Source organism: Pelodiscus sinensis, chromosome 9 (genome assembly GCF_052426305.1).
Source record: "Pelodiscus sinensis isolate ZL-2025 chromosome 9, ASM5242630v1, whole genome shotgun sequence".
In the NCBI taxonomy this organism is placed as follows: Eukaryota; Metazoa; Chordata; order Testudines; family Trionychidae; genus Pelodiscus; species Pelodiscus sinensis.
Genome location: NC_143060.1, coordinates 46574256 through 46638845, shown reverse-complemented (window position 1 = coordinate 46638845; position 64590 = coordinate 46574256). Strand labels below are relative to the sequence as shown.

Genomic DNA, 64590 nt, shown 5'->3' with positions numbered 1-64590 from the left:
AAAACTAGAAAAAGAAATTTGCTGGGCATACCTTATAAACTTTGGCTCAAATCCTACAGGTCCTAGTCAGGTAATACAGTCATTAATTGCAATGAAAATATAATCTGTGTAAGGGCTACATGGTTTGCCCTCCAGGTAAGACCTTTGATCTCAACAGAAGCCTGAAAGGATAATGCAGACAGTAGCAAAGGACCAAATGAAAACCACAAGACTATCATATGTACAATGTAAATGCCACATGGAGACACAGATATTACTATTATACATGTGTGCAAACACACATCAGCAATTAGAAAATGCCAGGATTAAAGTTTCTGTCCCATTGTGAATGTGCATTAGATACTGACTTTCAGTATATGATCATATCCTGGTTTTTTTCGACATCACATGCAGATGTTCCTCATAACAACTGGTTTCTCATGTAATCTCAGTGTTACCCTTTTCAGCTCTTTGGCCCAATCTTTTTGCCCAGCCAATCCCAGTTCTCCCCATGTAAACTGACACCTATCACCTTCACTCACCTCCTTCTCCCCACCCCATTAGTTGTCAATTTCAATTTCCTTGCTTAATCCCTTTTGTTGGGGTATGTAAAAATTAATGGGTCTGAAATGGCTCTGTGTTAGTGGTTCAAGGGTCAGCCACAGCATTACCCTTTAAATATGCTTTTTCCTTTTGTTTTTGTAGTTTGGGAAAATAGATTAAGGGTCCGGTCAAAACCAGTATTATCCTTTCTGATGTATAAACATGTTCTCTCTCCCCGTTCTTGTAGCCTAGGAAACCAGATAAGTATGGAGTTGCTCTATTTTGTTATGTCTCTTGCTTATCCTCATTGGCTCTGCATAACATCTTCAGGGTCAAATTCCTTGTAATCTCTGTAACCTGTTAGTTTGTAGTATAGGAAAGTGTTGATTCAATTAGAAATTATATAAATAGTAATTAGGGTTGGGTATAATTGTATTCATTCTTTGCTTATTAATATTCATTTTATGGGAGTTAACATTACTAAATAAGGTTTTAGGGAAAGTAGTGATAGACATACTAAAATAGATAAAAGGTTCTGACTACTGCCAATTTGTTGCCACTCGGACGTTGTGTTGAATGTCCAAAGTAAATGTGTGTAGGCAATAAAGCAGTTCTGTTTACCCCATCTGCTCCTGGGTCGCCTGTTTCTTCTCGAACACCATTCTCCCCCACCCAAACTCCTTACCTAGTCTCACTCTCTCCTATACCTACTGCCGGCCAGTCCTTTAAAGTCAAAGCCCTCTCGCCCAACCATCCTGTCTCATCCCAGCTCTCAATCCCAGTCTCCCTCCTTGCCAGCTTCTAGTCTCAGTTTCCATCATCCCTAAGTTCCCTGTCCCAAACTAGTCTTTCCAACCCTCCTTCATAGCTCTGCTTCTTACTCCCTATGCTTTCAAATCAGGTAGCTTCCTCTTATGATACCTGGACCTAGCAGTGGGGGTCACTGAGAGCACAGGAAAGACAGTATCTCTACTCTTAGCTCAAACGGTTGCCCAAACCTATACTCCTGGCATGCTTGCAAGAATCCAGTGCTTCAGTTGTAGGAAAAGCTCTGCTTGGTCCTAGACTGTAGCATGTCAGTGCAGAAGGAAGATTTGAGGAATTTAGCTGTTAGTATCTAATAAGTCTCTATTGAGTACTGTATGTACAAACTGATTTCTACAAAGGGTTCTAACTTGGATATATTTGGGCAGATTTTCACAGAGATTGTGAAAAATATACATCCCTGCCAAAAGTCACGGCTCTGCTTCAAAGGGTGGAGGAGCTAGAGCTTCTTAGACAAAAGATCCAGATTTTTTAATGTAGGCAAAACAGGGCATGTTCCCCTAAATGTATTCTATATTTCAATTTTATTTATAAACTTCTATTTGTTACAATTTTCTTGAGCTTCTCCAGAAATATTCAATCTGAAGCCAAAGCCCAGCCAGGAAAATTTCAACCTAAGTGATTTTAACTGCTTATACAGCTAAATGTTGGGCAACCTCAATAGCAGATGGTATTATCATCCCCTCCTCTAATAATAGAGCAGTTGTAATAACATCCATAGACTAAATTCCTGGGAGCAAATACAATCTTTTTAGTATTTTAATATCACCTACTACAAAGTGGATGCTGCTGTCAATAAATAATCATTTAAACCTACCGCTCTAGGGCAACCATTACAACTCAGTAAATAATCGCGTAATACAAGCATTTTCTATATATAATTAAGTTAAGTATGCTGCTTACAAGCAAAGAATAGGAAAAGGAGGAAGATGCACCAGAAAATTATTCATGTCACCTATATATGAATCATAGATGGTGTGGAAGCAGGAAAAGAGGATTTGCATGCAGTCATCTAGGTTTGTCAGTAGCAAAGCAAGAGTCAGGCTCACTCTGAGGCCTGACAACACGAGAGCAGACATTAAGAGACGCTTTCTCTGCTTCGCTCTCAAAGATAAGGATGGAATGCTGACTCCAGCAAGGACCTTGAGATGAGGTAGCATCTGGGAGGAACTAAGAGATAACTGTTAGCCATTGGTATATGTAATGGGAAACTATATACAGGCAGTCCCCGGGTTACGTACAAGATAGGGTCTGTAGGTTTGTTCTTAAGTTGAATTTGTATGTAAGTCGGAACTGGTACATACTGTAGGGGAAACTCTAGCCAAACATTTCTCCAGAGCTCAGTTTTATTCTCCCACACCTCACTTCCCTCAGTCCTTTATTCTCAAGCTGAGGTGTCTGCTGAGAAAAGCCACTCCGCGTCTCCCTGGTCTGCTGGGGGGGGCGCTAGCTTCGCGTCTCCCTGGTCTGCTGGGGGGAAGCAGCTAGCGCGGGGTTGCCTCACCCCATTTGTAAGTAGGGATCCGATGTAAGTCGGATCCATGTAACCCGGGGACTGCCTGTATACAGCTTCATAGCTGCTTGTATTCAAAGATCCCCCCCCCCCCCCACCATCCGAATCAGGCTTCCCGTGCAATTGAATGAAATAAAACTGCCTCTGGCTGCTTGTTGCTGGCAAACGCAGAGTGAAGGCTTGTTTTCTTCCACAATGGTTACAATGCTTTAGCCTCTAAAATGGCTAAATGATTCTAGATTATTTGTATTCAGGATTGTTGTCCCAGGATCTTGGAGACATGAGGTAATTGAGGTAATATCTTTTACCGAATCAACTTTCTATTGGTGACAGAGATACTTTTTCAAGTTTACATAGAGCTCTTCTTCTGGTCTTGTCCACAGAAGTTGATCGAATAAAAGCTGTTACACCTCACCGACCTCATCTTTCCAGGTATTTTAGATATGTATGAACTAAGAGCAGCATGACAAAGGGAAGCTAATATTAGACAAGATTCCTGAACACTGGCATCTACAAACATTTTATGAAGGTGAAAGCAATGCAGACCATTTTCTAACATTTATCGGATCCAAAAGATGCACGAGCTAGAACACAAATTGACTTAAGATCACACTCGTCTAAGACCTCTTTTTTTCCCTTCCAGGCCCTCAGGGTAGATTCAAGGATCCCCCAAACTTACATACTTTTTACTCCTCCTGTGTGACCTTGCATAGCATCCATCATCCTTTTGAACAAAGAGGATGGAAGAGGAGCCTTTTGCAATTTGTCATTTAGCCAGAGGGATGGCTGTTAAAAAGACACAAGGGAATTGCTACACATCACTTGCCTTCCAGAAAGCATGGCTGGAGCACTGGAAATGAAACCCAAAGGATGACAGTGTGAAGTACTCCAACTAAACCACTACAGCAGCACCAAGAAAAAAAAATTAGTTTATAAAAACACACACAATTGTCAACAAATTATAAATTAGTAGATACAAGTCATTCAATGTAAACTCTTGCTGATTTTATTCTACTTGCTAGAATAATGATTACTAGAGTAACGATTTTGCCACATAAACAAGATTTCCATCCTTATTCAAATTTGAGTTCCTTGGTGTTTGCCACAGCTAATCCTATGAAGTATAAATTGTTTGCGTTCAACATTTTAAGCATGTTTGGCCTGGAAATACTTCATAAGAAGTCTCTATTCTTGCTAATACACACAGAAATTCAAATTAAAACAGTAAGTGCTAAAAGAACATGAGGATTCAATTAACAGATTCTGTATGTCCAATTCATATAAAAAAACAGTAAAACTAATACATTTTAAATTGTTAATGAATGCTTTTGAAAGAATACATTTACCAGAGAGTAAAACACAATAAAATAATTTCCTCTTTAATACATAGCACATCACCACAATTGATACTGGGTCAAATCCTGCACTTCTTACTCAGGAAAAATATCCATTGTAACAATAGAAGTTTTGACTAAGGATTGTAGCATTTTGGTCCATTATTTACAACATATTCTTAGGATTTCAGTATGCATTATTTTGCAAGAAAGCAGTAAAATATGAAACAATGTATGACTTATATTGCTGGCTCCCAACCTTTGGGTCCAGCACAGGAGTAAAAAGAGATGAAAAAAGAAGGGAAAGGAAGTAGTAAAGTATCAAAGGGGTAGCCGTGTTAGTCTGAATCTGCAAAAGCGACGAGGAGTCCTGTGGCACCTTATAGACTAACTGAAGTGTAGGAGCATGAAGTAGTAAAGTGAGAACTAAATAACTGAATAAAACTGCCCATATTTCTTGGGAAAAGTTGGAAGAAAAATTTGGGCTGTTATTTGTTAATTAGATTGTTAGCCCTTTGGTAAAGGCTCAAATACCACATGGAGAGATGACATAAAAACTTCAATAGACATATCACCTCTAACGTCCAACTGCAAACCTGCTGCTGAGGGTCAAGTAGTCAACGGCTTCTTAAAACGCACCTTTCATCTCTGCCCCTGCAGTGATCCCTCATATATCGGGAAAAGGAACAGCTTAAGAATAGAGTTAAAAGCTCACAAACCATCTACTAGTCCATGTTTTGTATCACGAGCATGAGAATCACAGAGCTAACTACTAGCTAAAGATTCAACAGTACCAGAGGGTTGTTTCCTGCATTTTTAATCACATCTTATTCTCCTTTGTACATTAAGACCAAGAAGGTTCATTTCTTCTTCATTCTTCTAGCGCCTACGGTCCATTTCCTAAGAAGCTAGTTTAATTTAGATGTAGGATGATACTGTGGATTGGTTTCCTCTCATCTATCATTGAGCAGAGAAATGGAAGTCTCTGATACTTACTCAGCTGTTCCCCCAGTTCCTCCTACAAAATTTCCTATCATCCATATATTTTAGCAAGTAATTATGGATATAGTTTCCCACACATTTTCCATAAATTATAAAATTGAAACATATTGGTAAAAGGGGCTGAATTTGTAGAAAGCTATTTTTAAATAAAACTGGTCATTATTTCAGATTAATTACAAACCCTAGAATCCTCACAAACACTCCCCATGCTCCCGAAGGTGACTTTTTTTAAAATTCTGCTGCTGTAACACAGTAATATAAATGAGGAATGCTTAATGTGATGGTTGCATTGGAAAAGCAAATTACGTTATCTTGTTTGGCTCTAAAGAGTGGTTTGTAATACAGATGCCATTGTGCCATCGCTCATATGGAGGAAATCAATGAAGTAATCAGGAGACCCCCAAAAAAACCAAGAAATTGTGGAACAGATAAAATTATGATCTGCATTAGTCTGACAGAGTAAGAATTGCATCAGATCTGATAGGTGTAAATATAGGGAGGATCGTCTGAAGCAAATACAAGTTCACTAAATAATAAGCTTCAATGTAGAAATTTCCCTGGATTTTCCATCACTTATCGTATCTCCTAGGGCTCAATCTTTTCAGCTTTTACTATATAGCAGTGAGATTATATGATGCTAATGCATTCAGCATCCGCAATATGTAACACTATGACCAAGCCATGCGCCTCTAGCAAATGGGGCTGGCACAGTCTCCCTGATGACAGCATGTTCAAACGAAGTGAGGACTGGATGAAAAGTAGCTGGCACAAGCTTAAATAAGAAGTCAGGCTGGTTGGCAAGGAGATGCACTTTAAAGGAATGACTAGAGCTATTAAGACTCACTGTAGTAATAAGTTACTACTTGTGCCTGATCTACACTAGGAAATTAGGCGGATACAACTATGTTGCTTAGGGGTGTGAAATATACATACCTCTGAGTGATGCTGTTAAGTTGATCTAACCCCCCTGCACAGACAGCGCTAAATCAACAGGAGAATTTTCCATCAACCTAGATCAGATCTCTTGCTTCCCCGAGGTGCAAATGAAGGACTGTCTACACTAGCAATGCTGCTGCAGTGTGGACATTTACAGCAATGATGGGAGGGGATTCTTCCATTGCTATAGCAAATCAAGGATTCTTAGTGGTATCTACACTGGGGCTTAAGCCGACTTAATTACACTGCACAGCTCTGAGTAATGTAGTCAAGTCAATTTAACTCTGTAGTGTAGACAAGCCTCTAGCTACTGCCTTCTCAAGGAGACGGATTACCTATGCCAACAAAGGAACCTCTCCTGTCAGCACAGATAGTGTCTTCACTGAAGCACTGCACTGAGCCTCTGAAGAGTTATAAGTGTAAATAAGCCACTATTCCTCTTGTTGGGGGAGGACTGCAAGGAATTTCTCCCTTTTCCACCAGGCATTTCTGGGGGCACTCTCACTTAATATATATTTGATTTTGTATTCAATTGTTAAACACATTTGTATCTTACTATAGGGACAACTGTTATCTGTTGAACGTGCTAGAAAATTCCCTTGAGGCTCTGGTTTAAATTTTGCAAAATTCTACAGATGATTAACTTTAAAGAATGAACCAACTTTCAACCTCTCTTGCAGGTATGCTTCTGAAATGAAGATAAGTGAAAAATGACACATTGGTGGCTCTGACAATGTTGCTTCATTAGCAAGTAAACCTAATAATTCCTGAAGCAATTCAAATGATGCAAGAACAGGCAGCCAAGTGGAAGACATAAGCCCATTTTTTCTTCTGTGTTGTTGATCTCAATTGCAGAATTATCTGCTGAATCACCAGAGAAAACTTTTAATCTCTAATACACAAACTCCCAGGTGGTTGATGCAGCAGTTTGTAGAGATAAATGGGTTTGTGTCCTCTCTTGCAATCCTTACAGAATTGCAAAAGAATGAATGTGACAGTTTTTTCCAGTCTCTTAGAACGAACACACACACACACACACACAAATAGAGCCTATATGTGGAAAAAAAGTGGAGAGAATGTTGACCCACCCACCCTGCCTCCAAAAAACCATGGAACAAATTCTTCCCCCTTAATCAGAAAAAAATTCCTGTGACTTCAAGAAGTGTTCTCACTTCAGATTTTGGGTTTTTGTGTTGTGCGGTTTTTAGGGGGGTTGTTTGGTTGGTTTTGGTACTCTAATAGGAGTGCTTGTTCATTAAATCGCTGCACTAAACACTTCCAAAAGGCGTGCAAGGATTCAGATTCTGATCTCACATATCGCTGTATAAATCAGGAGAAATTACATTGAATCCAATAGAATTATTTCTGATTTACAGGGATGTAAATTAGATTAGAATCTATCCAAGGTAAGAGAATAGGTTACACTTTTGCTGTTACTACAGCTTAGCTTTGCACCAGAGCTAGATAAACAAAAAGTCTGTTGCCACAATGGAGAAAGCAAATTAACTCTCAGAAAAAGTTTCTTCAGAAAAAATACTGAAATTTAAAAATGGCTAATTTTCTTATACTTATAATTTCCCAACATCCTTTTATCTGCAGTTTTACCCAAAGGCAGGGCTATTCAACACGCGGCCTGTTTGTTTGAGGCCTATGGTGCAGTTTGGGTTTACGTGGGGCTCAACATGTAGCCCACCCATGGGATCCTTTGAACATGGCCTCCATTGGGAACATGCTCCATAGTGGCTAGTCAATATAATGGTCTTCTGTTGATACGTGTTTTAGTAGTTAAATTCCTGGACTGTCACTGCTCATTAAAAGTGCTGTCATATGGGTAGAAATGGGGTAAATATTGCATTTTATTAATACTAGCAGAACTGCCTTAAATGGGGCCTGATGTTGTATAATCTTGCCTTAATCTTTGTATTCATACCCATCAGTGTGAAAGAAGCTATTTGCATATATATTTGCCTGTACATGCAACCATATTAAAGTTGCAGCACTCGGCATGTGCTGTGAGTATCACTGTGGCCCGCAGGGCTTCCAAAGTTGTGTAGCCGTGCCCTAAGGCCTTGTCTATACACAAACCTGTGCTGATTTAATTCAACTGTGTCAGTTAAATTAGTGGAAACCCAAGTATGGCCACCTTCATTTCTGTTTTGAGTTTGTTCTCTTTGGTTTGGCTTAAGTCTACCTTTCTACCTGGCTTTCTACCTGACTAAGCCTCATTCAAGCTGAAATATGAACAGCAACACAGCCTATGGCACTGGTGTTATTAAATCAGTTTACAATCACACCAAAGTTAACCCTGTGTGTACACAAGCCCTCAGTCCTTACATGTATCTAAATCAAAATCTAAACTGTTTCCTGTACAGTGTTTGGCCTTCAGTGGTGAACTGCAGCTGTAAGCTCAAATTAGGTAAACTAGATGTTGACTTCCCCCAACAGTAAGGTGACAAGGAGAATAAAACACAAAACTAATTTCACTATAAGCTTTATTTTACACCATCATTCAACATATAGGAGAAACTCCAATGGAACTGGCCCACCAGTTCTGAGATATATGAGGCTATGTAAAATAATAAATTATTCAAAACTTCTCACTGAAATGAGAGGCCAGCTCCACTTGTCCTGTTTCTGCCATCAGTTATTCCCTTGAATGACAGGCTCTGTGGCATCCCAACAATCAAGAGCCAATCAGGTAGGGTTTTTTTTTTCCAAAGGAGAAGTTGAATTCCACTCTGGGCCTTTGGTCCATCCAAGAACAATCTTTTTCCCCTTAATTAAGGTGGGTGGGGAGGGCGGAGTGGCTCCATGCCCTATTTAATATGTACTTCATTCAACTATGTTTCCAGATCACTTCAGACAAGATATTCCCCTCACCAATTCCTGTCTCCTCCCCAGATCCTCTTCTATAGGTTCTGACCGCTAATAAAATATTAATAGGCACCAATGCCAGCAGCTGTAGTCCACCACAGTTTATTTTGCTTTAAACTCACCAGCTCTGAAAAGATGCTATGCTCATAGTGCTTCCCCCTTTGGCAAGAAACGTAAGCAAAAGCTTTATAGACTATAAGATTTCAATGGTGAAGGCAAAATGAGACAGCTGGGTCAGCAGCTGGCAATAAAGTTTAGAAATGGTAGTGGTTATTTATTATTTCATTAAGATGTCTAATTACTAAAGTCCCAGAGCTTATCTGCAACATTTAAGAACAATACATGACTCTTAACGAGTAAAGCCAGAAAAAAAAAACTTGCTGCTCTCCCAAAATAAATGGAATAAAAGCTTCTGCCTAGAACCACAGAGCAAAATAGGAGAGAGAGGAGACGGCCCTTACACTGTACACACTAAGAGCCATCATACCAGTAATCTGTTGAAATAGTAAAGGAATCAAAGCCGAGCTGAGGCTCTTAACAGAGACGGGTTCAAGGAAAGAAAGAAAAATAGAGTGAAGGAGATGGCAGAAGCATTGTAAGGAGACAAAAAGAAGATAAGGGGGTTCTTCAAGATGCAAAATATCTTCAATATTTGAATCAAAAAGTCTTTATTTTGTTCTCTGAAAGAAATACAAAAGGTTACTTCATATATGAATGAGGTTTGTCTTTTGTAAATTCCAAGCTTAATCCTTAAATCAGTGGTCTCCAACCTTTTTACACCCAAGATCACTTTTTAAATGACAGACCAAGCCAAGATCTACCGCCCCGCCCCTTCCTTGAAGCCCCACTCTCTCTATTCTCCTCTTTTCCATCACTTGCTATCCCCAATCCTTATACTGCTACTTTAAAAAAAAATTCCCACCATTCCTTGCAGCTACTCACCTGTGCTGTTGCTCAGTGAGTAGCTGCTCCTCAAATGAGGAAATCTAATGTAAATGTACTGCGCAGGCGCACAGTTCAGAGAGGGCTCAAGAGCTACTCTTAGAGCCTCCGAGATCTACCGGTAGATCGCGATCTACTGGTTGGTGACCACGGCCTTAAATAGATCAAAAAATTTGTATCATAGTAAGAAAGAAGTTTGAAAGAAAACATTTTTATTTTGCTACCTCCAATTATTAGAACTATCTTTGCTCCTAAGGGTTAAGTAAGGACTTACTGCTAAAGATGCTGACTTGTATGTCTGCACTGCAACAAAAAAGACCATGTGAGGTGGGAGGATCCCAGAGCTTGCCTAAACATCATCATCACAATTAAACAGGCTCAAGCCCCCCAAGTCTGAATCAGCTGATTAAACAATGGCATTCACTTTTTTAAATAGCATTATTTGTATCCAAAAATTCTGTACCTATTTGAGGTGTAAGTTACACCTAAAATTACTCTTAATTTAAAGTGTTTGGGGAAAGAATTCTCCATTATTTCAGTTTTTCTTTGTGCATTCAACCACTCTAATTTTGCTGTTCATCTATTAAGTCTCCCCTACACTGAGAACATTTACAAAAATATTCCTACTAATACTGAACCCCTGGCCATCTAAGACCCTAATCCAGCTATGTTGAAAACCTTAATGTAAACTCCTCCTGCAACAGAACCTGTTTTTACCATCATTTCACTTAAAAATACTTTCAGCATGTTTCACTAAAATACTGGCAGAACAGTACCAGACCTCCGTGCAAAGAAGCATCCAGATTCCTAAACAAGCAATAAGGAGACAGCATCATATTACATACCAGTAAATGCTACACAGCTCACAGATTAGAAGCTACTGCACTGTACTATCATCAGCTCTTCATACAAAAAAAACCCACACCCTTTGGCTTACACATTTACCTTCACTTTAATAACCTAACTTTCACTAAAACTGGCCATAGTTGTACGCGAGTCAAAAATATTGTACATCTATGTGAAAAAATATTGAATTGCTATGACTCAATTGTAGAAATCAAAGCTTAAATCACAATTTTAAGGACAAGAGCCACCCACATGCATTTTGTTTTCACTGATATAATTCCTATAATTAGAAAGGTATTGTAGTGCATTATATTTGATCACCTCCTTTTCAAACAAATCTAATAAATACGTACCTTAGTACACACAATTTAAGTATTAGACAGCCTTGCTTTGTCTATTAACTATAAAAGCATCTTTTCAGATTTGGGAATAAATAGGTAGTACAAGTAACATCAGATATTTACCTATTAAGAGTTTGCAAACCTTCATTTCTTTTCAAATGCAATCAGACTCATATTTTAAAACATTTTCCTGTTATGTACACATCAATCACTGGATTTAATGCTCAGTGTGCATCAAGGCCAGTATCTGATATTCTGATTCTTTTTCATGTAGTATGAATAGGGATTTTGTGAGGATTTTCCATTCAGGAAAAGAAAGAAAGAACAGAAATACAAAAATTAAATATGCAGTTATCACTAAGTAATAATTGGAAAAATAATTATTTTTTCTCAGCTTCCATTGAACTGCAATTCATGCAAAAAGAAAAAAAAGCCTTGGGTGATTTTGCTACAGATCCACTGCCTGAAGTAATACTCAAATAGTTATATATTGTACTTATGATATGTACAATACTTGCTATTACTCTAGGGCTGAGGATCTCATGGCTGTACAACATGACTAGTTCAACATCCATAGAAGGAATGTGGTTTATTTTGATGCTGGAAAGCTAATGTGGAGACTTTTGAAACCAATATGTGGGTTTTTATCTATATTACCACTAGTGGAAGCTTATGTGACTGTGTGCTTTGAAAAGAAACCTTACAAGTTGTAGGCATCAAAGATCAGGTTGTACAGGTAACTGATTGACAGACAGCTTGAAGGAAGTCAGAGATAAGGATTCATGAACAATACTTTATGGTTATTCCACAGTTTAGTTGTCCTTCAGTTCCCACAGCTGGAAAATGTTGCTGGGCTGTTGTTGCTAATCCTTGTAATTGCTGCACATATTATTACTATTACCATTACTAAAATGCCTATAACAATAGTAACTGGGCTCATTATAGTTAGAGGTACACCAGCTTCTTCCAACAGAAGCATGGGTTACTTGTGGGAGCATGAGGGGTCAGGTGCCCCCTAGATGGGTCACATTCACCCCTTTGATTTTAACTGCTAAAGTTAGGTACCCTCGCTCTGTCCCCCTGAAGGGAATGGGTTGCCTCTAAACAGAAGGAACCAATTTTCCAACCTCCTAGTTCATCTGTAACTCTTAGGAATACTGGAGTCTAAATACCATATATACACTCACCCCTATGTTATTCCTTACCTATCGTTAACAACAGCTTTTCCTGTAGGTGAGCTATGTACCGTATATGTATTTGTCCACTGCCTCATTTTAAACGTCTTTATGTCCAACATTTTACCAGTCCCTGAAGGAGATAGCAGCAAAATGGTGTTTCTTCAAACATTCCTTAAAGTTGCAGCTTGAGGTATGAAGGTGGAATTCACACAGGGCAGATTTCTGCCTACCTCCTAAAAATGGGTGCACAACACAGAAGGGGAGGGAATAAGATGCTTCTTGCAATACTCCCAGTATGACTCCAAAGGCTAAGCAGAACAGCAAGTCCTACATTTCACAATTTGAAGGGGCTGCTCATCCAGTACTTTTCCAGAGGTGAGATGAGGCAGAGAGTAGATCTCTCTTCATCCTCCCGACATTCCGGTCAGCAGAGCCAAGCAGCTTCATGGGGGAGGGAGGGGAAGAGACAGAAGCTGCTGCACATCATAAAGAGATGAAGCAGTGTGCGCACTCTGGCTGCACACTAGGAGGCATTCTACATCACCCAGGCAGGATTGCCTCTGATTCTTCTCTTTCAGTAGCACGGCTCCATATGCCCCACATTTCAGAGGTGTGCCTAAACGACAACTCTAGCATTCAGAATTCACTGATACAGTTCTTAAAATGAGTGACACGCACATTCCAAAAGCAAGCCAATAATCAGACAAGAATTTCTGTATCATGCATTTCCTTTTCAGTTTTCTCCCAGGAATTCAGAATCCCAGAGAACCAGCTTCTTGCTGCACAACGATATTTGCCTTGCATCAGTGAAGCTTACTCAACTGACATATGGCACAACACAGCTACAATAAGGTTAGTAAGAGTGTAGCTACTTCAGAGAGAAAAAAAATCAAACAATGTCAATAAGCCCCAAAGCAGCGATAACATACACTTCTAAACAACAAATGGCAAGTTAACATTAACAAGATAATATCCAACCTAGAATGAACAACACTTGATACTTTATCTCCCTGTATTTGTCATGCCAACTATACAGCCATGAAACAGCTGGATTTCACTAGATTTATCTTTCCTGAGGAACACATAATTGTATTATAAAACATATAGTTATTGACTGCAACCAGGGAATAAATAAAATAGGCTGAAATTTTTCAAGTTTGTATGAAAAAGAGAAGCAAATCAATATTTTGGTTGAATTTTCCCCACATTTTTCAACCAGTTTAACGAGACAGTTTCAAATCCCAAGTATGTTGTCTGAGCTGTCCTCGTGCAATTTTTCTTATAAATTCTCCATTGAAGTTAATGGCAAATCTATCACTGACGTCAGCAGTACAAGATTAGGCCCTCAGAGAACAAGGATCATGTAATAACAAACAAACAATTCAGGTGGACCAGCTGAAGAGAGTATGACAGTTTTCTAGCTACCTGTGTTTAAGACAACTAGTTGACCCTTGAGGGGCAGGGAGTAATTTAAAAGTGTGCATAGTACTGCATTAAAAACATGTACTCGTGCACAACAGTCAGTACCAGACAGTCCAGCACTAAGTGCATCTGAAATAGATAAAACAGATTAGAAACTTCAATAATAATATAACTATGTATAACCCTTCTGCTGGTAGCTGTCAGCAACCAGAAGGGCTAGGTTCAGTATCTAGGCAGGTTCTTTCAACAAGGTGACTAAAACTGGCTCAAGCCCCCACCCAGTAAAATGGGAAAATTCCAACCTACTCACTGGGTACCTTTAGAAGCAATTCTTCCCCTCTCGCAAGTACTGAGTCGGAGATAGAAACAGTCTGTCTACTAACAGTAATCAAGCACCAATCCACACAATCACATAAATAAAAAAAAACCATAGTATGAAAGAAATCTGAAAGCAAAGTACCACCCCCGGAGTCTGCAGGGCAAAGTCTTTTGCCTAAAGGTTGTTAGCTCAACCCCACTTCAAACACCCCACTTATAGCTCTGTCCAGTCAGTGCAGACCAGACACACCACCCTGATGTCTTCACTCACTGAGCATGAGGCAGTGCCATCTATGTGCTGTTCCTGTTGTCCACGTGCTCCTGCCAGCTGCTCCACTGGCCACCTTCTGCGGCTCCCGCCAGCCACCCTGCTGGCTGCCTGCTCCTGTCAGCTGCCCCACTGGCCGCCTGCTCCTGTCAGCCACTCCGCTGACTGCCTGCCGCTGCTCCTACCAGCCACGCACTGATAGCCCCCACCAGCAGCCCTGCTGGCTGCCTGCCACTGCTCCTATAGCTGCCACCAGTCAGTCCTGTCAGCCGCCTAAAAGCCGCCCACTCCTGCCAGCCACCCTGCTGGCTGTCTGCTGTTGCTCCTGCCAGCCGCCTGCACCCACCAGCCACCTGCTGGCCGCTTGCTCCTGCCAGTCACCCTGCTGGCCACCTGCTGCTGCTTCTGCAATGGTTCTGGCTCTGGGCCAAGCCTAGTGATTTCTCCTCTGTCAGTTTCTTAGTGATTTCAGTTCTTGGCCATCACCTAGGCTGGCCAAAAGATTCCAGCTTCCACTGGAATAATATTTCAAAATAATAAAAAGACTCCTTATGGAGTCTGTTTTAGATGTATCCTTAGAACAGGGGGGAAGAGAGATAGGTTGAGCCAGTCTTACAGCTCACAACTGGAAGGCATGTAGCCTGCTGGTTCAAGCTCCATCCCCCCAAAACCAATCCACTTGAGTCTGGAGAGGGAAGGCTTGTCCATCCGAGACTCTGTACAATGACAGTGTCTCTCCTGCAAGTACTGGTGTCATATTTTATAATTCCTACATTTAGGATTAACATGGTTTGTGATCTCACTACAGTGAAATTAGTCACAATACACCACATTCCATTCCAACAATTGACATCAGGCCTATAGCACTGGCTGAACTGGATTTACATAACCACACCCCAGATTCCTCTCCCATTCCAGCATGACCTGTATTTACATATAAACAGCTGATTATCTTGCATGGCTAACTGACTGAGTGAGCATCACAACACCTGGGACTCCCTTGCCCTGTCAGCTGGCTGCATTGGAAGAAGTGGTTCAGACCCTGCTTACATCTATTTAACTTTTCTCTTTTTAAATACACACTAATTCCCTGTGTTTTTAAGCTAAAAGAGTTTTTTCAGGTGTTCAAGGCCTCTTTTTTTTTTAAATAAAAATAGTAATAAGGAGAGTAGGGATGTGAATGACTAGTTGACTAGTCGACTATCAATAAGTAAATGCTTATCAAATAGTCAACACACTAGCTGACTAGTTGCTCCCCTCTTTGCTGCCTCTATCAGAAAGAGGCAGCAAGTGGGGGTGGAGAATAGGGGGTACTTCAAAGCGGCAGTGCCACAGGAAGCCCAGGCCCAGATTCTGGGCTCCATGTGGCGCTGCCGCTTTGAAACATCACACATAGCCTGGGGCCAGGTGAGGAGTCCCCAGCTGAGAGTCCTGGACTGCACACAGTGTTTCAAAGTGGCAGCGCCATGAGGGGTCCAGAGTCAGCTGGGAACTCAGACCTGAGCTCCAGGCAGCGCAACTGCTTTGAGTCCCTCACTGGCCCCGTGCTCCACACAGCGCTTCCACCTTTGAAGTGTAGCAACAGCCCCTACACTTCAAAGGCAGAGGAACCCTTATCGACTAATCAAATAGTCAATGCAAATTGCATCGACTATTCAATTAGCCAATTAATCTAAATTTAATATCCCTAAAGGAGAGACGCTGTCACTTCTCTGTGAACCCAGAATACTCCGGATACCATGGAACTGTCATAGCTCTGCTATGAGTAAGACAACCAAGGACAGGACTTTCAGTGGGATTCAGTAATCCTCATGTGCTATGGAGCAGAATAGTGACAATGTGGAGAAGTCTTTGGGAACATTATTGGGTCAAGCTAGAGAGATGCAAAAAATGTACTACCCATATCTTGAGACCTCAAATCCTAGCACACAAGGCCATAAAACTGTGGCTTCAACTAAGTAAACACACAGCTTTAACTCATGCTAAACTAATTCATTTTAGCTAATCCCATGTTATAATCCCAGAGGAGACAAAGTTTTAACCCACATTCACTGGTTCAGGTAAATATTTTGGTGGTCATAATAGGTGAATCCCTAGGGCTTACCTCAACCAGATAACACATACTATAACCAAAGTGGCCTCTTACTGCTAACTTTGTGTTGTTATTCTAGTGGGTATGTTCTTTTTCCCTGTGAATACAGGGCCCTAGTAGTTACAATACTAGTAAAGCAGTTATGTGCAATATAAGCTTGAGAAACAGGTTTCCTTTTGCCAAATCATCTCTGTGAAGCCTGAATATTAAGCCAATATTTTTATAAATAATAAAGGACAAGAACACAAGGTTGTTAATACCATGCATGAAATACTATTTCTAGTCAAAGATTTTGTCACTCAACAACCCTGCAAGGTAGAGAAATTTCAACAAGACAATTTTGTTTTGTTTACAAAACTCTTTCCTAGACTAATCACCATACCTACCTTGCTCAAAAATTGTTAAGACCTTGGGTCAAGGAGACAGTGGCATTAGCTCTCTATAGAAAATGTGCTTCCCTACACTACTCTACACTAAAATAGCCTCTTAAGCAAGAATGTGGAAATGATTTATCTTGCAATGTTTAAAGTTGGATCTTCACCTCAGCTATAACTGCACAATCAGTCAGAGAGAGGATGTTATACTTTCATACAAAGAAAAGAATACTAATGACCAAGAGAGTTCAGTTTCTCCCAAACATCATCTTTGGGGTGAAACTATTCCAAATTACAAAAAAAATCAGATAGGAAATCAATTAATTATAGCCATTTATATTTTTGGGATTAGAGAGATTTTTTTCAGAAGCTTTAGAACCCAAATTTAGTTTGTTTCAACAAAAAACAAGTTTTACAAAACCTAATGTTATGTTTCTTTTTTTAATCTCTATGTAAACAGCTTGTCTGAATTTAAATAGTCCTGAATTTGCAAACCCATACAGGAGAATCAGAAAAATGAAACTGAACATTAAAAGAAAATGAAACTTATTAATCAACTGTGGTGACTTAAAGTGTAATGTACTATGCAAAGATAGTAAATAGAATTAATAGTTTAAAGCACATGAAATAATCTTTCTGTTTAGAAATGTAAGATGTTATTTATAAGACAAGTACAGGTATTTGATTTTTATATCCACTTGAAATATAATTTTAAATTTGATCACATTTAAAACAATTAAAAACCTTTCTAATAAGAGCAATGAAACTTTTATACAACAAAACAGTCACTTAAAACATATACCAACTATAGTCATTTCAGTAACATGGCCTTACCTGAAAACACTTATGCATGTGTAAAAGTATCATTTACTTTAAATATGCATAAGTGTTTGCAAGTAGGGTGAAAAGAAACAGACAGAGTTTATATAGACAGAGTCTGTGGCATGTAATCCACAAAATGTTTCCGAAACCTCTGGTGGGGTCTTCATTCACACAGGTATGTAAACATTCAAAACAACCTCTTTTGTTCTTTATGAAATTCACTAAGCTGCTGTAGTACAAAGTAAACACTTATTTTGGACATGATGTGATTCCAATTAAATCAATGTAGTTACACAAATTTACATCAACCATCTGGCTTCCTAATGAGAAATCTAATTTTTCTCTAAATTTTGTGAACTCAAGGTATGAATTAAATAGTAAAACTGGACATTCAAAATAATAGAAAAGTTAAGTGTTCCCATATTTATGTAAACTGTTCCAGCAGAATGCAGTATAAAGGTATAATGTGGAAACTGGAGAATGTTAACCACAAAAATGTGTTGACTTGCATATACAAAATATGAGAAACTATTTTTCCCCAAGCTTGTCAAAATTGTGCAAGATTCTGATAATAGTAGACAACTCAGAAAGCAGAGAGTTTCAACAATTAGTCAGGTAAATCATGTGTGAATTAAAAAAATATTAAAACTATATCCCTAATCTGTACATAGAGTGTACAAGATGTGCTGCAATAGTATTACAAAATGTCATGTCACCCTGCATTTCAAAGGAAAGTAAGGTATGGAAAGAACTGTGTCTAATAATATTTTGATTGCTACGGTGCAGCATTACTCCAAGTTATAAGTGACAATAGTCTCCACTAGTCTGAACATGAAAATTTAATTTGTGTATAATTGTCATCAAGAAGTGACCTCCTCTATTCAATGGGCAACTGCAAATGAAATCCTGGCTCTCTCTGTTCCCTTCAAATTAGAGAAAAGACATTTGTAGTACACTGGTAAGATTGTGTTACAATTAAATGACTAAGCTAGAGTCAATGCATACCATCTGTTTGCATCATATTCAATCATCTGAAATATGTATAAAATCATTCTTAAGAGACTCTCTTAAACCAGGATTACTCAACTTTGGAAACCCCGCGGGCCACAATGATACTCACAGCACATGCCAGGGACACAACTTCAGTGTGGTTTCATGTACAGGCAAATATATATGCAAATATATATGCAAAGCTTCTTTCACACTGATGGGCATGAATATAAAGATTAAGGCAAGACTACACAACACACAGGCCCCATTTAAGTCAGTTCTGCTGGTATTAATAAAATACAATATTTACCCCATTTCCACCCATATGACAGCATTTTTAATGAGCAGTGACAGGCCAGGAATTTAACTACTAAAACACGTATCAACAGAAGACCATTATATTGACTCACCACTATGGAGCATGTTCCCAATGGAGACCATGTTCAAAGGATCCCACCGGCACGCTACGCGTTGAGCCCTGCATAAACCCAAATCATACCGTGGGCCACAAACAAACAGGCCACGGGCTGTGTGTTGAGTAGCTCTATCTTAAACCCTAAGTGCTGCATTTAAAGTTAGCATCTTGGAATTCTGTTCTTGTACAGACATGGGAAAAGACGGATGTGCAGATAAAAGGAGCAACTCAGAACTCAAGATACAGAAAATCTAAGTCAACAGAGCTGATCTATCTGCCTACAGTTCTAGACGTGAAGAGAAACCAGAAAAATCTAAAGGACCATGTCAAGAGGTGGGCCCCCTCGATGGTATGAAAGTCTCTGAAGCCTAGTGCAGGGCCCTCTTTCCCTAGGGCAGACAAGGTCTGTAGGTGCAGTTTACAAAGGATGCCCCTCTCACCATGTATATATGGCCCTAAGGTCTAGTCAAAAGTGCACTCCCCTCTGGCACGTTATTTACAGCCCTGAGGCCTAGTCAAAAGTACCTTTCCTTCTGGCAGGGAATACCAGGCCCTGAGGCCTAGTCACCAGCAAGCCTCTCCCCGCCTTTGGTTGTGGGGTGAGGAGGTAGGCCCTCCTCCTCTACCGGTCCCAGCCCAGGGCCCTGTAGGCAGAGCTCCCGGGGGACAATCCTCCACCCTAGGCTGCTTCCTACCACTCCCAGCGGGTTGCTCCACTCCCCGGGTGTTGCTTGGCAGGTCGTAGCCCAGTAGTCAGCCTTCTGGGTCAGGGCAGTTGCTGGGACTGTGGATGTTTTGCTCCTGGGGAGTCTAGGGTTGCAGATGCGGCAACTGCTGTTGGGGCTGCTGCTCCAGGGGCTGCTGCGGCGACTGGTGCTGCTGTCCCTTGGGTGGCAGCGGCTGCTCCAGGGGCTGAGCAGGATCTCTGGACTGTGCTCCTTCCCCTCCAGCAGTCAGCCCCAAATGAGTGGCCCTTGAGCTTTTATACCCTGGCCCCTCTGGGAGCATGCCCAGCAGGGCTATAGGGGTGGGACTTTTTCGGCCAGCTGGGCCAGGGCGACTCTCTGCCCCACAGTGTGGGGTAGATTCACCCCATCACAGACCACTTGACAAGAGGGTCAGAAACATCTTCAGTGAATTTCAGTTGGGCCAGAAGTTGCCCGAGGCCTTTTCTAGTCTCCTTGGCTTTGGCACCTTCTTTAATGGGGGGAAATGTAGTAAGCTGTGGTATCTCCCGACTATCCCACTTGTGGCACTACAACAAGATGTCACTCGGGCAAGGGCTACACTACAGGATAAGGTCAACCCTTTTATGGTTGATTTCTGGTCACCCAATTTTGCAAAGTTGAAGGTCCATGTCCTCTCTGTGGGGAAGAATCGAATATAGTCCGAAGTAGCGTGTCCTCATTAGGGAGCCTACAGTCAACTCAGAGAGCGATGCACAGTGGGTAGCTTTGCATTCTGGGTTATACTCCTGGTGCCAGTTGGGACAAAAACTGTGCAACAGGAGGTTATGGGTACCTGTTGTCTGCATCCCATAACACACTCACGTAGTCCCTACCGCCTTGCTTGAGATCAACAGGAAGCCATCTTTGTGCTCTCTTTTTTGCCCTGGTTGCCTACGCAGACACCGTAGAACACAAGCATGGCTCCCATGTTGTAGAATACCATTGTCATGCTGATGCCTACTTTGGTGCTCCTAATGGTGCAGTACTTCGAGAATGTAACGTGCTGCTCTGCCAGGAAGAGGACGAGGATGAATCTTGATTTGGCATGGAGTTGCTGCCAGGGTACCCTCTAAGCTGCATGGCAGCACAGCTTCACAGGTGATTAATAAGCCTCGCTCAGTCAGCTCTGTACACAGAGCCCTGAGCCTCTGACTGGGTGGGGCTTATTAATCACCTGTGAAGCTGTGCTGCCGCGCAACTTAGAGGGAATTCTGGTTGCTGCTCATGCAAGCCCTTGCGCTGATGCAAGCACAGCCTCCAGTCAACCCTGTGGGCACAGTGAAATGCCAGTACTGGCACCATGAGCCAAGCACAGATTGGTGGGACCACACCGTGATGCAGAGATGGGACAATCAGCAGTGACTGCGAAACCTCCGTATGCACAAAGCCACTTTCTTGGAACTGTGCGAATGGCTGTCCCCTTCCCTGAAGTGCAGGGACACCCAAGTGAGACTCACTATGACAATGAAGGAGCGCATGGCAATAGCCCTCTGGAAGCCTGCAACACCAGACAGCTACTATTCAGGTGGGCATCAATTTGGACTGGGGAAATCTACAGTGCGGGCTGCTGTTATAAAAGTAGCCAAGGCGATCAATACTATTCTGCTATGGAGAATTGACACTCTGGAAAATGTGGATACCATAGTGGATGGCTTTACCATGATGGGGTTCCCTAATTACAGTGGGGTGATAGACGGAACACACACACCCCTCTTGGCCCCCAACCACCTTGCTACGGAGTACTTCTCCATAGTGCTGCAGGTGCTGGTGGATCACAAGGGCCGTTTCACCAATATCAACGTGGGATGGTCAGAAAAGGTGCATGACACACGCATCTATAGGAACTCCTGCCTCTTCTGAAAGATGTACACTGGAACTTTTTTCCTAGACAGCAAAATCAGAATCGGAGATGTGGAAATGACAATAGTGATCCTTGGTGACCCAGCCTACGCCTTGCTTCTATGGCTCATGAAGCTGTACATGGACAACCTGGACCGCAGTAAAGGAGCAGTTCAACTACAGGCTGTGCAAGTGAAGAATGGTGGCTGAATGTGCCTTTGAATGTTTAAAAGATAGGTTTAGGAGTCTCCTGACTAGGTTGGACCTCAGCGAATGCAACATTGCCTTTGTGGTGTCAGCCCGTTGTGTGCTCAATAATCTTGGTGAGAGCAAGAGGGAAACTTATCTGGCAGGGTGGGATGCTGAGGCAGAGCGTCTAGCCAGAGATTGTGAGCAGCCAGACACCAGGGCGATAAGGAGAGCACAGCATGGGGCATATCAGGGAAGCTTTGAAGGACAGTTTTACGAATAACCAGTTTTGAGATTCATGATGTTGCTCTCAACAAGTTGCCCCTACATTCACTGTGTTTGCCTTTAATCCCACACCCCACCCCTGCAGTACAATCAATAAAAAAGACTTGTTCACAGAACATGCATTTTAATTTAGGGGAAACAGCAGGGAAAAGAAGAGGGTACCTGAAGGGGGGGGGGCGCTTCAGAAATGCACGAAAGATAGTCTTTTGCTTCCTAAGGTCCTAGAGAGTAAGGTTGCCCTTAGATCCCTCTGCCCCCATGCCTTGGGGCTCTGGCAGACCTTGGGGGTAAAAGCAAATGAGCTGGGGAAGAAGGGACAGGTGTTTAATCGGGGTAGAAAGGGTTCTAGAAGGAGGTCTTCTCAGACATGCAGCCAGGTGCTCCATCACAGTTGTCAGGGAAGCAAAGATGGTCTCCAGCTGCCTCTCTCCTACCGCTCCCTGCAGGCTCTTCTCTCCTGGCATTCTTTGATCCTGTCCTAGCATTCTGCCTGCATCTCCTCCACGAGGGTGTTCATGCACTCCATCTGCTCCTTGAACATGTCCTCCCCTGTCCGTTTTCACCTGTGGATCAGCGCCAAGCAGACAGATGCTAGAGCCGGGGGAGCGAGTGGCAAGCTGGCTGCTGTTCCCACTGTAATGAAAAGTTACAAGGGAACACATTACAGAAGATACATTGTGTTAAGCCTAACCCTAATCTGTTAGCATGCAGCAAACGTCTCTGTAGAGACAATGGAGATGTGTTCTGTGCAAGGCCAAATTTTTGCTTTAAAGCAGCCACAGTACAACAGGTACACAGAGTTCTCAAGGGAGCATCTGGACGCATGCAAGTCAGAGGAAAGCAGGCATGGTAAGGAGCCTGCCAGGGCAGAGGCGGGGAAAAGGGCAGGGTAGCTTCCCTCTGTATGCAGCACATGCCAGGTGCGGTACACGTGGCTTTGTGTGAAATGCTATTTTCCCAGCCCACAGGAGTCTGCAATCGGGAAGGAGGTAGGGGAATCTATGTCTAGCACACGCTGCTTTCTGGGGAGAGTGCTAATAACTTCCCTCCTCCTTCATCCAGGTTGCCATGCAAGATATCAGTTTTCACTGAATCACACAGAGTGATCAGGAGTGGATGCTGACAATGTGGCCACAAACCTGGGCCTTTTGCTGCAATGCTTTGTGGTTCAACGATGCCAGACCACTTACTGGTGGCTTGGCATGGGAAGAGGTCTACCATGGAGGATGGAATAAGGCTGGTTTCCCCAAAAACCTAGTGATAAGGATCAAAAGTTCCTGAGAGCTTCATGGAGCAGCACAGGGAAGAGACTCCCACTCCATCTGCAAACACATTAACAAGCTGTTCTTGGCCTCCTGCGCCTTGTTGACACAGACCAAGCTGCATATCACACCCAATTGCCTTAACGTGCTTGTAGTATGAAAAAAATTGTTAACTTACCAGAAGTGCCCTTCACAGGGTTGGCATTTGACTGGGAAACATCTTGGGAGGAGGGGACTGGCTCCAACGTAATGAACGGATCTTGGCTCTCCAGGATCGCCAGCTAGCCAGGCCATTCTCTTTTCCCTTTTCTTCTTCCTCCACCACCATGCTGTCCTCCACACTGATGGCAGGAGTGTCTTGGCTGGACTCCACAATCAGGCTTGGGAAACTGGTCAGGGTTTCCCCACCCACAGAATCGCATTCGTAGAACCTTCATGTGTGCAGTGCTGCACCAGGCCATCTGTTAGCCTCCTTCGCCTTGTGGTAGGACTGCCTCAGCTCCCCTATTTTCACTCTGCACTGCTGGGCATCCCTAGAATATCCTTTAGCCATCAGGCAATCTTTGCATGAATGTCCACATTTTGTTTGCTTGTTCAGTGCTCGGAGAAAATGGATTCCTCACCCCATGCTTCAATGAGCTCCTAGATATTTCAGACACCCCACGCTGGCATTCTTCTGTGCCCCTGGGAACTGGAGAAATATGGGGACTAGAAACATTTGAAATCATGGAAGAATTTGAGCCATTAGAAGTCATGGCCACGCGTGCCGCACTGAGCTGCCCGCTCCAAGATGTGCTCACAATGCTGGCCATACAGCAAATGCAACTCTAATTTCTCAGGGCTTTTCCTGTTCACCTGGAGAGCAGTAAAGGTGCAAGTTCTGGCCAGGGTGGGGCACTGTGGGATGCCTCCAGGAGGCCAACAGCCTCGAATTTTGCCAATCCTGTGGCTACACTGCAGTAAACTCAGCCACGCAAGGGCAGGAATAGCGTTTACTCCTCATGAAATCAACATGGACTTCAGGAGCCCCTAAGTTCAACCTGACAGCCTTGGTAGTGTGGAAGCACTGTTTAGAAAATCAACCATATGTGGCTAAATTTGACAGCAAGTCCTGGTGCAGACCGGACCGCAGAGCAAATTGTGCAGATTGGTGATTCCCCCTCCCCGCCCTTACTTACATGAGGAAAGAAAGAATTACTAATGTTAGCATTTAAATCAACATCAAGCAACTAAGTTCACAACTCTGGGAGCTGTTCTTCGGGCTCTCTGCAGAGTCAGTCCTTCGTGCATCAGTAACATTCAGTTCACATTTTTCTTCATAACTATAACAACTATTTCTTTTAAAAATGAAAGCTGAGAATCTGGTGAATACTAAAGTAGTTTGAGAGTAGTACCTATTGAAGAAATACATCAGTGAAGATAAAATAAAGAGTAAAACTAATTAGCTTTAAATTTTAGCTTCTCTTGTCCATCTAATGCTAGGAGAGAAGATCACCTCTCTCACCCATCACCAGTGGGCAGAAAACAGATTTTTGCCCTGTATTTTAAAGAAATTAAATGAACCGAAGAGAGTCAAATAGCTCCTAGATTGAAGTCTTCTATTAAAACTCTCCCATCTTTATATGTGGCAACCCACTTTTAGCACTGAAATACAGTCTCATCAGAAATTCCCAAGGCTAGTTCTTCTCATGACAACCATATGCGCTCACGCGCGCGCACGCACACACGTGTGCACACACACACTGGAACTATACAATTATTTCATGCTGAATCTCATTCTATTTAGTATCAAACTTCACTAAGAGCAGATGTCTCAGGATTACTATGTTGTAAATAGATAATTTGTAGTAATAGCTCATCTATAGACATACAGCACTAGCTACACCAGATAAAATGAATGATCCATTTAGGCACATAACTTACCTCTGGCAGTGGAATTCCAAATGCTTCAAAAAGAACTGAAAAAACCCCAATACACCTATTTAGTACTACACTAACTAATGTATTATATATTCTAGGTAGGGCTGGCAACCGTGCCTGTTGTAGGATTGCCTGTCATTTCCCATAATAAGGCCTTGTTTTCAGTTGCTTATCACTTTGCTAAACTTTAAAATTTGTGCTAAAAATGTACATGGCAGATGGCTGCCTCAGGCTGAATATTTTTAGGAAAAAAATCAGCCAAAAAAGTTCTATTATGTACGAGAACAAGACTAGAGAAAAAGACATTGTTCTGCTCATGTTAAAAATGCTTGAGATCTTTTCCTTCAAAACTCTCCCACTCTCGTGCTTTGGGGATGACTACACTGCTTTTTGTAGTCACTGTAAAAATCTGCCCAAATTCAAGCCTTTGAGAGATCTTATTTATACACAGAGCCACTGGGTGGTTTAGGGGGGCCACCTCAGGCCCTGTCCTTTGGGGGGTTGGAGCCTAAGGCACCTTGGGTATTATCAAAGGGGACCTGGCACCAAGAGCAGGAGCTGGGCCCACCTCCGCACTCACCAGTGGTGGCAGGAGCCATGGGAAGCAGAGTGACTCTCTGCTTTACCCTCGCCCAGCTAGGCTGCTCCACTTCATCGCAGTGGGATGTGGAGCACCCTGACCCCCAGCCAGCTCCACTGCCTTCTGTAGAACACAGCTGGAAGCTGGGCTCAAGGGAGCACAGCAAACTGGGGCCTATTGCTCTGCCTCCTGCCACTGTGGTGAACGTGGAGAGGGGTCCAACTTCTGCTGTTGGTGCCAGCATCTTCTACGCCAGTCCTTTCATGAGCCACCATCCTTCTGAACAACTATAGACACTGGTTACATGAGAGGAGTATTACAATGTCAAGCAAAGAAAATCAAAAATCAAAATAAACTGCTTTAATAAGATAGGTACAGCTGATGGGTTACACCATCTATTTGATCCACTTCCTATTTATTTTCTATCTCTGACTATATACCAGGGCTGGGCAAAATATGATCTGCAGGTCAGATCTGGTCCGCCAAGCCACTGCATCTGACCCACGAGAGTCTCAGACATCTCCAGCCTGCTCCGCTCACGCTGAGCACTCAGTGAAGATGGCTGCTGCACGACCATGTGGCTTCTGTGAATGCGGAGGGTCCAGGAGAGGGGGCAGAGGCTTCTAAAATTGCTCCCACCCTAGTAGCTTCCATTGGCTAGTTTCTGGCCAACAGCAGCTGTCTGTTTGCAGGACAGGCAGCATATGAAGTGCCCCTCCCCCTCATCTCATGGGCTCACATAACCCTTTTAGCTGCTGTGAGGAGTACATGGGTGTGCAAGGCAGGAACTCTGGTTAAGGAACCTGCTGGGCTACTGGCTGGGAGCCACCCAGGTAAGGTCTCCCAGCCAGAGCCTGCCTCTGGCACCCAGCCCTTTCCTCCCTCCCTCCACCTTCTGCCCCCCTCCTGCAACCTTATGCCATGTAACCCAAACCTCCTGCACCCCTGTTCCAGTCCCCGTACATCTTCCCAGATGCTACATCCCCTCATACACTCCTTTTCAGATCACAACCCCCTCCCAGACCCTGCACCTCAAACTGCTATCCCTGGTCACAGCCCAAATCCCTGCACCCCCCCTTTCACTCCTACCCAAGGTTACAATCCCCTCCCAGACCCTGTAGATCCAATTTAGATCATTACATTATGACATCAAAATGCTTTCTTCAGTTGCATAAACTAGTCCTTTTCTGTCTTCTTCTGCAGTATTGGTAAGCATCTTTTAAATCATTCACATTTCATTCTATAGATGGATGCACTTTTACCAGCAGATGAAGAAATCCCTAGGCATACTTTGTGTGCCATTTTAAAGCACTTTGGTGTGATATATATTTTATTAGAGACCAATATATGCTCCATTTTTTGCAAAGGTGAATTAAACTGATCTAGTCACTTTCACTTAGGAGGTTATATATGACTATTCTTTTCAACTCTTAGATATTTTAAGATTTTATAGAACTGCTCGCCACCTTAGTATCAGAGCCCTTTCTCTTTTCATGTTTGGAAAAACTGTGTTTGTCTTTTGGCAGACACTGGAAATAACTTGATGACTATCTGTATCACTGGTATGAATCATGCATCCATGCTAAAAGTTCCCCAAAAGGAAACCCGTCCCCAATCCACACAATCAAAATGTAACCTAGGTGGACAGAGAAGTGCAGGACAGGGAGGAATTCTGAGAATGCTAACCTAGCCAGACTGTCCTTTGGCCTTGGACAAGACATCAAAATGAGGATCCTTTAACCAAGTCCTGGTGATGGGCTACAAAAAAAAACGTAAAGATCTCAGGGAACCTAATTACTAAATATGCAGGCAGCCTAGGGATGTAAGCGACTAGTGGACCACACAATAAGTGTAGTCAAATCACTAATTGACTAACTGCTTCCCCCTCCCCCCTTTGCTCCTCCATCACCGTCTCCACAGGAGGGCAGGCAAGTCAGAGACTCAACGGGGAAACAGCGTAAGTGGGAACTGCTTGAGTCCCTATTCACCCTGGGTTCCCCACTGTGTATCTGCTTTTTAAAGAACCCCACGGGGCTCTTACTACATTTCAAAGGCAGAGGCACAGCAGTCAGAACCTGGCACAAGCAGGGACTGCTTGAGTCCCCGCTCGCCCCGGGTTCCCCACTGCACCTCTGGCTTTTAAATACAGTAAGAGCCACAGGCAGCTCATACTACATTTAAGAGGCAGAGGTGCAGCAGGAATAGTGAATGCCACCGCCCGTTATTGACTAATCAAGTAGCCAATGGAAATCCCATCAATTACTCAATTAGCTGATTAATCAAAAATTAACATCTCTAAGGCAGATCTCTAACATACCATTAGAAAAATATTAGAAAAAAGGGTGTTATAAGGAGGAGAAGAAAAATTGTTCTCCTTGGCCTCTGAGGATAGGACAAGCAGGAATGGGCTTAAACTGCAACAAGGGAGGTTTAGGTTGGACATTAGGAAAAAGTCCTGTCAGGGTGGTTAAACAGTGGAATAACTTGCCGGGGAGGAAGGAGGTTGTGGAATCTCCCATCACTGGAGATATTTAAGAGCAGGATAAACAGACACCTGTCAGGGACTATCTAGACAGTGCTTGGTCCTACCATGAGAGCAGAGAACTAGACTTGATGACTTCTCAAGGTCCCCTCCAGTTCTAGTGTTCTATGACAGGCTAAGGACTGTGTAAATTAAACAAACTTGTAGTAAATATAATAAACTCCCAATTTATACCCACCAAAATTAGATCTCAGACTACTATATTACATAGTTACATTGAAAGAACAAGGTTGGAAAGTACTCAGAAGTTAGAAAATGCCAGAATAAAGATTGTCTGTAGAACAGTTATACAACTGCCTTATATATATGCATTATGACAGTTTCTAGTTACACAAATCACATGTTTTTTCCCCACAGGACCCTGCCTGTCAATGCAGAGGATATACAATGCTCAGGGAATGAATCTTGGTTGTGTACTTAAATTTAGACTGTTGTCTATTGGCCCCCAACTACCTTTGTTGCAGAAGTTGGAAGGGCTGTAGAAAGAGCAAGGATGATCTTGCAGCTGAGGCGGCTGACTGTCACAAAGCAAACTGAATTCCATCCCTGGCTTTGCCATTTTTAAGGAGGACTCTGTGAAGCTTGAAAACTTATTTCACCAACAGAAGTTGGTCCAATAAAAGATATTACATCTTACCCATCTTGTGTCACTAATATCCTGGAACCAACATGGCTACAAAACCACTGCAAACAACAAAGTTCCTGTGTGATTGTGGACAAGTCACATGAACTAAACTTTTCATAGATAGCCGTATTTCCTCATATTTCTTCATTTTCTGATTACGCAACTTCTGGGGTCTGATAAGTGTTGAGAATTTGGACCTGCAACTCAGTAAGAGCTGTACTTTAAACATGCAAAATGCTATAAAACAGATTTTAAAATTTTATTAAAGCTAATGTTAACATTTACATAATATACAGATTAAGAAAAAATTTCTACTTCTTGGTATAGTGCTTCTTTATCCACTAATGCAAGTCAGAGATACGTATACAGATTGGATCTCTCTGGTCCAGTTCCCTCAGACCTGACCAGTCCTGGATGAGGGAGTTTTCCAGACCAGGGAAAGTTGGAGGAGGGAAGGGCACCAGCATCTCCACTGAGCTCCACTCCCCAGCTACCTACCACTACTGCCCCAACACCCAGGCTGCAGCAGCCCTGCAGGCAACCTGTAGCCCCAGCAGCCATAACAGTGCTCGCCGCCACACCACCTGTGAGCTCTACAGCCCCTTCCCTTTTCCAGCCCTGGCTGCTGCAAGCTCTGCTGTCTCCCCAGCCCTTCGATGCTCTGGTGCCCTTATGGCCAGCACTGTTCCCGGCCACGGGCAACCTCTCTGCTGGGGCTCTCTAGTTCAGCAACATCCGTGGTCCTTGCGGTCCGGATGGGCTGCTCCTGGGTAATGGTTAACTGTTTACATCCTAGCTCTGAGGGGAGCACTTAATGGTTACAGACTTTTGCTTCTGTAATGTCTCCCTGACCTCAGGCTCTCTCTGTCCCTAGACCTTCGGTCTATCCTTGTCCCAGACTGCCTGAAATCGGTATCTCAGCCCAGCCTGTGACCCCCAGACCTCAAGGCCCAGCTCCCCATTCCTCTGCATTTGAATCAGGCTGTTTCCTCTCCCACCTTACTGACTGTATCAGCAGCAGAAATACAGAATACAAGAGAACATCATCCTGCTCACAGTTCTTGTTATCAATGTCACAGCATCTCCTTGCTGTCAAAGAACAAATTTCAGTGAAAAGTCCTGTTCAGCCTCTGTTCATGCTAGATCAGTAGCTTTGAAAGTATGGGTCACTACCAAGTACTGGGTCGCCTTGCTATAGGATGACTAGGTGCTAAGGGAGGCTCTCCTGCCTGTCCTGGCACCACTGACTGTGCTGTGCCCCAGAAGTGGCTAGCATTAGATTCAGGTTCAAGGTGCAATTCCCAGCCAATGGGAGATGATGGGTGATGATGTCTGCAGCCAAGAGCTGTGCATAAAGCTCACTTTCACTTAGGAATTGGACAAGCTGCAGATTGCACCATGGTTTGTGGCAGCTAAACCCATGGGTTGCAGCCGTCTTCCTGGGGGGGTTGTAGTGCTTTGATCTGGGCTGGCTGGTATTTTCTCTTCCTGGCTCAGTGCCCCATGTACACATGGCGGGGATAGGGTGAGTGACAGAGGAGCAGACCGGCGCTTTAAATTAAAGGGGCCGCAACAAAATGTTCCAAGAGTGGGGTTTTTTTTTCTCTCAACAAACATTTTCCCACCTCCAGGGGGTAACAAATGAAAAAAGGTTGAGCACCACTGGTCTAGAATAGGTAGGAGGCCTGCTATAACACCTCTGCTGCATTGCTGCCCAGGAACTGCTGGAGGTAAGCCTGTGCCTCAACTCCATTCCCCAACCCTTTGCCCCAGCCCTGAATTGCCCCCAAACCCACAGCCCCCTCTTGCAACCCAATCACTTCATCCTCAATCCCATCCCAGAGCCCACACTCTAGTCAAAATTATGTTGGGTCGAGGGCATACATTTTCTTTCAATGGATTATGTAAAAACCACTGTGCTAGATCATATCCAGCACAGACGGAATCATATGAGAATTTAGCTGCTAGACTCGCAAATTTCTACTGAGCATATGCAAACAGATTTTTCAGATGCTCATAACTAGGCCAGATTTTCTCAAGGATTACAAAAGGCACATCCCTGACGTAAGAGCAATTCCCATGGCAAATGTCAAACACCAGCTATAAAGCATGGAGGTGCTACAGTTTTTCAATTAAATGGTAGTAAGATTTTTTTTTAATGTGGGAAGAGACACTATTTCAACCTAATTTTGTTCTAGGGAAAAGGTTAACTTTTTTTTCTTACATTTTCCACAAAATCCAGGCTGTGTCAAATACCCAGCAAGAAAATTTCAGCCCAAAATGGTTAAAATTTGGTGAATTTATAAGCAGTTGAAAAGAAGATTTTATAATGAAAAGTATCTGGCTACCAGTCTATACTAAATAGAGATTGCAGGAAGCAAAGGTTGAAATGCCTTTCACATTGCATTACTTAGAAGACTCATTTCTAGTGGGAGGAATATTAAAAGCAAAGTGCAACCAAAGATTGTTTTCATGCAAATGTTGTTAGTAATAATAAGAGATAAGACTAGAGAAAATGACTAGCTGAATTGTTTCAAAATCTTTTCAAGGTTTTCAGGAGGCATCAGCAGCTTTTTATCATCTCCTTGGAGCAAAAGAAAATTGGTGAGTTGCCATATTTTACAATACCAGGGGGCAATCTATAAACAAAAATATTAAAGACTTTTTCACATTCTGCTCTTTCTATCACTGCGGTGTCCAACATTCTAGCCACATGTGGTTATTTGGCTGGTTGAGTGTGGCTAGTTGGCTTGTAATGTTGCTATTTGGCCGCTTGAGTGTGGCTTGTTCACTACAGCAGTAGCCACTATGGTGGCTACTGCTTCAGAACTGGTTGGATACCACAGTATCTATCAGATAGTTTTAAAAACCAAAGCACTACCACAACAGTAAATATGTAAAAACTGTACTAAGTTGATCTAAGCAGTAATTGAATTTCTACTCTACATTATAAAGCATCCAGACACTAGAATTCTTATAAGGGAACCCTCTCTCCAGTCTAATAAGGAGGTACTGTTTGTCTCAGGGGTTCTCTGTTTAAATGCCAAAAAAGACAAAATCCTTGTTAGCACTAAATTCTGCCTTTTGTGCCAATTTGTCTGCTCTTGATTTGAGTATGTGTGGTGAGACACTTTAACACTGAGCACTTCATCAACTCAACAGGAATTAGATGATGATTTCACTTGCCAAGGCTGAGAACTATACACATGTAAGAACAAATTCATTGTATTACACGCTGCAGAAACTCTTTTGGAAAGCGCAAGCTTGCTTCATGATTCCAGAAAATCTTGAAATATGGTTAAATTTTCATTAAGTCCCTTCCCTCCCTCCCAATTTGCTGTTCCGAAAGTGCCTCCTGTTTTAATTTATATTCAAATATTACCAGTTTCAGCTGTGTTTATTTTAAGTTTTAAAAACTCTGGAGCACAACACTGAGTTTTGCTGGTTTACATCCACTCATCATTTGGAGAAAAGAGGACCACACTAATCTGTCTGCTTCAACATTGGTTCTGAGATGTGAGCTACATTTAGTGGAAAATAAATGCTTCAATATATGTATGTATAATTTCTTATTATGCATACCCACTTCTTAACAATCATTTCCTTGAACACAATTCCCCTTCACTACCTTCAACCTAGACTCCCCACTTGGGAATAGGAAATAGGGTTTAATTCCTTTCCAACCTCCTTTTCAAAATATACTTCCAGACACTAATTAATTTACCTTTGGGACGTATGTTGCTTCCCCTTGCTATAACAATAGGTAATTTGGGGGTAGTGTGTTTAGCAGAAACACCAGCTTCTTAAAATTTAGCAAGTGCTCAATATTAGGAATCCAAGCATATAAATTTAGTACACTGAATGCTGTCTTGGATAGAAATTTGAGTCCAGTGGCTAGCTGGGAAAAATATCTAGGTTCTACTCAAACACATTTTCAAGTAATTGCATAATTACCAGAGTGTGACGCTTAATAGTTTGCATCTCTCAATCTTCTACAAGGGCACTTGCCAATCCCTCTGCATATGATCTAAATTAATTGTGTAAGTACTTTGTGATCATATAGTAGTTTGGGTTTTGCCTGTAGTTAACATTCTGTTACTCTTTTGGCATACTGATATCTTCTTACATTTGCCTACATTAAATTACTGGAGACTCCAATTTCACTACTACTCTTTTCAAACTGTGGGACTTTTAGCACTATTGCACTTATTTTCTACAAGCAAGTTTATGATACAAGAGATAAACCTATTAAGGAATCACAGAACATAGACTCAGGGCTGGTCTACACTGGGAACTTACATTAGCATAGGTATGTCTCTCCAAAGCATGATAAACGAACATGCTAGAGAGAGGACACTATGCCAACATAATCCCCAGCATAGACAGCATTGGGCCAATGAAAAAACCTATCCCCTTCCAGAGTGACAGATTACTTTCACTGGTGGGAGAATCCCTTCCATCAGCATACACTGTGTCTACACAGAAGCACTATCGTGGTGCAGCTGTGTCAGTTTAAGTGTAGACATACCCTTATACTATCTACTGCTCGTCTGAACAGTGGTTTTGCTACAAAAAAGCAGCTAACAGAATATCTTATCTTAGAACATTAATTTTGTATAAAATCTACAGAAATTTTGGCTCAATTGTCAACAAAAATTATAACACATACTCAAACAACATTATGTGCAGTTCTCCTGTACAGAGTCATATGCAACATAGTCAAGTTGTGAATGTAGTTTAAGCAAAATCTAACTGATCTGAAAGGAAAGTTAAACGTTAATGGTACAATGTAGTTCAATTTTTTAAATAGTATATTCAAATAAGATTTCCAAACAAATTAATAATCTAAAAGCATAAAGTATTTAAGTCTGCATGATTAATATACCAAGAGTATTTTTATTGATCTAAAAGAACAAAACCTTACAATAAAAATACCTTAAAATATGCATCAAGCTATAATGTTGCTTCTGCAATGCTATTTAAAACATCTTATCAAATTTTCTTAATAAAAATGTCTTAGCAGTGTGACTGGATAATATAAGTGATATTTTCTTTCTTTATGATTTTGTGAGTAATAGGTTTTTATTATTAAGCTAAAGCAATCAGAATACATACGCAATATCCAGTACACACAATATAAAGAAAATAAATCATAACCTCTGCAAAACAAGAGATGATAAAAAGCACAAGGCCTACAAAAGTTATGGTCTACTCTATCCCTCAAAGACAGACTGGGTTCTATGTCTGGCAATCAGAAGAACTTACTGCACTAAATTGAAATAAGAATGAAATGCATAATCAAGCATAGAGAAAGTTAATGAGATTAATTCTGTGGAAGCAAGCCCATTAATAGTAAAAAGGTGATAATTCACTTACAGAAACAGGGTTTAGGTTTGTTTTTTGGGAGGGGTGGTGGACAATGGGAGATAAATTACCCAATTTTTTTAACAATTTGTTTAATAATTCCATAGTTTTCAAAACACCACTTTCATATCAGAAGTGTTTTACACTTGCACAATGTTAATTACTTTATTATACATGGAAGCCTGTAATAGGCTGATTACACAATAAGACTGCAAACAACCACGGTACTTTTCTGACACCAGAGAAGTACGTAAGACTGAAACATCACCAAGAGTACATAAAAAACCATTAGCATAAACATCACCAAAAATTACATAAAAAACTAAGCAGAAAAAAAAACATTTTCAAAAAAGTGGTTTAGAGCAGTGCCACTGCCTTTCAGCAGCTTCAAACCGCCACTGGCAATTCTGGGTTTCCGTGGCTCCACAGGCATTCATCAGGATTCACATATAATAAATAATGTACCACAAAATATACATAAAGTAAGGCAATAATTCCAGGAAGGGTTCTGGTGACATTAACAAGCCACTCAAGCTCTACCCTTGTGGTATATAACATCACTAGAAACCTTTGATGGAATTGCAGCCTTAGGCCCCAAGTCTGCAGTGAAATACAGAAACCCACTGAAGTTATTGGGATCTGTTGGATACAGATGTCCGTGTTAAATCCCAATGCAGCATCAGAGCCTAACTATGTACAATTGGGAGTATATTATTTCTTATTGTACATGGAAACCTTAACAGAATTATAAAATAAATGGGTGTTTACATTTTTTCTGTACCTGATGTCACAAGACAACGTAAGTACATATCATACGTACTTTCTGGAATGTAAATCTTTTCAAATTCCAACTGTTAAGATGGCAAGTAACCAGGGAAGGACCACTAACCATGTAGGACTGAATCAGGGAGGACAAAAAAATATGCAAAAATGGGACTTAGTACACTAACAGAAGAAGAGATGGAAGAGAAGGGCAAAACACTGATTTGTTTTAAACCATGTATAATAAATAATGTATCCCAAAAGTGTGTATAACTTATGGCTGTACTTCAAATTGGGGTTTTAATGACATGAACCAGACACTTAATTTTTATTCTCAGGGCTGATGTCATTAGAATCTCTTCATGGAATTACAGCCTTATACAGGAATTCAGGGTACATTATTGTTTATATTAAAGCTACCATTCCAAGCATTTAGCACGGATCCAAGAATGTTTGCCCTGCCAATATGGAATGAGTCACTTGGAAGAAGAGGAGCACATTAAAGCTCCATCAAGATGCAAGTAGCGAAAATCTCAGAATTTTGGATCAGCCTAGATACAAAAGACAGCATTCTGAAAATGTCTTAGATCCCTTCCTTAAATGCTGAAATATATTTATCACTATCTGTAAATTGGAAGTTCCAGTACACTAATGGTGCGTAGAATTTCCATGCTTCGTTACACTTTCCTGAGAGTAAAGCAATTAGAATAAACCTTAATCCTAGGAACAAAGTTATTTTTTTTTTGCATTTTAAACTTTTGGGCTATTCCCTGACGTGCTACACATGTAAATTTGATTGCTAAACATTGTCATTTGAACAAAAAACTATTTTAATCTATTGTTTTTTTGATTAAAACCCATAATAAACAGACCTAAAAAAAAATTACACTAACAAAATAAACTAAATATGAAAAGTTGCATTGAAAGGGCATGTTACATTATTCTTAACAGGACCATGTAGAAACATTCCAATGGCAGTGTTATCAAAATAAAACAAAATTACATTAAAAAGACCCCACAGCCTGGTCACACTTGGGACCTTACCTGTAACTTTGGCTGGTAGGGGTCTTTACTCTTGTACTACATGGCTCATTTACATCAGACATCATATTTGTATACCCTGAGAAATCTGACACTGAAGTCCTTACTCTATGGTCCACTTCTCCATTAGAGTTAGTGATAAAAGTCATTGGCACCCTGCTGCCCGACTTAAATTGAGAACCAAATGCCTGTGCAAAGTTCTCAATCTGGTATGTTGCTCTAGGCTCTACATCCTTCTGGGGATCTATCTGACTAGCTAACTCCTGAGGTGGAATCTGAAAGCTTGTTGAAGAGTCTAAATTTTTCTGTTCCTTCTGGCTACTCAGTTTCTGAGAAGTAGACTGGTAGTTTGATGAAGTCTCTAAATTTTTCTGTGAATCTATCAGATCATCCAGCTCTTGAGAAGGAGTCAACTGTTGATGTGCCTCCAAAGCAGATAAATAAAAACCTGGTTGAGATCCAAGCAACATCCCAAATGGAGGCTTTGGCAATGCAGTTGGCAACACTGAGGTAACAGACTGGCTGAAGCCACACTCAAGTGGGGACGTAGTGTATATCTGTTTGTCTTGGAACAAAGTGTGGTTATGGAGAGTTGAAGACAAACTAACAAATTGGAAGCTGGGTCCAAAAGCAAAACCAGTGCTATTGGTTGTTCTTTCAAAAGCTTGTTGGAGGTATTTAGAGTATTCTTGCAACATGCTTGCCTTGTCATTTGAAGCTGTTTGAGAGTTTGGGCTCAAATTTTCTTCTTGAACCATCTCTGAATGTTCTCCAGAGGTGTGCATGTCTACACGCTGTTCAGTTATGCTGAAAGGATCTTCCTTCTGGCCTTCTGACTTGTGAGAGTACTGGTCCAAGAGACTTTGCAAAACTTCATCAGGAATTCCAGACTTGTCATGGCAAGATTTCATTTCCGTATTTAGAGATGCTGAATCAATAAGAGATAAAGGGGCTTCATTATCCATAACACTGACACCTGCAGATTGGATGACAGACTGCTGGGAGGCCATATGTCCAACATTTATAGAAAAGGCACTGTTATTGCTGGCAGTTTGTAAATATCTTCTTTTCTTTGAGAACTGCATGGCATCATCATAGTTACTACTAATTTGACCTGGTTTCCCACCTGCATTTTGGAGAAGGCCAACAGCTTCTACACCAGTATTGGTTACTATACCAAGAGAGCCACTCTGTTTCCCAGGTATTGGTTTTTGCCCAATAATATCTGGTAATGGAGACACAAAATTAAGGTAATTTTTGTCTGAATGTTTTCTGTTTCCTTTTTTGAAGATCAGCTTTGGCACCTTTTTTTGTAATTCTTCCATGCCAGCGCCAACTAACCCACCACTGGAAGACACAACAGGTATTTCTACTGCATAATTCTGCATGCTCATATTACTCGCAATTTGTGATTCAGTTACTTTATTACTAGACTTATGCCCTTTGTTTTCAGTGGATATACTTTTTATTTTACTTTTTCTCCTTGAAGAACTTGTATTTCCCTGAGACAACACAGCCAGGCTCCCCATGTTATGATTTGATGACCCAGGTTCCATTCCAGCACCTGTTTTACCTATGGCTTCACCGCATGTTCGTCTGTGCTTCAACAATCTATCAGTCCTTGAAAAATACTGCTGACAAGTGTCACATTTGTATGGCTTTTCTCCGCTATGTGTTCTCTTGTGTCTCTCCATATGATACTTCTGGATGAATTTCATGCTGCACTGGTCACATCCAAATGGCTTCTCCCTACTATGGATCTTCTCATGTCTCTGGAGCAAGTACTTCTGGATGAAACCCATGCTGCATTGGCTGCACTGGAAAGGCCTTTCCCCAGTGTGAATGAGCACATGTCTGCGCAAGTGATAGGAACTCCTGAAGGCCGCACTGCAGTGTTCACAGACATGAGGTTTCTGACTTGGGGACAGAATGGCAGCTTCTGTGTCTCCCATCAGTGGGGGTTTGGATGAGGTGCTCTGCTTGCGCTTGGCTTTGATTCCCTGAGATTCTGCCTTTGGCCTCTTCACCTTCTTGCCATGGGCGTCGTGCTTTGGCTCATCGGAGCCCCCCAGGGCACCCTCGCTCCTGCCGCTCAGTAACATGTCCCGGTGATGCAGGTGGTGGAGAAGGCTGAGGTCCTGAATCACACTCTGGCTGGCTCCTTCCCCGCTGCCACTGCCCAGGCCTGGGTGCCGCTCTTCCCCAGCCCCTCCGAAGAGCCCCCCGTAGTGCTGCTGCTGCTCCTCCTCGCTAGGCTTCTCCTGCTTGATGCTCACCAGGGACTGGAGGAAGCCCCAGGGGCTCCTCTGCGAGGAGGAAGAGGAGGGGAAAGCCCCAGCCGGCTCCTTCTTGAAAGTCACGTCCTGGGGGGGGGCCGGCTCGGCCGCCGCAGAGGAAGACGAGGCGGCGGCGGCGGAGGAGGAGGGGGGCGGCGGCAAGACGCACTGCGAGGGGTGCTGGGCCGCCGGCGGGGGCGCGGCCGCGCGGGTGAAGCTGGTGACCGGCGGGAGGCGGTGGTTGAACATGACCATGCTGGGGGGGAAGGTGGGCTCCATGGCCGCCGCCCGCTTGCCGCCGCCGCCGCCGAGGAAGCCGCTGCCGAGTTTCATCCCCCAGGAAGCCGGGCCGGGAGGAGGCGCGGCCCAGAGGGGCTGCGGGACCCGCCGCTCGCCCGCCCGCAGCCGGACGCCGCTCGCCGCTCAGCGCCCGTTCCCCGCGCCGGCCCCGCCCGGGCGCATCGTCACCGCCCCGCCCGCGCCGACTGGCAGCACCCGGCCCAGGCTGCACTTACGGCTCCCGCCGCCGCCGCCAGTCAAAAATAACGCCGCGTCCGCTCCACAATGGAATTAGCAGCCCCCGAGCGCGGCACTGCACATGCGCGGCGCGCGGCCTGCTGGGAACGGCCCGGCCAGGAGGGCAGCGCTGGGCCAGCAGTGCGCAGGCGTAAGAGAGATTTACACCCCCTCCCCTCCCGGCACCCATCAGCCATCTCTGCCCTGCAGCCACTCACGCCTGGGCTGCACCCGGGGACAGAGGCGGGGGGGGGGAGGAAATTACACCGTGGTCCCGGGGGAGGGCGAAGTGCAGCGGCCCTTCCTGTGCTGAGGCAGGACCCAGTTGTGCACGTCTGTGCGCTGCACCCAGGGGCTGCCGCAGGCGCCGTGCACGCGACAGCCACGGCCTGCCCCTGACATCCTGCGCTGCACTGTGCCGTGCGCCTGGGCAGCACTCGGCTGGCCTTGTGCACCCTGTCCCGTTAGCATGGCAGGAGGGGAAAGCCCGGCCCTGCCACAGGTCGGGGGAGCGCTCCCTGTTTGGGCGCAAGATCGCTGTTAACTAGCCTCCTTGCAGCCCTGCCGACAGGCCTGAGAGTGCCACCCGCTTGAGAACGGAGAGGATGGCCCGTTTGGAGCCTGAAATGTAACAGTGCTTCTCACACATGTCTCAACTAACTTAGATGAATTAATGGGGCAGGAGGGGAAATCACACTCTTTAGCCCACCAGCACGAGACCTAAGGGGGACAGACAAATCTGTTTATGGGTTGCGTTGCCAAACTCAAATAATTACTTTGATACCCTTTATTAAGTCCCTTCTATACACAAGAATTTTAAAAAACAACAAATAGACTGGTAGCACCTAAAAGACTAACAAAACATGTAGATGGTATGAGCTTTCATGGACGCAGCCTACTTCTTCAGATGACAGATTAACTTGACTACTCCTCTGAAGGGTTTTACAAATTATGTGTGTTTATATGGCACCAGATTCTGATACCCTTATTGAGGTTAGCATAGTGCCCTGACTTCATTAGCATTAATGGAACCACTTCTTTGAGGGGGTGCAAACTGGATAACACACCTAGGTAACTGACCCTGTCTTCTGAAAACAAATAGCATAGAGTAAGACAGCTCAGTTAAAGAGATGTACTGTACCTTTAGAGAACTGATAGTTAATATACTTGAAAACCGCTATGTAATCCCTCTTGGATCAGTGCAGCCCAATTGCAACACACTTTGGCGCACACAGTTACAACAAGCCTGCACGTGCCTGACATGCTTTTTGCCATTTTAACTGAACATATGAAAATCTCTTCACTATTATATTTGGCAGAATTGGAGTATCTTTTTGTAATTTTGACATATCAATGTATATTTTAAGTATTTTATTCAATTCTTATCTATTTAAATGTTCACAATTACTGGGAATTACAGGGGCCAGTGACTAATATTTAATGACAGTAGAAAGATATAAAAAGTTATAGCTTTAAAACTATTAAAACAAATTGCCAACATCACATGAGCATATACAACATAAATATAATTAAATTAAACTTTAATAAGTTGTCAGCCAGCATTTCTCTTTGCTTATCTGTAAATTGCTATTATTAGTGGTAGAAATAATTTTTCATCAGTTTGTGTTTTCAGGGAAATCAACATTAACTGACATTTACTGGTAAAAATATAATCCTTTCAAATGTAATTATATGGACTAATGCAACTCCAAAGACACATTCACAAACACTTTAATTTAAAAAAAATATATATCCATGAAAGATTAAAGCTGACTTTCTATTTTTATTTTCATTTTCACTTGTGTTGCTAAACTACATATGTAGCCTTCACTATGAATAAGTTTTGAATAAAATTGTGTTTCATTTCCAACAGTTGATTCCCAAAGCTTTTTTATTATTCATTTCTATGGGATTTTAATGGTCATTTGAAAATTAATACACACACAGGTGCTTTAGTAACTTTTTAATGAAGCGATTAAAACTATTTTTTAATGGAACTATAGTGGTCACAAACTATGATAAAATTAGGATAATTTTATATTCCATTTGCTAATACTGATTATATCACCTAATGATCAAGTAATGTCCATAGACTTGTCTGCAATTATTGAAAAGCCTTGCAGTAGATTTTAAAAGTCTTTCAAAATATATGAAAGATATAAATATTAAAACTGGAACATAAGTTTCATACCCTACAGAATTTTAAAGTCAGTTATTAAGAAAGACTAGTTCTTGCTACATTTCATGTAAGTGTAAATGCAGTTTCATCTAAGCTGCATGCAAACAAACTTATTTATCTGTAAAAACCAACTTGAATTGTGAAAGTTTAATACTGTCAAGTGTAGCTGAGTGTTAAAAGACAGACTAGGAATTCAAAAACTTAAAGCAGCAGTAAAATATTAGTCAATGCCTATGAGAAATGAGTCTGTCCCTTTATTCAGGGTGTCTATGTTTAATGGTAAGATGGGATGCATATAAGCTAGTCCAAGCATGAAGGGCAGTAGGACACTCATATGGAAAGCCAACTTTGTCCCTCAGTTATCAAGATAAGAAACCTGTCATTTCTCTCATTCACTCTGTCAGCCTTGAGATACTCCAAGCAGACTTACCTCTGTGTTGTACACCCCATATATCAGGAAGATGAAGAGACCCTGTAAAATAAAATGGAGGGAAAAAGCTGTTAACTCTAATCATTTCAGCAGTAGAAATACCTGAAATAAACTTTCCTGGGAACAGACAAAAGAAGACACACTTCATCAAGGTCAATTTATTTTTCTATTTTTCAACATTATAAGCTGTTCCTTGAGCATTTATTTGATAACGTGGGAGTACATTGCTTACAGTATTCGTGCTATTCAACTGTTTGGCTATAAAATATTCAGGACCAAAGAATTTAAAATGTTAATTAGAAAAATTTATGTCATACCTGAATGGTGTCTTGAACATGAAATAAAACACAATAAAAATGTTATTAAAACAAACTAAGAAGAGAGCAAATATTTATATTTCTAAACATCTTTTAAAATGCAAATCAGTAAAAACTTTATCAGTGTTTATTACTATATGTTGCATAATAAAAATTTATTATGCATGCATGCATGTGTTTGATATATAGATGCATGCACAAATACTCAACTTTTTGTAATAAATTAAAATAGATAATTATAGATGTAGGATTATATGAAAAAGTATAAAGAAAGGTAACAAAAATGAATAGCTAAGTTGTTCCATATTTCATTAATCAGAGAGTTCTCTCTTAGGGAGCAGAGAACTCTAATAGCAGAGAAAATACAAAATATTACAGAACAGTAGATATTAATTCTGATTTATCAAAGGAAATGTATTTTATAAACTTATTCAAAACTGACTATCATAAGACATTCCTGACTTCAATGGGACTCTGTGTGGTCTTTTCACAGGAATCTATTTGGAAGATCAAGGGCTGAATTAACATACTGTTAATTCTTCCAGAGATCAACTGTAGATAAGAGTCTCCAAAATATGAGCAAAATACGTAAATTAGGAACATGGCAAATCAGAAAAAAAATTATAAAATTGTAAAAGTAGTTTCTTCAGGAAACTTTTCAGTAACTTCAGTTCAACACTTATGGTTTAATTATCTTGAAAAAATAAAAAAATCTTATATTTGCACAACAGACATTTGAATTCAGATGAATTCATATTATAATAAAATCTTTTTTGTTTGTTTGCTTTGAGTTCCATTGGCATGTACTAGCTGCCTGTAACACATGAAGTTTTCTCAAACAGAATAGAAAATAACAAAAGATGTTACAAGTTTTAAGTTCTGTGTACAAATGAGTTAAACACTGCAACAGTATTTCTGCAGTTACTTCATCCTCAGCATTACTGAACCAAGAGACATTGAACTATAAGGGAGATTATGCAGATTTATTATTTCTCCAGATTACACAGCATTGAAGTTAAACTCCTGAGGGGGAGAATAAGATTGCTTAATTAATTTATAATAATAAACACTTTCTGGAGTGTTTCTAATCCTGATGAAAGCAGTCTCTTTAATATAGACTGATGCAAAGGATAGACACCTGGTTCTAGCTATGTCCTACATTCAGTATTGAGCTTTCTGAAATTTTATATTGTGGTTGTTGGCAAAATAAGTGACCGATTCTGAAAACATGACAATTAATATAAATGAAGTTACTTACATGAGTAAGTGCTTGCAAAACTGGGTCCTAATTTTACTTTCAAATGAGGATGAGCGTAAAATTCCTTATGTGGAACATAGTGTAAAAGACAAGGGTTAATTAAGTTTTTAGTGAACTCTGACTTCTATCACAGAAGAATTTGAAATCCATGTTCCTTAGACTAAAGACTAGATTGGTTTGAAATTACATATTTCATCAACTGAAGTAAAATTCAAATATGAATGAAATATAGTTATAGAAAGTAAAATAATGATGGTTACAGGATATATAGTAACAAGTAATAAATAATAATCTATGAAATTTAAATTCAGTGTTCAAAATTTGAATAACTAATAATCAAATGAAGTGAATCATAGAACTGGAAAGGACCTCTACAAGTCATCAAGTGCAGGCCCCTGAACCCATGGAAGGACCAAGCACCATCTGGACCAGTGATGGATAACCTAAACTAGTGTGAGGGCTACATGAGTGGCCCTCCATCTCAGTGGGCCACAAAATTGTCATATCCACTACAGTTTCCTGCGATAGGGTAGTTTTGCTAACTATGTTTTCATACCTAGAATTTTTAGTATGCTGATTGAACCATAGCAGCATTTTGATTCAATGCAAAGGGAGTATGCAGCTTTTATAGTCAATGTAGTGTGCAATCAGTATGCGCCTCACATTACATGCCCTTGCTTTAAGTGTGTGTCACTTTAATATCAGTAGGAAAAAAACCTACGTGGACAGAAACCAGCAGAAGCTAGCAATCTTGCACATGGGCAACAGTAAAGAAAACGTCTCACTGGCCAAATATAGAACCCCAGTGGGCCGCATGCAGCCCTCAAACTGTAAGTTACCCACCACTAATCTAGACCATTTTGACAGGTGTTTGTCTAACCTGCTCTTAATCTCTAGTCATGGAGGTTCCACAACCTCCCGATGCAATTTGTTGCAGTGCATAATCACCCTGACAGGAAGTTTTTCCCCAATGTCTAATCTAAACCTCCCTTGCTGCAATTTAAGACCATTGGGTCTTGTCCTATCCTTAGAAGTTAAGAACAACAAGTTTTCTCCCTCCTCCTCCTACTTATTACAACCTTTAAGATTCTAGACTAAGACTACGTCTAAACCACATTCCTCTTCTGAAAGAGGAATGTAAATGAGCCCAATCGAAAATGCAAATGAAATGTGGATTACAAATCTCACGGTTCATTTGCATAATCGTGAGAGCACACCTTTTAGAAAAAGGGTTTTTCGAAAAAGAAACAGTCTAGATGGGGTTCTTTAAAAAAAAACTCTCTTGAAAGAACTCATACACCTCATTTTTTCAGGTGGAATGTAGTTTAGATGTGCCCTAAGTGTTTTCTTGTCCCCTCTCAGGTCTTCTCTTTTCCAGACTAAACAAACCTAATTCTTTCATCTTTCCTCATAGCTCGTGTTTTCTAGACCTTTAATCATTTTTGTTGTTCCTCTCTGAATGTTGTCCAATTTGATGAATGTGATATGCAGTAATCCAAGAAGTATCACAATTGTTACAAAGCTCAAACATTATTTCACTTTTTTCTAATATTCTGCGCACTGAATTATTATATAAACATGGATACTTTATACAGACTCATGTCAATTAGTACTGAAATCTGTTTTGGACATTTATCAACATTAAGACAAAAGTTACTTTTTTTTTTATTTATGTACTGAACCCATGTAGCTGCTCAGGCCTAAGAGGAGGAGTAAGATACCTCTAGGCTTTCTGTTGCAAGTGTAAAAGCAGGAGCTGAACTCCTGATACTTCTCTTCCACACAGGAGTACAGGGAATGGGTGAAAAGGGGCAAGAAAAATGAGTTGACACAAGGGAAGCAGTAGGAGTTCAACAGAAATGTGTGACACTTTTACTCTGTTGTTTTACCTACAAGTTCACACCAGTCCTTCAGATTAGATAAAGGCTACTACTTTCTGGACTTTGAAAAACAAAACTATTTTTGCCCTGTCCAGTGTTTACTCAGAAACCCTCTTTAACTGACTCTCTCTTTGATGTAAATCAGTCATTCATCTTGAAACCTCAACTGTTGTAATCAAAATTGTCTTTTCCTACCTTTGATAAGACAGCCCATGGGCAGTTTTAATTATTTCTCAAAATATGTTCTAGCATGGTTAGTAATAGCTGACTCTCAGAATCATAGAACACTAGAACTAGAAGGGACCTTGAGAGGTCATTGAGTCCAGTCCCCTGTCCTCGTGGCAGGACTGAGTACCATCTCTAGACCATCCCTGATAGATGTCTATCTAACCTGCTCTTAAATATCTCCAGAAATGGAGATTCCACAACCTCCCTAGGCAACTTATTCCAGTGTTTAACCACCCTGACAGTTAGGCAGTTTTTCCTAATGACCAACCTAAACCTCTCTTCCTGCAATTTGAGCCCATTGCTTCTTATCCTATTCTCAGAGGCCGAGGAGAAAATTTAGCTCCCTCCTCCTTGTGACACCCTTTTAGAAACCTGAAAACGGCTATCATGTCCCTCTGTCTTCTCCTTTCCAAACTAAACAAGTCCAATTTTTTCACAGTTTTCCTTCATAGGTCATGTTCTCTAGACCTTTAATCATTATTGTTGCTCTTCTCTGGACCTTCTCTGATTTCTCCACATCTTTCTTGAAATGTGATACCCAGAACTGGACTCAATACTCCAACTCAGGCCTAATCAGCGCAGAGTAGAGTAGAAGAATGATTTCTCATGTCTTGCTCACAACACTGCTGTAAATGCATCCCAGAATCGTGTGATTTTTTTACAACAGCATCACAATGTTGACTCATATTTAGTTGGTGGTCCAGTATGACCCTAGATCCTTTTCTGCAGTACTCCTTCCTAAATAATCGCTTCCCATTCTCTGTTTGTTAAACTGATTGTTCCTTCCTAAGTGGAGTACTTTGCATTTGTCCTTATTAAACTTCATCCTATTTGCCTCAGACCATATCTCCAGTTTGTCCAAATCATTTTGAATTATGTCCTAATCCTACAAAGCAGTTGCAACCCCTCCCAGCCTGGTATCATCTGCAAACTTAATAAGCGTACTCTCTATGCCAATATCTAAATAGTTTATGAAGATATTGAACAGAACCGGTCCCAAAACAGACCCTTGCGGAATCCCACTTGTTATGCCCTTCCAGCAGGATTGTGAACCGTTAATAACTACTTTCTGAGAATGGCTATCCAGCTTGTTATGCACCCACCTTATAGCAGCCCCAGCTAAGTTGTATTTGCCTAGTTTATTGATAAGAAGATCATGCGAGACTGTATCAAATGCCTTACTAAAGTCTAGGTATACCACATCCTACATTTCTCCCTTATCCACAAGACTCGTTATCATCTCAAAGAAAGTTATCAGATTGGTTTGATCCATGCTGGCTGTTACCTATCACCTTATTTTCTTTCAGGTGTTTACAGATTAATTTCTTAATTACTTTCTCCATTATCTTCCCTGGAACAGAAGTTAAACTGACTGATCTGTAGTTTTCTGGGTTGTTCATATTTCCCTTTTTATAAGCAGGCACTCTAACTGCCCTTTTCCAATCTTCTGGCATCTCTCCCATCTTCCTTGATTTTTTAAAGATGACAGCTAAAGGCTCAGATACATCCTCCATCAGCTCCTTGAGTATTCTAGGATGCATTTCATCAGGCTCTGGTGACTTGCAGACATATAAAGTTTCTAAGTGATATTTAACTTGTTCTTTTTTTATTTTATCTTCTAAACCTACCCCATTCCGACTAGTATTCACTATGTTAGGCATTCCTTCATCAGACTTCTTGGTGAAGACCAAAACAAAGAAGTCGTTAAGCACCTCTGCCATTTCCAAGTTTCCTGTTACTGTTTCTCCCTCCTCACTAAGCAATGGGCCTACCCTGTCCTTGGTCTTCCTCTTGCTTCTAATATATTTATAGAAAATCTTCTTGTTTCCCTTTATGTCTGTAGCTAGTTTGAGCTCATATCAATAGTCTATTTGGCTTTAGTCAAGAGAAGCCTGAGGCCCAGTTCCTCTATCAGAACATTAACCTCATGATTTATCATTTCTTCCTTCAAACGGCTGCTATTTGAAATTTGCTAAAAGCTTTTCTTTATTGACAACATATTTGTAAGATTTGAAAAACTTAAATTATGTAGTGTCAACATCTGTTAAACATTGCATAACACACTTTATATTCATTTTTGGTGTTATGTCAACATTGTTTTAAATATTCCCTGTATCGGACTTTTTTTGTTGGATCTATCATCCTTCAGTGTGTATGGTATTATATAATTATTTACCTGTAATAGTTACATTTGTGAGGCATTTGCAGTTTCATTTGCTTAACATAGAAATAAAAGCGATCAACTAAAAATTCTCAAGAACTGAAAACAGAAAGACTTCAGTGGATTAAATATATTAGAAAATAAATTGTAAATCAAAGTTTATCACTGATGCAATGTGAAGGAATTAAAATATTTGAACTGTAGTTTTACTATGTAAATTCCTGGGATGACAACAAATACTTTAACATATGCATCTAGCATTAACTTATCAAAACCTTTCATTATAGAAATAATTCTCTGTGTTGTAATAAACTCTGTAATATACATACAGTGAGAAAACAAAGAAAGAGAGAACACTTCACCTGACAACATACTGAATTAATTATGCTTATATATTCCATGTGTAAGAAATGGCTGCATGTTTTATTGCAGTAGGCATGTATGGATTGGATTGCAAAAAGCTACCTGCTGGGATTGAGCAATCTCCTTAAAATCAGATAAATTACATCAACTCTTGTCCTTGACAAGGCTATAGAAAATTTTTACCATTCCAGGACCAGGCTTCATAGTCACTAGCTTGTGCATGGCCTTGCAGCATCAGGGATAGAACCTAATAGCCTGAATTCCAAAAGCACAGGCTTTTGCCACTCAAATTAAAAAAGTACTTCCATTAGCTTGTCCAAAATATTGGTTCTAACAGAACCATGTTGCCATTTAAAATTACATTAAAAAGCTTCAAAGTTAGTGCTTCACAGACATCCATAGAAACAGCTCACATCTAGTGGCTATTGAGCAAATCTGTCCATCTGCATTCACATTCAGAAGGTTTTCTTCATAACCATAAAAACTAGACTTTTTTTTTTAAATGATCAAAGATTTAATAGTCACATCAAGTCACATTCTGGCTCACTCTCCCACCGCAAGAATAAAGCCTTTGCACCCCTCCCCCCCCCCCCCCGCCCCCCCCTCAAGTCTGCCCTATGCATATTGCTGTGGGGACAAATATACCCAGTACTTGAGAAGATCTAAAACAGAACAAAACTTTAAACAGCCCGGCCTATGTCAGAGGACAAATTCTGTCCTTGACTCTTTAGTAAAGGTTGAGTGAACCCATTCAAAGGAAAAGAGGTAACATCTGTTGAAGAGTACTAAGTTATAGCCAAGGGATGATCCATACCTCGCAACGGTAGACAAAAACAATTATCTAGACTGCAGCAGCAAACATCTTCGTCAGAAACAAGTGCTCCTAATGGGCTTCATGGAAATTCCTATAGAAATAAATGAGATTTATAAATGAGGGAGAAAACTCATCTGCCAGGCTATTGTCATAAATATCACATACACCCAAATTCTGCTATCCCTGCTCACCTTTAGTATTACCTTATACATAATTAATGCCATTAATTTCAATGAGACAATTCATGGAGTAAGGTACTATTTAATGTGAGTAAGTTAGACAGACTTTGGCTCATGGGAGATGGAAGGTTTAAAATTATTACTGACACACACAGATGTCACAGTATAGGCGTACACTGATGCATTCGAAATGTGATCCAAATGTTTCTGTCAGGTACAGTTCCATACTTCCAGGTATTTGTTTACCTTGGATCTACAGATAAGTCTATTTTCTGCAGAAGGTCCTGACAATATATCAAAATGCAGCAGCCATTTCACATGCCACCCAAACATGTCCCTCCTTTTGTTGCCTAATAATTTAGGGCCAGAGCTAATTCAAATCAATGGGAATTTTTCCATTGATTTGATTTTTTGTATTAAGTTCTTAATATCTAAAGGTTGGATTAAACTAATGTAATATAATACACTTTAATACTATTATAACAAAAACGTTACAAAAACATGTGGACAAGGGGGTTCCAGTAGATATAATATACTTAGATTTCCAGAAAGCCTTTGACAAGGTCCCTCACCAAAGGCCCTTAAGTAAAGTAAGTTGTCATGAGATAAGAGGGAAGATCCTGTCAAGGATTGATAACTGGTTAAAAGACAGGAGAAACAAAGGGTAGGAATAAATAGTAAGTTTTCAGAGTGGAGAGAGATAACTAGTGGGGTCCCCCAAGGCTCTGTTCAGGGACCAATCCTATTCAATTTATTTATAAATGATCTAGAAAAAGGGGTAAACAGTGAGGTGGCAAAATTAGCAGATGATACCAAACTACTCAAGATAATTAAAGCCAAAGCAAACTGCGAAGATCTTCAAAAAGAACTCACCAAACTAAGTGATTGGGCAACAAAATGGCAAATGAAATTTGATGTTGATACATGTAAAGTAATGCACATTGGAAAAAATAAACCGAACTGTGCATACAATATGATGGGGAATAATTTAGCTACAACTATCTTGGAGTCATTGTGGATGATTCTCTGAAAACATCCACTCAGAGTGAAGCAGCAGTCAAAAAAGCAAATAGAATGTTAGGAATCTTTAAAAAGGATAGAGAATAAGACAGAATATCTTATTGCTTCTATATAAAACCATGGTACAACCACCTCTTGAATACTGTGGTCCCCTTATCTCAAAAAAGATATATTGGCATTGGAAAAGGTTCAGAAAAGGGCAACTAAAATGATTAGGGGTTTGGAACGGGTCCTATATGAAGAGAGAATAAAAAGAGTTGGACTTTTCAGCTTAGAGAAGAGGAGACTAAGGGGGGATATGATAGAGGTCTATAAAATCATGACTGGAGTGGAAAAAATGAATAAGGAAAAGTTATTTACTTATTCCCACAGTGTAAGAACTACAGGTCACCAAATTAAATTAATAGGCAGAAGGTTTAAAACAAACAAAAGGAAGGGGTTTTTTTTCCACTCAGCGCATAGTCAACCTGTGGAACTCCTGACAAGAGGATACAGTGAAAGCTAGAACTTTAACAGGGTTCAAAAAAGAGCTAGATAGATTCATGGAGGTTAGTTCCATCAATGACTATTAGCCAGGATGGGTAGGAATTGTGTCCCTAGCCTCTGTTTCTCTAGAGGTGGGTGACACGAGAGGGATTATGTGATGATTACCTGTGTTCCCTCCCTCTGGGGCATCTGGTATTGGCCACTGTCACCCAACAGGATAATGGGCTAGATGGATCTTTGGTCTGACCCAGTATGGCCATTCTTATGACTAATTAAAGGGTTGATAGGAAAGTAAATTGGATCTAGTGCAAATTGTATATATACCTTTTCTGAAATGTGTTTTTGGTCAGAATTCAGACCATTGAAACAACCTTGTAGCTCTAGAAATATGAATTTATTTTTTGACAAAAACATACAGAGGGTTAGCCATTTTATGTTTCATTAGTGAGGCATAGATATAATTTATGAAATCTTTCCATCTCAGTTCTTGCTAGATGTTGTTTCCTGTAGAGCTAACGTCAAGTGATTCAACAGTTTTGCCATATTCTTGTCCTCATTTTTCATAACCCAGATTTAGTCTCTTTGGGTTGGAAGCAATCACCACTAGATTTAGAGAGAGCTGCCAGGTTTGCACAGTGCAGGCTCTGGGTGCTGTTTTTGTTAGCAACAAAAGGAAAAATAGAACGTGTGCAGTAAAACGTTTCAGGCATTCTGTATGTAGATGTATGTTTCACTAAGATCCTAGAATTTTCTGGACCTTTGTACAATCTCATGGAACATTCCAGATTTTGTGAGAATTACATTTTCTTTGAGCTGTTTCCTAAAATGTTGTCAGCCGTGTCCTCACAGATGCTGAGATACAAGAACAAAGTGAAGTGAAGTGAGACTCCAGCTATAGTATTATGAACTTAGTTTTATTGTGTAATTGTGAAAGCATATGTGTATTCTAAGACTTGAAGGATGTAAGTAGCAACTAATAAAGGACATATTGAATAAAATGCCAGAGATATCCACCAAACCTCTACCTATGCAATAATATAAAAGAGATACTCTTACTTCTTGTCAGGCTTAACACGTTTGATAACTTTCTGAGACTGCAAAACAGACTTATATTCTTCCTAATACTGTCTGTTTTCCCCCATAGAAAATGAAAGATGCCCCTGAGGAAGCCTTCAGGAGATCAGGATAGGACGTGAAAAGCTCAGTTGTAATCTAGGTTGCGGCAAGAGGGAAATTTGATGGGAAAATATCTAAAGCGGAATATGATAGACTGGACTTCAAGCAGTTGTAATTGTTCCAGTGCAGAAAAAATTTGAGGAGTAAAATGTTAATGATAGAATTCCTACTGAGGAATTAGCAGATTTAACTAAAGGTAAGGAACAGAAAGGTGATCAAAGTGATGGAGAATCATCCAGTTTTCCTGGCAATATAAAGGAGAATGAGAAGAATGTGGCTCGCATGAAAAGGAGATTAATGACAAAGAAATCTGGTTTACATGAAAAGGGGAGAAACAATAAAGAAGAATCACCCTCGCATGATGACAAAAACAGTTCTGAAAAAAACTGTGTACTCCAAATCGATACATCAGATCCTGCTTATGGTGGGCAATCCTAAACTCTGCCCATATTAATCATAGGATTTTGAATGTGCCAAGAAAAATTGAGGCTATGATGTTTCCAGTAAATAAGCAGAAATCATACTTCTCAAAATCACACTGCAAAAGAGTGCTAGAGAATGGTGAGAAACTGACCTGGTGTTGGCTAGTTTACTTGGAATCAAGTGACAGTGTTCTGTTTTCATTGCAAAATATTTAACAAGAATGCCAAATTGTTGCTTGCACTTTCTGCGCACAGTTACTTGCATAACTTAACTGATGCTCTGAAGCAACATGAGAAGTCACCCAGCCATTTTATGGCTTACTCCAAATGGATGGCGGTCGAGTTAAGGCTCAAAGTGAATAAATGCACAGATGCAGAAAATCAGTGCATTATTAATGTAGAAACAAAGCACAGGAGGAACGTGCTCAAGCGTCAGATCTCAATTACCCTTTTCCCTGCAAAGAATAATTTGGCTTCCTAGGGCTCGTTGGATAAGTTGTTCACTGAACATAATGGTAATTTCCTTGGTTTGGTAGAGCTCTTTGGGAAATACGACAATGTCATGTGTGAGAACCTATATTCAGTAGTTAGTAAAGAAGCCATGGACCATTGCTGCAGCAAAACAATTCAAAACGAATTGATTGACCTTACGGCAAGGTGCTTCATAACATATTATGCAGTTCGACAAAGTGAACTACTGCACCGTTAATAAGAGACTGCACGCCTGCTATTAGTCACAATGTAAAGATGTCATTTATAGTAAGATTTTTTTACAACAAAGATGGCTGTATCCAAGTGAAGGAACATTATCTGCTTAAGGTCTGATGATTCTACTGGAAAATACCTTACAAAACTGTTTATGAATGTTCTGAAAGAGGAAAAAAATAAAGCTTCAAGACTGCTGTGGCCAAGACTATGACAATGGCAAAAACATTGAAATAGAGACATCCAGGAAAGGACTGTTGTGCTGAATCCAGGAGCTTTTGCTGTGCTTTGTGACAGCTATTCCCTCAACCTGGTTGTGTCAGATATAACATCATCTTTAGAGTCGGTATCTTTCCTCAGAGTACTGCAAAGGATTCAAGTCTTGGTTTCAGCATCAACTCTCAGGTGGAAGATTCTCATGGACAACATTACAAATCTGATTGTGAAGGTGCTAAGTGACACTTACTGGGAGAGTCACATTGACAGCATAAGGTTGGTGAGGTATCAAGTGACTGAAGATTACAACACCCCCAAAGGAATTGGCACAGTCAAGTTAAGCTGAGGTCAGAGTCGCATATGAGGTGCAAAGCCTGGCAAACCAGATCTCTCTGATTTCAAACTTCTGGTCTCAGTAACAATTTGACATTATATCCTGTCCCAAGTGAATGCTGTAAGCAAGGCATTATACACTCAGTCAGCAGAGATCATGACCACTCCTCTTTGATGAGAAGCTGCCTTGATTTTGTTGACACCTACAGCAGAGACAATAGATTTGATGATGTCATCACTACTGCCAAAGAAATGGTGGAAAACGTAAGAGTTGAGCCTATCTTCAAGGAAACACCTATTCATCAGAAGCTAAGGCTGTTTGGTCCCACAGGCAGAGATGAGGTGATTGGAAGCTCGGAAGAAAAATTCAGGAGGGAGTTTTTGCTTGTTCATTGACACTGCTCAAATGTCAATTGAAGAAAAGTTTGGACAAATGAAGCACCACGAAAAAACTTGGTGCGGAGAAGAATAGACCCATTGAGAGTGTTTTGACTTCAATGATAAAGACCTCTAGGTTGTATTGAACAACATCCATCACATTTTGCAACATGGGAAGCATTCTCCACTCCAAATTCTCCAGTTCATTCGTGGTGCAGAGCTGAGGGACATTTTTTGGCAGGCCTACATTGGTATACTATTTAATCAAATCCTTTAAAACCTTTCAATCATTTTCTTCTATTACATTATTGGGACAGTTCTCCAACACTTACTGACATGAACAATCTCACTGAAGAGAGCTCCAAAGACTGGCCAATGCAATTGTCATGCAATAACATAGCAAACAATGTCAGTCTCTCATTGGCCGTTGTCGACTGAAGATATGTTTTAATGAGCCTGAGCCCTGAAAAGCTGCACTCGCCATTCGCAACTGTGACCAGCAGTATGAGCAGAATCCTCCTTACAAGATGGGGACCTGTATTTCATAACTACTGTAAAGTCAGAGTTACAAACCCCAATATTACACTTATAAAGTTGGCATTTAATTTTTGCGAAGAACTATAATTCCAGTAGCACACAAAAGAACTGTGATGATCCCAAAGTTTTCCCTATGGTTGTTCTCAAATAGATCTGAGGGGTTTTTTTTAAGTCTTAAAATGAGATTCCAATCTGAAAATGGTTTCCTGGGGTTCCATGTTTATGTTCTCAAAGTCTTTTCCATGCACGTGTTAAGTTTACAAATACAGTTGTTATAAGTGCCAGCACAGCTGGAAGTTTGGGGGGGAAGGAATGGAAGAAACCTAAAGCTCCCCAGATCCACCATGGTTCTTATGTCAGCTAAGTTCCAGGCACATTCCAAAGCATCAACTCACTAACTCCTGAAAATCCTTATCTTGGTCCCATACATGAAAGTAGACAGGAATCTGTTACATTTAGATGCTGGAGCAAAAGTACAAAAACTGCCTGGAGATTTAAAAACAAGTACATGTTAGAGACCTCGTTGCTCTTTTTATATTTAAAGAAGAAAAGACAAACCAGGTAGCATTTCCTGCTCAGTAGAGAGAGAGAGAGCTGGACCTCAGTGGGTTTCACATTAAGCCTATTTTTCTGCTGGTATCTTTTTTTCCTTCTATCTCTTTTCTTCCCATTGAGATCCCTTATCACTGTCACAACTAAACATCCCCATCCTTGGACAACTGTCATGGAACATGATTTCCAACATTCTTATCCCATCCTCTATTATAAAGACACCACCCAAATTGTCTGTTCTCACTATTAGCAAGAGGGGAAAATAATCACTTCCTGGGTACCTTGTGACAGGGGCAACATTAAGAAAACTCCCATACTAAGGAGTACAGGGAGAGCTCAGAAGACAGAAGGAGAAAGGAAGAGACAAAGTGATATAATATGGTCAGGCACTGTGGCTGTGTCTAGAATGCAGGGTTTTTTCGAAAAAAGTAGCCTTTTTTCAAAAAAACATCACCTGCATCTAGACTACAGCTGCGTTCTTTTGAAATTAAATTGAAAGAACGCGGCTTTTCTTTCGACGGCGGTACTCCTCATTTCACGAAGAAGAACGCCTTTTTTCAAAAGTGCTCTTTCAAAAAAAGGCATTCTTGAATGCAAACAGGGCTTTTTCGAAAGAGAGCATCCAGACTGCCTAGGTGCTCTCTTTCGAAAAAGTGGCTTGCTTTATCGAAAGTACTTCTTGCAGTCTAGACGCTCTTTTTCGAAAGAGGCTTTTTCAAAAGTATCTTTCAAAAAAGCCTCTTTCGAAAGAGGCTTGCAGTCTAGACATAGCCCAAGAGAGGAAGAAAGGTGATGCAAGTGAAGTAGGGGACTGCATCACTGTGCTCAAATGGGTGCAATATAAAAGGGATAGATCACAACTGGATTAAAATGTCAGAAATGTTGTCACTCTCAGACCTAGATATCTAGATGAATGTTAAAGGGCTGATCAGGAAAAGAAAATTCCTCTAAATGGTCCAAGAGGAAGTATTAGCAATCAATAGGAAATGTGAACATGTAAGGTATCAACTGACTTCATGTGATACTAAACCCTCAGCTTGAGGCAGTAGTTTGTGATTGCAGCTCAGCCATTGTTAGTCTAACTAAAAGAGAAAATACACCTTAAAAGGATAATGAATCACATTTCCATCTAAAAGCCAGTGTAACTCCACACTGGTATAGAAGTCAACCCTTGCAGCATGACTTGCAGGACTGTGACTTAAAGGACTACTCAAAGAAACTGAAACTGACTATATACAACCTCTTGTCAAAGGTAAAAAGTAAAACTAAAAAGACAAATATTGTTTCCCACTACTTCTTGCACTTATCATAATTCAAGTGATTATCTGAAACTTTAACATAAGAAGTTTCTACCCCCTGTTCCATTCAGATCTACATGGGCACAGATGTCAACACATGTGGAATAAGTACAGGATCCAGACATTAGTGATTCATGTTCTCTCTTTCTCAAAGGCCCTTACAAACATCAAGGAAACAGAAAAACCCTCGTGCATTGTTTTAAGTTATGGGATTTTTTTAGAATAGTTTTTGGGAATAGTATTTACATGGTCCTGTATCCAAAGCTGGACTTTTAAAAACAAGTAGATTTTAAAAAAAAAAATCAAGTTGACACTATCCAGTACCAATAGAGTACACCAGTAAACTTACTGGTAAACCTTTTAGATGATTGAAGCTATTTGGTCTTCAGATTTTTTCTTGACAATGTAACCAGGACATAAGACAAGAGCCTGTGTGTCTTCGGGTGACATATTGCTATGTGTATTAATCCACATTGCATTCTGGTAGTGGCGATTGGTCATTCCGCTATAACTTGAAAGTAATCAAAAGCTAACCAAAAAAAGTTAAAATCTAATATCCGTATTAATATATCATATTATGTCTGAGAAAAGTAATATTTAGCCTTTTGGGACTATGATAAAGCCATAATCATTCCTTTTTATGCAATGTTTACATTTATGTTTATAAAACGGGCAACATTTTCAAAGGGCCTACAAGCCAGCTTCTAATTTTAGACCCCTGCTCAAATAGAAGTACAAAATTGCAAAATATCATTTCTCCCTGAATTTTAATTTAGACATTTAACAGCTTGATCTCTGGGTACATGTGACATTTTGTTATTACATATCCAAATTATAGAATTTGCACACACCAAATTATATTCCCTTCCCGTTGGAATCATGTATTGTGGACACAAAACTTAAGATATTTGGCTCTGAAAGTATATCTTAAAATTAAAAAAAAATGATTCTGAAAATTTTGTATAAAATAATTAGTTACCACTATTTTAAAATGCCATTTATATAACTCATTGCTACCACATGAAATACATCGAGATATAAACATTCATGGAACATCAGAGTTGAATGCTGATGGATGGAAACTATATTCACCTTCTCTGAGATATAAACCCAATGTAGTGTTGAAAGAAAGTGGGCAGGGAGTAAGGTAGGATAATTTTTCAACTATATAGATAAACTCATCAAGATACAGTGAGACTGTAGGGAACATAGCAGTCTTTACTGGAGTGCTCCAAATATTCTTGAGAACTCATCTCCCAGTATAACTGGTAATGGCTTGATGACTTATTTCTTGTATGTGTACACAATAAGCAATACTAATTGTATTCATGGCAGGAAATGTCCACAGCATTTTCTTTAGCTGATGGACTGAGAACAAGAACCCTAACTTGTATGATTACACAGTTAAATAATAATTTGATGGTTAACACATTATGGAACATGTTGTAAAGAAGAGCTACAATACATCTGTTCTGGAATTTTAGAAGTCCTATGGAATTCTCTGTGATTTGTTTATGATGTTGTGATGATTGACTCTGTCAGTAACTAATAAATGGTAAATAAAAAAGTAACCTGTGATATTAAAGTACTGCATTAGCTACATTGTGATTAAATTACAGTAAGACCACCAGCTATAAACCTTTATAAGAATCTTCTCAACCATGCAGTAATTCTCCTAACTATACTATTATGTAGAGCACAAATATTTCTTTGTAAGTCCAAAGCAATACATCAGGGAAGCATTTACTGCTAAAGCTAGATTGAGAGTAAATGCATCTTGGGTTGCTATGAATAAAAGCTCTAGCTTCTCATTACTTTATGACAAGACACAGAAATTCACTTTACTTTTCATTTAAGCTTTTCTGCTCCAGTTTATAGATGTATGCCTTCACGCTTTTATTCCCTTCTCGCTTCAGCCGTACGTAATAAATGATTATAAATTTTCACATTTGACCACCTCTCTGCTAGTCTCATGCTTAATGCACAAAGTTAGGAAGCTGCAGGTAAAAATTTCACAAACACTTTTATTTATGATGTTGTCCTTGGTAACGGAAATTTCAATGTACTGAAATGAAAAGTATGATTAAAGGGATACGACGTCCTGACAAGGATAGTAGAGGGCAGCCTTCTATTTCCCACTGAAAATATATAATACTTTTTTGACATCAATTTCATAGAGAATAGACATGGGCTAGTCATGAAGAGAAAAAAAGACACAAACACATTTCTAACTTCAGTGTTGTTGAGCTTTCTTAAATAAAACTTTTCAGAAAGAAGCTTAACTCTGGTGAAATCTGAGTTGAAAATTATTCAGTGAGAACCACCACTAATTTCCAGTGAGTGAGAGTGGCAAAATAACAGAATAAACAAAGTAGAAAAATGGTCCTACCATGAAGGTAGGGGACTGGACTCAATGACCTCTTGAGGTCCCTTCTAGTTCTAGGATTCTATGATCTGAGACCTAGATGACGAGTTTTCTATTAAATTAAAAAATAATAATGACAACACCCCTCCAGTAAAAGTATTCACTTCCTATCATTTACTATTGTCAGACTTCCTGCTATATTCCTAGCACAATGCGAATTATTTGCTGGTTATTTATCTAAGTTTTCCTTTTTATACACATGTAAAGTGCCAGTATACATATAGCACTCTACAGATAATAATTAATAGGTAAATAGTGAATGTTCTATTTTGAATTAAACCTATCTACAAAAATTATTGTCCATGCCGTATTAAAAAAATGCTGATATGGAAGGAAAACACTGGAACCACTTTAAGTAACCAGAGTTTTAGCTTCCTCTACATAGAAGGTAAGTTATCTAGCATTATGAAAGTGAACTTAAATCTCTCCTGTTAAAGTTTTACATCATTAGCTCTAATCTAATCTAAATATGGAATAGTAGGTCTGTGATATACATTTTTGTTAAATGATTATCAATAAAAATGGCCAGCCAGTAATACTAATCACAAAACTCTGCCCTCAAAAAATATTCTCATCTGTTTGCAACAGTTTTCATATGGAAATAAAAGAAAGCTGTATTTTAAATTTTATAGCTATATGAACATATAAATTGAACCAGTATCTAAAGAATTACATTTTTTAAAAAATATAAGAATTTGTCATTTTAAAGGAAAAATAGGATCAAAGAAACTATTTGTAGTGATCCAACACAATAATGTTGCTATATAAATTAGTAAAATCTTATCCTTGCATTCAGGGTATTATTTGATAAATGAAATATGAACTTTTTCTCACCACTATTCAAATCCAGTCCAGACTGGCAGTGACTGACAGTTGTTACTAATCTGATGGCTCTTCAGGAGTGTATATTAAATAAATTGTTGGTCTGTGTCCAGTTCCCAACTGACACATGTACACATCAGAGCAATTATCCTTCTTTACTGGCATTAACAGGACCCAGAAAGACCAACCACTTAACTACTGTTGTGGTAGACCCTCTGTAGTTTAGGGCTGTGATACACATTGGCAGAGGACCATGGGAAGGCTGAAGACTGGCAGTGAACCCGTGTTGTACCAGTGCCATAGATTTGGGGGGGAAGGGGAAGAGTTTTTTGCACCTTTCAGTACATTAAAAAAGATGTCCCGAAGAAATCCTCAAGTTATGAGACCTGCATCCACTAGTTATGAGAACAGATTGTTTTAAGAAGAGGGCAAAATAAGTTGTTCTACTGCAGGTGTCCATAGTTAATACATTAAGAAAATATTTCATCAGTATATATGCTGAAAATATTTCAGTCTGTACTTGTACTTTTAACAGCATGAGAACCTTCAACACTAAGGCAAGTTACAAATATTTTGTGACATATTCCATTTGTCAGTTAGCTATTGCAGAACCCTGAAAAACATATTACATGTCATGTCAGTTATAAAAATAACACCACAAAGTTTAACCAAAACAAAATTACATGGCAATTATCATTTGAATGTCTGTTTTAATCCATTTCAGATTTACTGTTTTTCACCTAAACAATTATATTTTATCATACAATTACAAGCTACTGTAGTCATTTAAATTATTTTATAATAATTATAATACTATAGTCCCAGCAGTCTACATTGCTGAGCACTCTGCAATAGTGTTCTCACCAGAAGTGTGTTGTATTCCAAATGCATTTAACATTTGCAACCTGAAACTTAACAAGAACTGCTTAGAGTAGACATGTGGTATCACTTACGAGAACTAAAAGCATACAGGTTAAAAGTACAACAACAGAACTCACACTTTCTTTTAACTTGCTAATGTCTCTGACCCCTTTGTATAAAAGCACTTTAATCAACATTATATATATTATATTTTAGCCTCACAATTTAACAGGCTGTAAAAAATGTTTGGCTATCAATTATACACATCAAGTTGATATGCTGCAGAACTGAGGGTCATTTAAACTTACAATTATAGCTGAAAGATGGGGAAACGTGTATGAGGAGCAAACTAATTTTTTAAGCTTGCAAGCAGAGGGGAAGCTTAATTTAACTAGCAAGAGTCCCCTTTACCGATACTTATAAAAAAAACACTGATATTTGCTCAGGTTGGGCACCAAAATACTCCACTGTTGTCTCCCACTCTCTCAGATATTCAAGCCTTACATACAAAGCCAATAACAAAAACGTCACAATCAAGTGATCATGTTAGATAAATTTGGTCTTGATCTCACTTTAGGGCCTAATCCAATGCTGGAACAATAGGCTGAGTCTGGATCTGGCTACTGATGGCTGGTATGAGATACGGGTCAATACACATAAGTGCTCTATTTGTAATCATAAAAATGAGATAATGTATAGGATGCTAAACCACTGCTTTACATCCCCTTCATCTTATAGAGAAATTGATAGTCCATGTTCTTCAGAATGATGAGGAGAGATTGTGGCCAGTTAGAAAGCGGATGTTTTTTTCTGACCCTAGACCTTTTAGAGGGCTCTTTTCTTTCTTACTATGCCAAATTCCTTGGAAATTGCTGATCAGTTTCAATTTCACTGTTGTTCTGCTGAGATATTGTAAGTGGATGTCCTATTTGCTCTGTTCCATGCAACATTAATTTCAGCCCATGCTGAATAACAAATTATCACTAACTGTAGAAATCATCCCAACTGTCAAATTTTGGGGGCCCCACACTGCAATCAAGTCTAGGGATAAGTCTAGGCTTATCAGTAATCTTATTGACTACACATCCCCCTCTCCCCGACCGTGCTGCCTCTGTATCAGAGACAGCAAGGTAGGAAGGAGTAGGAGCCAGTCCCTGTGGGGATCCCACTTTTAAGCAGGCTCCCCATGAGCACTGAATCCAGGGAGCCACTTGCCCTCCCCACCCCACTCCAATGCTGTTGCCTCTGATAGAGAGGCAGCAGTGCAGAAGGTAAGGAGAGCAGGTAGGAGCCAGTACATGCGGGAAGCCAGCTTTCAAGCTGCGTCTGATACAATATGCTCCCAGGGACTATCCAATAGTCACTTAACCGATAATATTTTGTGCAGTTACACGAATATTCAATTAATCACTATCTAGCATCCCTAATCAGATCCCCGCCTTCCTTCACTAGAATGGATTGTAAGCTAGGAACCTGTCATTATAAATTAAAGCCCAGACCTAACTTTTGTTTGTGTACTGTAAATATGGCAGTAGAGTTAATATGATCTGTTCAGAAAGTGGGCATTTGACATTTTTTGCATGGCTAATGCCTTTGTAATCCAGGATGGATTGCTACAGTATCGAATTTATTTTGGCAGAATGTAACCATGCTGTCATGTTGTTGCCTTTCCCCTGTTGGATTTGTACCTCTCTTGTCACAATAAATCCATTATGGGGTAAGGCTGCAAGGTGGGGGGAGAGAAAAATCACATGGTGATGTCTTCCTTAACATTATCTTATGATTTTGGCAGTATCATACTTGTTTCTGGCAAAGGAGCTTTCAGCTGGTTCAATAGCTCATCGATACAACTTTCAGCTCACTCTTTGGGATCAACCTGTTGGACAAACAACAGTGAGTTTAGGGAGCTTATTCATCAGAATTTGAATCTCTGGTAAAGAGCTGGAAACAATTATTTGTAAGAAACAAAACACTCATACACATTTTAATTTTGTTAAAAAAAATTACACAAATCAAGGAAGCGGCACTGTCTCTTGAACCTCTCTCAGAAGTTCTTACCTGGTTTGTACATGTGTCTGAATTATTACAAATGCATTGACTCGTCTCCCACATGAAGTTACCAAGGTTTTATAAGACTGCAATAAAGCTTTCTTTGCATTAGTCAGCCAAGCACATAAACATTTTAATGAACTGTTTTTACATGGTTCATTGGATAGCTCCCATTCTCGTATAATACAAATCACTCCTCTGTCACATTCAGTTTTATTCAGCCTTTACTTTTTAGTTTACAAAATGCAAATTGAATAGCCGTTCTATGGGACCGTGGCAGATATTAGGTTACTTAGGAGGTCTACTTCCTAATAGGGAAAATGACTTTGCAGTCCATCCCATCTCAACTTCACAACTCTAATTATTTAAAGCATTGTGTCATACACTGAAAACCTCCAACATCCACAAGCAATGCAACAATATGTTTAGAAAACTACACTTGCTTATTGTCATCATGCAGACTATTACAGATCAGTATGCAATAAGCCTTGGAGATACTGTTTGAAGCCTTCTCAGTGAATTTCAGTGAGTGACAGTATTGCCATGAAGTGTTTGAAGAGCTAACTTACCATTAATCATAGAACAGGCTGTCTCCCCAAACAGGTATTTATTTTATATTAACCTAAAGGCAGAAATGAATTATTGAAATCAACATCAATGCAGATCAATTCTCTTTGGAATAATTAAATAGCATTAACAACAAGTATTTTGGTATATTCTAGTAAACCTTTAAAAAGCAACATGAACAACATTAAATATTTATAGTTATGTTTTCAAATAAGCCTTGACATATTATGTATTTAAGATTAAAGATTAGTTCTAACACATGATTTAATCATGAATGCAAATTATAAATGAATATTTAACAAACCATATCACGTTTTATGTCTTAACATATCCTCTGCCATTACTGTGACTGAATGAGAAATGGCGGTGTGATGTATTGTCCTGCTGCCCAGGGCCCTGGGCGTTTTCACCTTGATATGGCCTTTAAAATAAATTAATTTGTTAACATTTAAGAACTCTTTGTAACAGCTGACATAAAACATTCATAAGTCTGTTTATGATCTAACCAGCCATGCACTAATCAAATAATATTTTTAAATAAATTTATTTGGCCAATTGTTCCATGAAAAAGATTTGGAAATGTTTATTTCTAAATTGAGGTTGGGATTAAACGGTACTAATGGTACCATAAAGATGTTATATGGTGTTAATATAACCTGAGTATTAAAAACATAATGAATTTGCTATTTATGAACCATTAAGTTTTACCTCACCCCTAGAATAAACTTCACACCATTACAGACCTATTAATAACTTTTCTTGCTCTCTCTCTTTTCTTTCCATCCTTATTCCCCTTCTTTTCTTTCCTTAATATGGTCACAGATGTATAAATACATAGACATCTATAGTGCATGTACAACTAAACCTATCATTTTATTTTGAACCTATTTTCAATATTGTGCATGTTTAAATTAAAAGAAACAGTTTCACAGAGGAAATAGCATTAGAGCATATTCAGTTAGTTTTCATTATTAGTAGTATTTAAATGTACTATCCAGTTCACTAAACTAGATTTATTTTAATTCCATAGATCACCTAAATCAATGAAAAAAGAAAAAAGAAACTTCCCAGGCTTAAAACTATGTTGAATTCTAACATCCAGATCTAAAACCAGTATTAAAGGGGGAAATCCCAGGGATTTCAATGGAGATGCACCCACTACCCTGAGTCTGAGTTTGGCACCCAGTCTCCAGCAAGTTTCTAAAAGGAAGGAAAAAAAAAAAAGAGAGAGAATTCCATTTCTGAGTAGTGCTTAAAGGGCCCAATCCAAATAGATCATTGTCCTGATTTGAGAGTGTGACGGGGCAGAGGTGCCCCGCACTCTGATCCCCCTGGAAGTTGCCTTCGCGGCGACCCAGGGGTCGGAGCGAGAAGCCCCGGCACTAGCCGCACTACGAGCGGTGGCGTGCGGGCAGGAACCGGAGGCGCTGGGGACAAACTGGGCGGCCCCAGCGTGGGGCGAGCGGCGATGCGCCAGGTGCTCCCAGGCCACAGAGGCGGCAACGCGCCTGCACCCACCGAGACCACGCCTGACATCACGCGGGGGGCAGCACCAGGTGGCGGGTGCGCCGCCCCGCCGGAAGTAGATCCGCGTACAGGGGGCGGAGCCCCTCCACCCCCCGGCCACAAGCGGCGTGGGGATTTAAAAGGCCAGACATGGCTACCCGAGGGGGGGGGGATCGGACCCAAACTGCGGAGGTAAGCGCCCGCATCGGCAGGACAGCGCAACAGGGAGAGGAAGCAGCCCAGGGCAGGCGAAGGGAGCCTGAGGGCTGGCGCATTACGGCAGACGCCCCGCCAGCTGGACCGGACGCCGTAAGCGTTCCGAGTCCTTAGGGCCCTGGGCTGGGGTCCGTGAGAGGGGGCGGGCCCGGACCCCCTCTGCCTGCTATGGGAAGCCTGGAGACCCCTGATGTTAAAGGGGCCCCTGGGCCAAGAAGATAGTTGACTGGGGACGCCAGACGGTGAACCTCGGGGTGAGGAGAGCACGA

The 64590-nt window shown here is 40.5% G+C and overlaps 1 protein-coding gene and 1 long non-coding RNA gene across 2 annotated transcripts; both read right to left on the bottom strand.

Moving 5' to 3' along the window:
- Window positions 1-34499: 34499 nt before the first annotated feature.
- ZNF281 (zinc finger protein 281) lies at window positions 34500-39050 on the bottom strand. Its single transcript, XM_006135396.5, has one exon. The coding sequence runs from the start codon at window positions 38758-38760 to the stop codon at window positions 36151-36153; it is 2610 nt and encodes an 869-aa protein (XP_006135458.4). The 5' UTR covers window positions 38761-39050; the 3' UTR covers window positions 34500-36150.
- A 20785-nt stretch (window positions 39051-59835) lies between these two features.
- Window positions 59836-63022, bottom strand: LOC142830674 (uncharacterized). The gene is made up of 3 exons (XR_012906122.2): window positions 62904-63022; window positions 62602-62654; window positions 59836-61859 (listed from the first exon to the last, which is right to left on the bottom strand). It is a non-coding gene; the product is annotated as an uncharacterized LOC142830674 (long non-coding RNA).
- Window positions 63023-64590: the final 1568 nt, after the last annotated feature.

Excerpts from the sequence above, each read along its gene's own strand:
- ZNF281 (XM_006135396.5), bottom strand. The coding sequence starts at position 38,760 with ATGAAACTCGGCAGCGGCTTCCTCGGCGGCGGCGGCGGCAAGCGGGCG.